The sequence below is a fragment of the Taurulus bubalis genome, assembly GCF_910589615.1.
Source record: "Taurulus bubalis genome assembly, chromosome: 3".
NCBI classification, from domain to species: domain Eukaryota; kingdom Metazoa; phylum Chordata; class Actinopteri; order Perciformes; family Cottidae; genus Taurulus; species Taurulus bubalis.
Genome location: NC_136591.1, coordinates 35,472,071 through 35,544,159, shown reverse-complemented (window position 1 = coordinate 35,544,159; position 72,089 = coordinate 35,472,071). Strand labels below are relative to the sequence as shown.

At 42.9% G+C, this 72,089-nt stretch overlaps 4 protein-coding genes across 4 annotated transcripts; 2 read left to right on the top strand and 2 right to left on the bottom strand.

Moving 5' to 3' along the window:
* Positions 1–1,213: 1,213 nt before the first annotated feature.
* Positions 1,214–8,417, top strand: LOC306734439 (uncharacterized protein; the record flags this gene model as incomplete). The annotated part of the gene is made up of 3 exons (XM_079215795.1): positions 1,214–1,262; positions 1,566–2,372; positions 3,238–8,417. 3 exons carry the CDS (start codon positions 1,214–1,216, stop codon positions 8,415–8,417), a joined length of 6,036 nt encoding a protein of 2,011 aa, XP_079071921.1.
* Positions 8,418–33,897: 25,480 nt separating this feature from the next.
* ankrd53 (ankyrin repeat domain 53) lies at positions 33,898–36,303 on the top strand (the record flags this gene model as incomplete). The annotated part of the gene is made up of 5 exons (XM_079215794.1): positions 33,898–33,957; positions 34,458–34,663; positions 35,038–35,202; positions 35,350–35,470; positions 35,737–36,303. 5 exons carry the CDS (start codon positions 33,898–33,900, stop codon positions 36,301–36,303), a joined length of 1,119 nt encoding a protein of 372 aa, XP_079071920.1.
* A 717-nt stretch (positions 36,304–37,020) lies between these two features.
* On the bottom strand, positions 37,021–41,720 carry tex261 (testis expressed 261). Its single transcript, XM_079214751.1, has 6 exons — positions 41,615–41,720; positions 39,434–39,513; positions 39,164–39,317; positions 39,001–39,068; positions 38,788–38,890; positions 37,021–38,318 (listed from the first exon to the last, which is right to left on the bottom strand). The coding sequence occupies exons 1-6, from the start codon at positions 41,682–41,684 to the stop codon at positions 38,203–38,205; spliced, it is 591 nt and encodes a 196-aa protein (XP_079070877.1). The 5' UTR covers positions 41,685–41,720; the 3' UTR covers positions 37,021–38,202.
* A 2,154-nt stretch (positions 41,721–43,874) lies between these two features.
* shtn2 (shootin 2) lies at positions 43,875–50,778 on the bottom strand. Its single transcript, XM_079215469.1, has 15 exons — positions 50,720–50,778; positions 50,446–50,540; positions 49,939–50,122; positions 49,356–49,453; positions 49,131–49,212; positions 48,699–48,793; positions 46,540–46,704; positions 46,310–46,454; positions 45,794–45,917; positions 45,544–45,602; positions 45,203–45,300; positions 45,073–45,093; positions 44,938–44,991; positions 44,703–44,838; positions 43,875–44,088 (listed from the first exon to the last, which is right to left on the bottom strand). Exons 2-15 carry the CDS (start codon positions 50,515–50,517, stop codon positions 43,931–43,933), a joined length of 1,491 nt encoding a protein of 496 aa, XP_079071595.1. The 5' UTR covers positions 50,518–50,540; positions 50,720–50,778; the 3' UTR covers positions 43,875–43,930.
* Positions 50,779–72,089: the final 21,311 nt, after the last annotated feature.

Here is a 72,089-nt window from a genome sequence, read left to right as displayed (position 1 = left end):
ACTGAGCTTCAGTGTTGCTGGTGGAATTTTGGTGTTTTTTATTCATGATATGGAGTCTTTTAGATTGCTCATATTTGGAGGGAAGTGCTGCTGCTGCTGCTGCTGCTGCTGCAGGGAGTCCAATACAAAGTAATTAATTCTGCATTCACAAAAAGCAGCACACCTGTGCGAAGGCATCCATCATGGTAATATTCACCGAACACTTTAGAGACCTCTAACCAACTCTACTGGGGTTAATGGCGCCACATCTGATCTTATTTGAACCAGTGTTGATTTAGGTTTTACCCCCTTATACTTAGAGGGGATAAACATGTCTAATGTTTGCATAAAGACGCAAACTCTGAAGGACATGCAGAATTAGAAAACCAAAAGTGATAGGTAGCACTTTACTTTAACCCCCTATGTGGCATTTATAAGAATATATAATAGTTTAAAACAGTAGAAGTTTGCTTAAAAGCTACAGAACAGTTGCTAAATAGACCTTGTGGTGAGAATAATGTGACTCCTGTTTCCAACTCCTGTTTCCAAATTCAAGAACAGACTTCTTGAATACACATATTTGTGTAATGTTAATATGAGGAACTGGTAACTGGCTGAATTTTAGATGCTCTTCCTCAACTGTTGCTGTTACTTTCAGTTTTTATGTGACATCTTGATCCCAAACTGAATTCTGCATGTTGAAACTAAAGATTAGGTCAAAACAATCTTTCACAAATTTCATAATTTGCCCTTTGTATTAACTAACTTGTCCGCTGTTTTCTCACCCTTGTCCTTGAGAATTGACAGCCTAGTGCAAGGCAGGAACTCGCCAGAGTGTGTCCGTCTCATTGTGCATAAAGGAAACGCCGCAGGACAGCGTGTGACAGTAACAAGCTGTGCGGCTCTCCTCATGAAGCCGGCCTGTGTGCCTCAGCATGCACATACGTCTTCTCTTCGTGCATACATGGATTCCTCTTTGCAGCGGTGTACAACATGGACCTGTGCATTGGTGTGTGTTCAATGTGTCAGAGAAGCTACACCATGCCACTGCTTGACTTCCTGTGGTCTTGAATGAGAGCGCGTCACAAAACCACAGGTTGTTCACGTGACACGACAAGTCTTCCGGTTACGGAAGATCAGTTTGTTCGGCACAACGGTTGTGAATACACTCTTCATGTAAAAGACCAAAAAGAGGAAGAGGAAGGACAAGAGGAAGAACGCAAACGTAGTGGTGATGGACATGACAGATGAGAACTGCAGTCCAGGCATCGTCACGAATGGTGGTGAGTTTATTTTAGAGCTCCTACACTCTTTGTTTTCTTAAGTATTATAACATTTAAATACACTTGTATTGAGGCCCCTTAGTGAGTGAAGTGAATAATACAAATGTATACTTTCTGACAGGAAATGCAACTTAATGTTTAGGTATTTTATGATAATTGATAAGATTAATTTTGCAAGTACACAATCTAATTATGGTCATTGGAGTAAAACAATACAACACATGGTTTAAAGTGCAGTTTCAAGTGTAAAGCAGAGACTAGATGGCTGATCAATGTCACACTTCTGTGTTCTGTGTCATTCAGCTTGTCCGGTGCGGTGCACTGAGGAAGTCCTTCTCCCTTTCATCACAGAGGAGAGTCAGCAGGCCGCCATGGACTCGCACAGCGTCCCCTCGGCCCTCCCAGAGCTCAGACTGGTCCTCCTGGGCAGGAAGGGAGCCGGGAAGAGCGCGGCAGGCAACACCATCCTGGGAGGAGCGGGATGCTTCGAGAGCGGGAAGCCCACGGAGGAGTGTGTGAAAAGGCGAGCCGATGTGGCCGGGAGGAGAGTCACGGTGGTGGACACGCCAGGTTGGGAGTGGTACTACCCGCTCAACAGCACCCCTAATTGGGTGAGGAGAGAAACTTTACGGAGTGTGTCGCTTTGCCCGTCCGGACCCCACGCTGTGCTCCTGGTGGTGCGGTCCTGCGCCTCAATAACGGAGGACTACATCAGTGAGATCGAGGAGCACCTGGGGCCGCTGGGAAAAGCAGTCTGGGAGCACAGCATGCTGCTGTTCACCAGGGGAGACGAGCTAGGCCTGGCGTCCATGGAGCAACGGATCTCGACGAGCGGCCCGGTACTCCAGAGACTCCTCCAGAAGTGCGGGAACAGATACCATGTCGTGAATAACCGGAGCAAAGGAGATGGGACGCAGGTTAGAGAGCTGATGAGGAAGCTGGAGGAGATGGTGGAGGGGAAGAAGGATGGACGCAGTCATTTAGAGATGGATAGTACGACCATGGTGGGTCTGGAAGCAGACGGGAAGAGGAGAGCGAGGGAGAGGAGGAAGAAACAGAGGCAGATGGAGGCCCAGCTGCAGAGAGGGACCATCAAAGCTGCGCTGATGAGTGAGTTCAGTCCGTTCAATTTGTCAAATACACAAAATCACAATCGGACACTGTAAACCTGCTGAATGTATTTATTATTAGAAAATAAATGTAATGCTTGAAGCTGTACTATATTTTTATATGAACAGTGGATCAAATGACTGGGTGTGAAATGTGTCTACCTTAATGTCAAACCGACAAATAATTACCATCCAACTTCCGCCTCTTTAAAGCGCTCTGAAGTCTAAATTCTCGAATAAGTCTCTGTACATGACATCTGTTGCACTTCCTCCTCTGATGCTCTCCCGAAGGTTTCTTCCATTTTTTTTTCCTGAACTGATGTGATGGTCAAAAATCAGAGGATGACGTATGTGTACAGGTTGTAAAGTCCTCTGAGCCAAATTTGTGATTTTGGGCTATACAAAATCGATTGAGTTAAAATTGAATTAATTCATAGTTTGGGTTTTCCGGCCAACAACCCCTCGGGGTCATTTCCACAAGAAGCAGACAGATGTTTACAGAAACAACAGCAAAATGCTGATAGACCCAATGTACACTATCTGTCCAGCACCAAGCAACAGACAACACATTGGTGAACAAAGTGGAGCATTTATCAGCTAAACAAAGAGATATTTCCTTCAGGAGTTAGTGGAGAAAAGAGTGAATATTGGACCAGAAATGATCAGGTTGCAATGAATATTAAGTCTGAAATGAATGTGTAGGTAACTTGTTTTCTAACATTTAAGCAAATACAACTTACAAAGCCAACATGCCAATAGTGGCTGTGTGTCTGTTGGCTTGTTTTCATGTTTTTCTGGCCCCCAGCGGTGTATGAGAACCCACACAATATGTTTTTGTCACAGATCTGTCCCTTTCTCCCGTCCAGGCGATGGTCTTCAGGGCTCTGAGTTAGACGCCCACCAGTCGTTCTCCAAGGCTCCCCGCCGTCTACCCGAGGTCAGACTGGTTCTCCTGGGCGAGCGTGAGACCGGAAAGAGCTCCGCTGGGAACGCCATCCTCGGCCAAATGGCCTTCTTCCAGGCCGGGGCGGTGACGGAGGAGTGCGCCCGCCAGCAGGCGGAGGTGGGCATGCGGCTGGTGACGGTGGTGGACACTCCCGGCTGGGAGGGAGGTGTAGCGGGGGCCACGCCTGAGAGAGTGAAGAGGGAGATTGTCAGCAGCGTGGCCTTGTGTCCTCCGGGGCCCCACGCGCTCCTGCTGGCTCTGAGGGTGGACACACTGGTGAGGGCCGCGCATGTGAGGGAGCATCTGGAGCTTCTCGGAGAAGGCGTGTGGAGACACACGATATTGCTGTTCACGCACGGGGATCAGCTCCGAGAGGGGGTGGACATCGAGCAGCACGTCCAGGGCGGGGGCAGGGACCTCCAGGGGCTGCTGGAGAAGTGCAGGGGCCGCTACCACGTCATCAGCAGCGTGGACGGAGGAGGAAGAGGAAACGGAGGCTCCAGTGAGGTGACGGAGCTCCTGCAGAAGGTGGAAAAGATGGCGGCAATGAACAGGTGCGAGGCTTTCTCCGTCCTGGTTCAGGAGGTCAGGGATCTGAGCCGGCACAGGAACGAGAAGTTCAACCAGCGCCTGAAGGACATGGGAGATAAAATGCTTCGTCAAGGGGATGAGTTGAAAATTATGAGAGAGAGGGAGGAGAAAAGAATCAGGTGGTTTTTTGACAGGAAGAAAAAGGTGAAGTCACCCGGAAAGGCCGACGTTCAAAGGGAAGAAGAGGAGGAAGAGGAGGAAGAGGACGGGAGGACGGGCGAAAGGAAGAATGACATTGGGGGGCTAGAGGAGAGGATGCAATGGCTGACGGAGGATAAAGAGAGAGAAATTCAGGATCTCAGCATCGAGAATGAGAGGATCCGCGCGGCACTAAACCAGAGTCGAGGAGAAAGGCGCGATGCGATGCTCAACCTGGAGCTGAGAGAGAGAGAGAGCGAGGAACTGAAAGAAAGAATTGACGAGCAGCAACTGAAGGTGCTCGACCTTGAACGTGCCGTTGCAGAAAATGAACACGAGAGAAAACAGAGGGAAGATACCATCAAGGCGAAGAAACTAGAGTGGATGAACGAGGTTAAGAAATTGGAAGAAAGCATAGAGTTGCAGAAAAAAGAGAAAGCAGAGTGGATGGAAAACGTTGCTTCTTTAAAAGCAGATATGGACGAGACTAAGAGACGCCACGATGGTATTCTTGAGAGAAAAGAACAAGAAAAAGACACGGAAATGGCAGAGATAAAAAGTGAGATGGAAATAAAACTGCTTGAAAAAGATAAAGAGCGAGAAGAAATGAGGAAGAAGGCATCAGAGGAAAAGCAGATAACTCTTGACAACGCAAAACGATGTGAAAAAGCCATGCAGAGGGAAGTTGAAGAAATTAAATTACAACATCATCAAGAAATAGAGAGAAAAATGCACGAGAGAGGGACGGAGATAAAAGGCATAACACTGCAACATCAGGAAGAGATGGCCAGAAAGATTTGTGAAATAGGAGAAATGGTGGAGAAAATGAAGGTTCAACACCAAGAAGAAATTGATCAGAGGTTAAAAGAGAATCAAGAAGATATAGAAAGAGTCAAACAACAGCATGACAAGGAAATAAAGGACACAGAACAAGAACAACTCAGAGAGGTTGCTGAGCTGAAAGAGCAGTTTGCCAAAGAAACAGAGGAACAAAGACGAGCACAAAAGAGACAGATAGCAGAGTTAGAGCAAAGGTATCTCGTCCACACAGAGGGAAACATGCTGAAAAATGAAAAAGAGAAGGAAACAATTCATCTTAATCACAAAAAAGACATGGCACAGAAAATGCAGGAGAAAGAAACCAAGCTGGAAGTGTTAAAACTGAAGCATCGGGAAGAAATGGCAAGAAAAATGAAAGAAATGGAAGAACTAGTGGAGACGAGGAGTGCTGAACACCAGGAGGAGATGGACAGAACAGTGCAAGAGAAGAAGGAAGATGTGGAAAGGGTCCAACAACAGTGCAGTGATAAAATAAGGGACATTGAACAAGAAAGACAAAGAGAGATTAAAGAGCTGAAACAACAGTTTGCAGGAGAATTTGAGAAACAATTGCAGGAAGGACAAAGAGAGATAAGAGAGTTGGGGCAAAAGCTCAGAGTCCAAACAGAAGAAAAGTTGCTAGAAAATGAAAAAGAGAAGGAAGTGATGAAAGAAAAAAATGAGAAATACATTCTGCAGAAACTGCAGGAGAGAGACGGACTAATAGAGGAATTAAACCGTCAGCACATGAGTGAAATCAAAGAGCTGATGCAAGAAAGTGACCAGGAAAAGGAAACGCTCGTTATGAATCTCAAGGAAGAGATGGAGCAAAGACTGGAGGAGAAGGAAAAAGAAACCGAGGAGATGAAACTGAACGTGAGAGAAATGAAGGAAAAGCTGCAACAAAAGGAAGAGAAAGAAATGGATCATTTCAATTTCAAGCAAGTCATGGAGCAAAGACTGGAGGAAAGAGAAAGAGAAACAGAAGTGATGAAAGAACATTCAAAAGAACTTGAGCAACAATTGCGGCAGATAGAGGAGGAAAGAGAAAGAGATCGTTTAAATCACAAGAAACAGATGGCGCAAAAGCTCCAAGAACAAGGCAGAGTGATAGAAAAATTGAATCAGCATATAAAGGACATTGATGAAATCATGCAGAGAAAAGACGAGGAGAGAGGAGAAATCGTTCTGATTCAAAAGAAAGAGGCCGAGCGGCGACTGCAGGACAGAGAACGGGAGACGGAGGAGATGAAACGAGAGCTTTTAGACGACACGGAGAGAAAGTTAAACGTAAAGGAAGGCGAGATTGAAAGTGTGAAACAACAGGCTGAGTCCAGGGAGAGAAGGTGGAGGGAAGAGGAGAGGAAGAAGGACGAGACGGGAGAAAGAGAGCTGAACCGACTGTTAGAACTCATTGACAAGGAAACAAAAGAAACAGCACAAGCACGACGTCTTCTCGCAGAGAGAGACGGTGAGATTGACGAGGCAAAGGAGACACTCGCCAACTACTTAAAAGAAATTGAAGAGCTGACAGAGAGCAATAAAAAGCAAACCTGCAGCATCACCGAGATGCAGCAGCGTCACGCAGAGCAGGAGAGGAAGAAAGACGCGGAAATGATGGAAAAACTTCAGGGGAAAGAAGAAGAGCTGAGGCGGCGAGACGGAGAAAACGAGAGAGAGGTCGTCCGACTGAGGCTGACGATCGAGCAGACCAAGTCCGAGCTGAAGGAGCTCACTCGCAGGATGGAGAAGGAGACGACGAGCATGATCCTGGGGTACGAAAAGGAGGTCGCGAGAAGGAACGAGAGCGTGGAGCTCGTCTCGGAGGAGCGGGATCGCGCCGCACGCCGCTCGGAGGAGGTCTCGGAGAAATATGAGGAAAGCCGGAGGAGAGTGGAGGAGCTGCGGGAGCAAAAGGAGAAGATGAGAGAGGAGACGGAACGCCTCAAGATGAAGTGCGCAGAGCTGAAGATGGAGAGCGAAGAAGAAGTTCGAAAACATCTCGAGGGATATGAAGAGCAGGTGAAGAGATTAGCAGAAATGCAAGGTGTTCTGAAAGAGAGAGATGTGGAGGCCGGGCGATTGAGGGAGGAAAATGACAAACTGCAAGTAGAGATAGAGAGGATGAAAGAGGTGCAAGGTGAGGCAGAAAGGGAGATGCTGAAAAGGGAAGACAAAGTAGGAGAAAGGGAGCAGCTTCTGCGCAGAAGAGGAAATGAACTTGACACAAAAGAGACAGAGCTGGTGGGAAGAGAGGTGACGTTGGAAAGTAAGGAAGAAGCAAGTCTAGAAAAGCAACGAAAAGAGCAGGAGGAAAAAGAGAAACAGGAGCAGGAAGTGAGCACGAGAGCACAGAATATAGAGAAAACAGAAAGGGAGCTGGAAAGCTTGCTTCGAGCTCTGGAGGGCCGACAGAAGGAGCTAAATGATCACGGGCAAGATCTCCAGGAGAAGGTGAAAGGGCTGAAAGACAGGGAGTGTTTCTTAAGAAATGAAGAGCAGGAGCTGCAGATGCGGAACGAGCACCTGAACGCCACGACGCAGCAGTTGGACGAGATGGGGAGAGACTTGGCTCTGCTGAAGGAAGAACTTCACGCCAAGGAGAAGAACTTAAAGGCGTCGCTTAAGAAACTGGGCAAGTGGGAGCAGCATCTGAAGGAACGAGAGGAAGGGCTGCACAAAAGAGAGCGGGGAGACTTGGAGAACGGACAGGATGAGGTTGGAGACCATGAGACGGATCCTTTCGATCAGACGGCTGCAGAGGACGACTTGCACTTAATGTACCGAGAGGTCAGTGAGAGGAGGGACAAGGGAAGAGGAAGAGAGGCTGATAGAGGAGACAAGGAAAAGGAGGATCAGGGGATGGAAACGGCATCGTCGGCTGCCGAGAGAAGTAACTGCCACCTTGAAACTTTAAAAGAGATGGAGGCGGCTGAGCCAGAGAGGATTTGGAAAGAGCAAAAGGTCGTTCAAGATGTCAGCTCAACCCTTCCTGGGTCGGATTTGAGGGTGGTGGTGTTAGGGGAGTCCTGGTCGTCTCACTCCCCCAATGGCGTCACCATCCTGTGCGGCGAGCCGTCCAAACCGGACGGGTCTACCTTCCGGCACTGGAGAGGTCAGGTCGCCGGACGCCGACTCGCCGTCGCCGAACCGCTGGGTCTGAGGTGGCGCGACGGACCGGATCCGACCAACGAGACGCAGAGAACCTCCGTTCTCGACAGCGTCTCCTGGTGTCGCCCCGGACCGCACGCGGTCCTCCTGCTCATGCCGGCCTTCCTGACCTGCACACAGAAGTGCAGGAGGGCGGTCGAGAGGCACGTGGCTTTGCTCGGGGAAGACATTTGGCGGCGCACCCTGGTGCTGTTCACGTGGGGGGAAATGTTAGGGGAGAGCGCAGAGCAGCACATCCTGAGGAACGGGGAGCTGGCGGGGCTCGTGGAGAGATGCGGGGGCCGGTACCACGTGCTGAGCAACAGGAGAAGCAACGCTTTGATTGAGGGGTTGTTAGAGAAGATGGAGGACATAGTGGCGTCGAACAGCGGAGAACTGTGATGACACTGTGTGGATTTATCTAGAGGAATAGTGTCTTATCTTGTAATGTGAATATTTCTGGATAAATTAAAAATGTGGTTGGAAGAAGTACTCCGATTCTTTATTTACAGTCAGTCAAATGTACAAACATCACAAACAAAACACTTTAGAACAGTTGTAAATCTGAGGGGTTTTGAGATGATTGAAGGGACAGAATATGTTTTACAACACAAAGCTTTTTCAAATTTTCGCTTTCAGAAGCCGCTGGATGAATTCTGAACAATGCATCGTATTTTCATTTATTTTTATAATCTGAAAAGTAACAGCAATGAAGTGCAAAGTACAATCATTTCCACTGAAATGCATTGGAGTAGAAGTATGCAACTGTAGAAACATGTGTAGTACCTGATAATTACTGTATTTAGGATCCTGCTTTTTGACTGATTCATATAAAATCCCTTTTTCAATGCTTTCTTTTGTTTTTATTCATATGAAATCCTGCATGAGCTGCAACATCCAACTTGATTTCTCAGGCGGACCTCAGCTGACCTGCACTGACTTGCATCCTCTCTCCACAAGATGGGGACCTTGTGTCAGTGTAGAGACGACTCTCTGAGCACCAGAGGAGTTGAAAGTCACTGATGACAAAGAGTTGATGGTGAAAGTATAGTGAAGCTAGTCAAGTGTGTGTGTGGGTGGGGGTTTAACCGTGTTTTACAATTTTCTGTGTAAATGGCTACTTTTAAAAGGAAAGAGTACACAAAGCCTGCAGCAGGCCTGTGCTCCATCCTGACTGGAGGCATTTCAGGAGAACCAAACTGTCTCGCAATTATAACCCCAGGGAGCCTCCCGCTCGCTGAGAGGACCCCTGCTTTGACAAGTAAATTATGACTCTTGATGAGAGGAGTACGGCTTTCTCAGAATGCAATTTTTGACAGGCAGGAAAATGCGGGTGGATACATACAGCAACTTCCATCATCCGCGGCGCCAGATGCAACAGCCGAAAACACTCGTGTGCAATCATCAGGCTAATAATTATGGAGTGTGAGTGCTGGTCTGTATCTAACATGGCAGCAATGTTTTTTAATCTGTCCTTTCAATGTGAGCTGCCTTTAGAGGCGAGATGAGAAGGTGTTGTGTCAAGATGGATCCCCTGCTTCTTTGATTATCCCTGCAGGGTATGACTGTTTTCAAAGCGTCTGGGGCGAAATTAAGAGGGGGAGAAAAAAAAAGTTGTCAAATTGCAGTTGACGCAGACATAATTTTCATACGTTTTAGCATAATGTTTTAAACATATCCAACACAAAGTCGAACCATAAAATGTCATCAGCAACGCCTGTTTTCGCTTCCAAATCCTTAGAATTGCCATCACATAGCTCATTTATGGCATCACAACACTTGATTTATTGATTATAAGCTTGGATTGATTACAGAGTGCATGATGGGTTTCTGCAAAATTCAAAGACATGGTTATTAGTCGTTTGGTTTTAAATGTTTTAGGCTGTTTGAAGTTTTAACCTCGGCAACACTGCAAGACAAAAAACTTTTGAGTGCATCATTAGAAATGCATGTTGCACATGTTCCACAACCAAATGACGATAGATAGGGCGATACCCGGTCTTGACATACAATATTGAGCAAAGAACACTTTATTCTAAATTGTAGAGGAGAGTACAGTTTTCAAAAATACCAAATATTTCGTATGTTAAACATTGGACTCCAATATTTAGCATACGAGATATTTGGTATTTTTTGGGAGAAAAGTGTTTCCAGGAATATTTGGCCATTTTGGGAAATATGCTATATCTCATGTCTGTACAGCAAATATGAACAGCAAGCAGCAGGTTAGCGTAGCTTAGCAAAGTGACCTCTGCAAATAACGCCCTCTAAAACCATAGATTGTTGGTTTTACCTGTTGGTTTTTAAGATTAAACAACCAATATATAAATGCTAATTAGTGGGCTTTAGAGGTGCTACATTTTGTTCCCTTTGGACAGAGCAACCTTGCTGTTTCAGCATTTTTAAAAATGGCAGTGAATAGGAAGAATTGGACATTTTGGGAATAACACTTATTAGTTTTGTTGCAGAGAGTTAGATTAGATTGATACCACTCTTGTGCGTTAGCTAAATATGACAGCCGGTTAGCTTCACCTAGCATACAAGATTGGGGAACAGCTAGCATGATTCTGTCTAAAGCAGTGTTGGGGTAGTTACTCAGAAAAAGCAACTAGTTACACGTTACTAGTTACTTTTGAAAATTGTAACTAGATTACTTTACTAGTTTCTGCATTTGAAAAGTAACTTCACTACTAGTTACTTTACTTTCCATTTTTTAAGCAAATGTCCAAATTAACTGCAAAGATACATTTTCAATAATAATTCATTATTATTAATTAATATAATTTCCAATAATAATAATCGCGCGAGTCACACGACACTTCCTGCATGAACAATCTACCGTAAACGTCGGGTTACGAGCCGCTACTTACCTTCGGTCAGAGTCCGTTAGCTCCCCGCTGTAGCCGGCTGGGGCTCCTGCTAGCGCTCCGTCACTTCCCCGCTAACTCCCCGTTACCTATAATAGTAATATTGTTACTGTAATCCGTTACTTTGTAATTCGTTACCCCCAACACTGGTCTAAAGTTACAAAATACGCCCAACAGCAACTCCGAGGCCCAGTGATTCAAATATGTCTAGTTTTGCACAAAAAACAGTGGCTGTTAACTGGCTGTATAATCGTGTTTTCCTAAAAAAAATGATGTCTTTAAAATGATGCATTAGTCACTCAGGATATAGTATATTTTTATTTCACGCGTGTCGCCTAAAAAATGGCGTCCTAATGTTTTGCTTGTTGTTGGAACAAGAAATTACAGGTTATGTTGATGTTTGTGAAAGCACTGCCATGTCTATTTAATAAAAAAACATTTCTTAACCTCAGCTGAATGAACTGATGAACGAAATGTTTATTAACACCGAGGTCAGAGAGGCTTGGGCACAAGGATTTAACAAGTATGCGCATGTAAAATGTGTTTTTTAAGTAAACTTTGATCCCAACTGCCATCATTCAAGGCCATTCAGGAAACACGAATCACCACTATATCTGTGAGTTCAAAGGTGAATTCTTGCTCCATATCAGCAAACAGCGAATGATAAAAACCACTCTGGGGCACTCATTTTGGTTTTAGCCGGCATTAGTTCAGATTAGGCAACATGGTAACCCTAATTTATCTTTATTTGGAGCCTTTTAAGGTCCTGAATGAGGCTTTTTGGGAAATATGGATGGGACCACATTAACATGCTCTACAATAGACAGGAACCGCACAGTCAATCAAGTCCACAAATGTTGGAAACAAAATTACTGGGCTGTGTTAAAACAGAAGTTAATGGTTGGACTGATTTCTATTAAGGTCTGTGCACTCTCATTTGAATAATGGTGCTTCCAACATTGTTTTTTTCTTTTCAGTACTTGACCCAGGAGGGAAATAAATGTGATTCCGCTTTAACACCTCCATTAATATTCAAGTGGCTTTAATACTCAAGGTTTATTTCTGACACACCTAATTAGCATGGCAGTGGTGCCAGTTAATGATAAATCATGTTTGGATGTTGCTGGGAAATACTATGGGTCTCATTAAACAACAAAAACACGTTGCTATTGTGAGGAAGGAAAACCTAGAAGTCAGCATTGTGAAAAAACAAGAATAATGTTGTCATTAAATACATAATTATTTTGTTCACTGCGTTTCAGAATGACTCATTGTAGTAACACAACATCATATTTTCTTGCATCCGTGTTGCCATTTAAAGTGTTTCAATCAAAGTGTATTTCACTTTGATTGAAACTGTTTATTTTTCTCACTGTGTTGATTTAATTGGAAATGTTTTTCTTACTTTTTTTATGGCTACTAACAAAAGAGAACCTGCTCGATCAATTTTGTCTTGAATTGTTGAAGTTTCTTTGTAGTTTTCACTTTTTAATACAGTTCAGCTCTTAAGTAATTTATTGATCAATTGTTAATAAGTAATTTACTAAAGCTTTATAGATCAGTTATAAGACATTAATAAGAACATTTCCAATACTTTTTATCCATCTGTTTAGCAAGAAGATAAAATAAACTAATACGACGACTTTACAGAATAAGTTCATGTTAGAAGGTTGTTGATAAATGGTCTTTGTTCAGATGTGGTCAAACAGTCCATTATAAGGGACTTCCTGATGCGTTTAAAACATTAACTTTAACAATGTTTTGTTCTGCAGAGGTCACCGCTCAGGAAAATAGCATCCGGTGTGTTGGACAGGTAGATATTTGCATGATCGTGGCTGTAAAGGTCAATGCTAGTGCCTCGAGGGCGAGGATTTATATTGAACCTGATGGACCATGAGGAGTTCCAGATCTGCCCCCACCTCGGATACACCTCCCAGGGGGTACATTTAGATAACGTTTGCCTTTCAGGATTAGATAGCTCGCTCTGACCAGTTACATAAACCACCCCATGGCCCCACAAAGGCCTTCTGAAATCTGTACCCAAAATAGTCTTAGTGCAAGGGAGGGCCACAAAAGCACAACATGTTCCTGCTGGGGTGGAGATGCTGCCAGATGTCTGCATGAACAGACGCGTAAACTCCAGCTGATTCTGAAAGTAGCGTCCAGTAAATGACGTGTGAAATTGAAGTTTTTGAATAACCGAGTGCTGAAGATTTTCAACATAAAAAAGACTTGATTCTGGCATTTTCGTAGTCCTCTGTGTGTTCCACTTTCTCGCCTCCCCATTGCCCACTCCCTTCCCCAAAGAGGGAGAGGAGACGAGGCTGCAGATGATGAATCCCCCTCTGGACTGCATTCTTTCCAGCTGAGTGCATCCAGTGGGCCAGAGCCAGGTCCTGGAATCTAGCTAATGAGACACACCCCCCCGAGGGCCCTGCGGCGTCCTATTGGCTGAGAGGCTGGCAGCGGACGAGGCGATTGGCTGATCGAGTCCTGTGCAAGCAGCTGTCAGAGCGTGTTGCAAATCAAAACTCCCAGTGTTCTTATCCGGCATGGCACACAGTAAAGAAGCTAAATGAGCTGAGTGAAATGTATACTCAAGCTAACATTTGCAAAATTATAAAAAAAAAAAGAAAATTAAAAAAAGGTTATATCTGAATATTTTTTTGTATTTTTTGTATTTAATCTCTCATATCTCACACATTTGATCTGACCACATGTGTAGATGAATGATTTTGTATATATTTCACTTTTTTAAAGAAAAAAAATACTTTTCAGTAGCAAAATTATTACTCATACTGTATCTGATGCAATTTAATACATCACATTTAACTCTGTATCGACAGCAGGCTTGCTGTATTTGATCTTTCATATTTTAAGTTTCCCTTTTATGCCTGAATAAGTTGCGGTGCATCCTCAGGGAATACCTCATACCTCTTTCAGGGATGTATTCCTTCTTTTTTTTAAGGTCCCATGAAACTGAAACACACCAACTACATATTATGGCTTAATTCCTCTGCTTGGAGAAAACAAAACATATAGATTTTATTTATTCAGTGAGATATCTGAGGAGGGCCTTTGACAATGAAAGCGACATGTTGTGTATCTTGCAGGATGAATAAAATATAGTATTTTTTACTAAGAGCGAAATGCAAAACCTCTCATCTGGAATGTCCTACAAATATTTTACTTGCACTTTGACTGGGATAAACTGCCCGTAACCCAATCTGGATATTCGGTGCAGCGAGGAACATATTCATGAGCCTTGACCGATGTTTAAAACGTTTACATAATAGGGGAATTGCATCTGACTACTATTCTGCCGGAAGGAGAACAAAGTGCAACGCAAGTTCAAGACATTAGAAAAGTACTACAATCAAGAAGCGGATGTGAAAAAGTCAAAACGAGCTGCTTTTCCACCCCATCTTTGACATTTTGCTTCTCTGCCTCAGTGGTCGTCCTCTGAGCTGTGAGGCGAGTTCAACCGCAGGTCAGGATGCGAGTCGAAGGGGAGGATGACCATTTCAGGTCATGAGTGAGCGTCCTCTGATCAGCTCATGGTGGTAGATGCCTGAAGCCAGAAGAAGGGCAGGGAGAAGAAGAAGAAAAAAGAGCAGCGGGAGGAGGAAGAGGGCTGTACAACCAGGAGGGAGGAAAGAGGAAAAGGAAATAGAAGCTGTGACCTCCGAATGTGGGGTAGAAAGCCTGGATGGATCATAGGACAATTTGTCCCTGGGCATGGACATGTACAAGGCCTCCAACCTCTTCGACATAGGAGCAGGACATGCACACTGAATAATTCAATAATCCATCCTCGGTCGAACATTTTGATGCAGCAGACTTCAGGATATACAGATCCGGGGTCAGCTGCGAGAGACAGCGAGTATTTTAATCCGCACCGTCAGAGCAACATGTCTTTGAGTGTCGAACTGCATCGGGCAGAACACACTCGCATCTATGACCACTGCTGTCAGCTCCTCTCTCCCTCCTCCCACGTTGCACGTCTCTTAACTCTCTCTCCTCCGTTTCAAAGTTTGTCAATTCGCATCACTTCAAGGTCCTGTTCGCTTTGCCCCCTTTCGAATGTCTGACATCGGCTCTCCTCATCATTTGGACAGTCATAGAGTCATTTTTATTCGCCTAATTATTCAAAGCTAGATCACATAATAACATATGTGTAGTTGCCCCCCGGCAGCAGGGGTCAAAGGTTCAGGGAGGATGAGCGCTCTCTAGTGGTGAACACAGCGTCCCATAGCACAGCATGCACTGTGCTTTGCTCATTATTTAATGCATGCCGATGTAAACTCTGTGCAGAGGCACACATGCATGAATGCACAGCCTTGGGCAGTGTTTATTTTTATGTATTTTGCATCATGCCTTCATTTTTTCATGTATGATTTTCCTGCTCTCTACTTTATCTCGTCCTGTGTGCAGACACACAGAAATACACACATTGCACACACACACACACACACACACACACACACACACACACACACACACACACACACACGGAGCTTCCAGCAGATCATTGAATGCACTGTTCACCTTATCTAAGCTACACTATGTAAGACTGCGAAAAAAGACAAACTAGCAGGGAATTACATGGCTGTACAAACGTATTACGCACACACACACACACACGCACACACACACACACACACACACACACACACACACACACACACACACACACACACACACATACACACACTCTACCTCGATTATGACAACTGCAACAATTGAGCCTCGTCTGAACTCTCCACTTTCTTAATCGCTTGAAAAGACCAATAGTACTCATATTTTAAGAGAAAATGTCCAAGTTTATGTTTATGTTAAGTGTATGCAGCATAGACCTAATCTCAAACATCAGGACACAGACACACACACACACACACACACACACACACACACACACACACACACACACACACACACACACACACGCACACGGAATATTCTATCTGAAGACACGTACACTCTTAACCATTCCCTGGCCCTCCAGGCTGCACCTTTTTGGTGGAGAAAGCACATTCAGAGCAGTCTGGCACCTTGAAACTGTTTTCTTTCACCTTTCCTCAGGAATTATATGGACGGAGCGGTTATTCCATTTGAGGTTTATCTCGATTACCCTTATGAAAGTTTGATGGGCCGGCAGAGAGCGGGAGCAACAGCTCCGGATGGAGGTGAGGAGCAGATTAAAGATTCATTGTGTGTGTGTGTATAATGAAGTCAATCTTGAAGCTGTTTACTTCTGCCAAGGTCAAGAGTGTCATGTGTGTATGTGTGTATTTCTGTGTGTCAGGAGAAATAAATACACAAGGGAGAGCCAAAATACCCAGAAGGACTCGTATATTAGACTTTGAAGCTGGATTGTATGCATTTTTAGCTTTGAAAGAGGGATTTCATAGATAAAATATGGCATTTAATACATTTCAAATGAGGCAAGTCACTGGTTCTTAACTTGGAGAGAAGGAATGAAGAAAGGGAGGAAGAAATGAAATAAGAAAGAGATGATGTGACAGGATCTGCTGTAGTTTGATGACATACTTTCAGCTAGTTTTCAATAAAGACAAGGTGTCTTTTCTCTTGATTCTGATGTAGCAAACAGCTTTTTTTCCAAGGCCAGACTCATAAACCTGAATCTAAACCTTTGCGGCAAAAGCTGGAAGCTCTGATCACTGAAGATACAGAAACATGATCCGATTAGTTGTTTTGCAGCATTTTCTCCCACATCAACACCAGGTTATGTCTTCAGAGGTCGCCTTCAGGTCAGATGATTTTCTCTGCGTGGTCGTAGCAGTATGGAGACGTTTGACCTCTCTCCTTGTGTTGTAGCGACAGTGACCAGGCCTCCACACGGGCTCCAGCAGACACCAGACCTCACGGACAATAACGTCACTTTTCTTTATTCCTCAAAGACGAGCAGCCTTTTCTTCAAGAAGAAAAGGTCATGTTCAACTACGTAAAGTTCATGACTTGAATTAAAGCACCAATAGGGTTGAATTTGTTCTGGGGGCCAAACGGTGACCTCACTGGTCCTCATCAGGGGCTTATTATTAGTATCTTATTGTTGGCTTGTTTCTTTCACTCTTTTGAGCTCTAACTACCTGGTAAAGACATAAATCCTATGCATGATACACTAGAAATCAATGTAAACGCTCCCTTGACTTGACTAAAACAAATGCATGGGCTCAGGTGCTTTGGCTGCTGTTGGTTCTGTTTAATACTCAAATAATTTCATATTCTGTATATAAGAGTTTTACAACGACCTTTTCGTGATGATTTCACAAAAACACATTTTGACTATTTAAATGCTACAATGTAGCTTAATTTGATTGCACCAAACATGTTTTAGTCAATGACACTTTTTCTTCTTCAAATAAACACCATCTCATTTTAAATCATCATATTTGGATCTGTACAAGGCCACCGTCAGGAGGGCAAGACAAGTCATACTTAACACGGCGAGCGCATGACCTCATGATAAAAGAAGCGACCCTGTCACGCTGATATCACGGCTTCAATATGCAAAGCTTTTATCATATCAGCCTCTACATGAGCTGAACGAATTTCAAAACAAAACCCTATTATACAGTGGCAGTGGAAACACGGTTAAAGTGAGGACACACACAGATTACATTGGTTTGATCCATTGTGCTAGTTCTTTGAAGAGAAAGTACGTGTGTTATTAATATTACGTCATTTTCTTATTCAGTAGCTGTCTGTACTTGTTTGTCAACTCTCCCTCTGAGGAGAGGATAAAATACAATGTTTTGTGACAGCATACAATAACCGACCTCCTGCTTTAAGAGTGGCATGAATGCTACGTAAGAAAGAGGCAGTCAGAAGAGCATGAACAGCCGGTTAAGTACGCCTTTATATGTAAAGCACTTCAGCCTGCAGCCGGCATGTCGTGGCCCGTGGAAAGCTTGCAGAAGAAGACCCTGGTGGTCGCTGCAGCGTTGCTCTGACTCACTTTGTGCCCAAAGACGTTAATGCATATGCACATTCTAGTCTGTCAAGTTAGTTTAGTTGTGTGCATGAGTCACATGCACATGTAGATGAATCAATCATGTAAGCCTGAGCTGTACTGTATTCTTTTCCATATACTTTTAATTTACATTCTTTGACCCTCCCGGTCTGGAGAGATTCATCTTGGTGGTGGAACCTGTTGCATATAAAAGCTGCACAACCTCCTATGTCACCACATTTATATACAGAGGAGGTGAAGACGCAGTTTACCCTGTATAGTTTCAACATACAGCGTGTGTGTGTGTGTGTGTGTGTGTGTGTGTGTGTGTGTGTGTGTGTGTGTGTGTGTGTGTGTGTGTGTGTATGTGGGTTCTGCTGCAAAGCCCCCAGAGCCCGTGAGCGGGGTAAATCGTTCAACCTCTGCACGTAAGTAGGCCCACATCATAAAAGATGCATACCGTGGCATATGGTGTGCCAAGCCAAGTTAGAGACATGTAGCTACAGCGCATACACACAAATCCATATCCATTACTGACATTTCTATTTTTTTATTTTTAAGGCCCGAGGTCAATAGTTCACATCACATCACACGGGAGAAAACCCTTCAACATCTGCTTCTGTTGCCATGGCAACTGGCTGCTGCTGAGAGAGAGAGAGAGAGAGAGAGAGAGAGAGAGAGAGAGAGAGAAAGAGAGAGAGAGAGAGACCGAGATAGAGAGATGAAGAGAGAGGGAGGGAATACAAGAGAAAGAGAATGAGAGAGAGAGATAGAAAGGAGAGAGAGAGGGAATACAAGAGTAAGACAAAAAAGGAGAGAGAGAGGGAATACAAGAGTAAGACAAATAAGGAGAAAGAAGGAATAAGAGAGAAAGGAGAGAGAAGGAAAAAGAGAGAGAGAGAAAGGAGAGAGAGGGAATACAAGAGTAAGACAAACAAGGAGAAAGAAGAAATAAAAGAGAGAGAAAGGAGAGAGAAGGAATAAGAGAGAGAAAGGAGAGAGAGAGGGAGTACAAGAGTAAGACAAATAAGGAGAAAGAAGGAATAAGAGAGAGAGAAAGGAGAGAGAGAAGGAATAAGAGAGAGAGAGAGAGAAAGGAGAGAGAGAAGGAATAAGAGAGAGAGAAGGAATCAGAGAGAGAGAAGGAATCAGAGAGAGAGAATGAATAATATAGAGAGAGGGAGGGAGAGAGAGGGAGGGAATACAAGAGAAAGAGAATGAGAGAGAGAGAAGGAATAAGAGAGAGAGAGAGAAAGAGGGAATAAGAGAGAGACAGAAAAAAAGAGAGAGAAGGAATAAGAGAAAGAGATAGAGAAAGAAGAGAGAATGAATAAGAGAGAGAAAACAAATAAGAGAGAAAAGGAATAAGAGAGAGAATGAATAAGAGAGAGAGAGAGAGAGAGAAAAGGAATAAGAGAGAGAATGAATAAGAGAGAGAGAGAGAGAGAAAAGGAATAAGAGAGAGAATGAATAAGAGAGGGATATAAGGAATAAGAGAGAGAAGGAATAAGAGAGAGAGAAAAGGAATAAGAGAGAGAATGAATAAGAGAGGGATATAAGGAATAAGAGAGAGAAGGAATAAGAGAGAGAGAGAGAGAAAAGGAATAAGAGAGAGAATTAATAAGAGAGAGAGAGAGAAAAGGAATAAGAGAGAGAATTAATAAGAGAGAGAGAGAGAGGGGGAGGGAGAGAGAGAAAGAGAGAAGGAATAAGAGAGAGAGAAAACAAATAAGAGAGAGAAGGAATAAGAGAAAGAGAGAAAGGAGAGAGAGGGAATTATCATTTCACTGGTTATAGCCCAGGCCAGAGAGCTAGAGAGTTGTTTTCAACCTACTTTATTTATAATTGGTGTAATTGTCATGTACAAGTACAAGTAATGGACATGTAGTGTGCTAGCATCAAACACTCATAGCTTGTTCAGTGAGACTAAGCCTCAAAACTATGAGCGTCAGCTTTGCAATGACGCAAACACTGACGAAAGTTGTTTTGACATTACGATAGAAGGAGAAATTATATTCCGGAATACTCTCAAGAATGATTCCCGAACTTGCTCTTGAAAAAAGCACAACAAAATATATAGTGATTTGACATCAAATTACTTCTAAATGTGTATTTAGATGATGCCGTACATGACCATACAGGCAGCATTAATGAAAAATAAGAAAGTCCTCGTATAGCCTGCACACACAAGGGATTCATGTAGCTAGCAGCTTATCTGTGCATGCAGAAGGAAAAGGTAGTAAACTAGAGATCCGTTAGCATGATGCAGTAAGTGTAGTTGTTACATCAATTTTAAATGCAACTACAGTGTTTTTCCCCCTTCTATTTCAACATCCTTGACCTCGATTCAAACCTTGCACACCAAAAACAGCTGAGAAACACAACAGGAGGTAAAACAAAATACATATTAGAAATATATATTTACTATGTCATGAATTTAATGTGACCTAATTATGTTTGCATTCTGCCTCAACACGTGTTAACCTCCGTTTAACCGCTTCACTGTAAGGCACACACTCACCTTCTGGCTGTTTAAAGGGGAACACACACACACACACACACACACACACAGACGCACGCATGCACGCACGCACGCACACACGGCTAATGCAGCCGAAAGGGCTACTGTTGTGTATGCACCACTGGAAAGCAAATTTAATAAACAAATAACCACTGGACATAAGTACTATAGAGGGGATGAAATAACAACGCTGCTATCGGCTTTATGAGACTACTGCTGAAAAAATACTTGTGGACCTGAATTTGTTTCAAGTATCTAGTAATATTTATGTTATTTTAGATAGATAGATATATGTATTGTCATATATACAGTGAACAGAGTTACTCCGTACAATGAAAACAATGAAAAGCTTATTTTGCTAGGTCCTCCTTCCACACAGAAATACAATAACTTAAAACTTAAGGTATACATTAGCATTAAAATTAAGAATTAAGAATATGAATCATATCTCCACTGGCAAACAAATTGAGCTATTACACAAATTAATACTTAAATTAGCTGTTTTTTTTCTTGCCCTCACAAACTGTGTTCAAATTTACAATTAATTTCCCTAAATCTGTTTTCATATTAGTAAGAGCGTTAATGCAGGTCTATTGGAAAAATATTTTTAGCACCATCACATTAATTTAATTGCATGTTTAATTGTACGCACTGGAGATTGGAATAATAACAATAATAATGATGATGATGAAAGAAAAAGCACCAATTAACGTGCTCATTTGTGGTTCTGTTTGTGTGATGAATTATTCATGAAATCAGAGTTTAGTAGGAGAGTGAAGGGATCCGTTGGCACTGAGGAGGGATGAAGACAGCAGTCACCGCTGCCTTTTCTTAGACGACAGTCAGCTGCTGCTGCTGCAGCTGCACACACCAGGTACCTTTTACTCTTACAAATATATAATGTGTCTAAATTATACTGATACCATTTTCATTTTGTGTATTTTTGCATTGTATTTTTTGAAATTAAAAATATTTTGAATACAAATTTGTATTTAAAAAAATAGTCAAATGGCAATTATTATTGCTTTTTTGTACAGGAGAAATTATATCTTTAAAAAAATGCCTTACATTCATGCTGCTTTTACAAATTTGATTTAAATGAAATTGTAGAAATTATTTGAATTAGTCAAAAAAATGTATTGCATGTTACAATTCGTCCACTAAATCAAGTGGGATTTACATTTAAAATGTCCCTTCACATGCACACACAAAAGAAAGTGTGGGAAACTTAAAAAGGTTGAAAAAGAAGAAGAAAAAATAAAAACCTTGATTATTCCCACTCTTAATTCACCACCTTCATCATACAGAAAAAACGTAAAAATGATTGACACCTCCCTGCACATGGGGAGGGAGATCCTCCCTGAAATCGACGGACTCAGGGACCCAGAAGCCTCGGCGTGGCCGGGTCCCTGTGTGCAGTGCATTCACAGTTCACAGGCATCTCGACCTAAATGCGATGTGACGGGAGAACCTTTACTGAAACAAACGGGAATATAGTATCAGGGAAGGCTGACCGAGCTGTGAACCGAGGCCCTAACACAGAGCAAATTAGCATCAGCAAAAACAGCGCTGCGTTTTTCCAGATTGCTTATGTGGTAGCGAATGCATTGAGCCTCTGTTAGGTCATTTCAGCCTGCAGATGTCTCACAGAGCGGGACGGTTTGTTCGTCCTCGACCTCTGACCCCCCGGACTGGACCAGTGCCGGAGGTGCTGCTGTTTTGTGTCCTGCGGGCGAACCTCTCCGGGTCTGAGCTTTCAGTCCCACTGTCGCCCATCATGAGATCTCTTTCGGGATGTCTTCGGCTTAACTGAGTCGTCTAATGATGCCACTGAAAACACAGGCGGCCTTCTGTGAATGCAGTTGGATGTTAAAGCCACTAAAAGGGCTTCTCCCTGCATCCCTCTCAGATCCATGACACTGTACAGCTGACGGTTCAAAGCTTCCGTTTCTGACCTACTTGACAGTCCATCAGAGAAGACCAGTCTGGACTGGTTTAGGTCACACGCCAGAGTACGACCACATTACCAGGGTGAAAATACCTTGAAACACACACAATCAAACTGGCCTTTACAGTGAAGACGAGGCTTGAAGTCAAGTCGAGACTATACGACTCATCAAAAGTTTAAAAAAGTGCATGCTCAGCGTGTGATGGGAGAAGAGATGTGCTTCTATATGCACTCCATCAGTCTTGCTAAAGCACCATTATAATCAGCACACACACAAATTGCAAATCATTGCCTAAAAGTTGCCAAAAGCCATCATGTTTCCACAGTTCAATGTTTTCACGTGTTTTTTGTCCCCATTGTAGCATTTTACTGTATATTACTGCATCCACACACAAATCTGAAGGATCATTGAATCCTTCTTTCACTGCCTTTTAGCCTTTCAGCTTTTTTTTATCCCAAAAATATCGCAGAAGTAGAGCTAGAATCCCAGACGCAGCACTAAAAAAAGGGGACAAACCCTTTTGTTATTTTTAGAGACTATAGAAATCAAACCAAAACCAGGAATAGCCGCACAGAAAAAGACAGATGGCGGCCGCCCCACCACCCCCTTCCCTCCACCGCTTCACAGCCCATTAGGTCAGAGCCGAGCAGGGAGCGCCGCTCTTACGGCTGGCGGTGTAATATTGGCGAGGACACGGCAGGGGGAAGGACCGCAGAGGTTTTTGAAAGCCTGTGTTGGCTGTGAGGCTGAGGTGAGATGTCATCTCCTCTCACTGGCTGAGAGCGCCGGCGCAGTGATATAAGAGCAGCTGCTGGCGGGGAGCAGGTAGACGATGAGGAGGAGGACGAAGGTGGGGACTATCCAAATGTGTGCAAATAGAGCAAGTGTAAAACATTACAATAATCATGAGCAAATATATTGATGTTACACATCAAATGAAACAAGAGAACCTGGGCTACAATAAGTAGTCAGCCATTTCAACACAACTCAAACACCAACTAAAATATTTATTAAAATATCATAAACATAATTGTGTCGTGAGTAGCCCTTGTGGTTGCAGAGATACACCCTTTTTAGTTTGGGTATGTTATTTCGAGCAGAATCCTAAAAAATACCTTGGTTTTTAAAAGGTTAAAGTATCAGTTTTCAAGCAATTATGTCTTGTTTGCAATTAATAATCAGAGCTTTCGCCTGTGAGCCGTCGTCACTGTTTGATTGAGTTTGTCTTCCCCTCGTTTTTTCTGAATAATTTTAAAAAGGCCTGAAAATGTCGAGAAACTTCTTAAGAAACAAATATAACTCTGCGTTGAATACATTGTGTTTTTACTGCTAGCTATATGAATACAAACATAATATATGTTTTAATGGATTATATTTGTCTTGTTGGTTACTGTGGTCATCATTTTAAATAACGCCCTGATGCATTACAAGGCAGAATCAAACAAACCTGAAAGAGAAATTTAACAGCAGCTTTTAAAAAAAAAATGTATTTACCTGCAGTGGTTCAACTTCTCCCCTGTTACCAGGTGCATCCAAGCAGAGCTCTAACACTACCAACAGAGCTGCTCCTTCACCTGAGGGAAACGTTATCCTCCGTTACTCTCACTGTGACCTTGTGCTTCATACCGATAGCATGCATGTGCATCACACTGTTTGCCTCCTTCAATGTCATGTTGCGTGAATACATTCATATTTTGCATCTGAAGTTGTTTCCTTCTGCACATTCATGCAGACGCTGTTCAGTTTGTCTCTACTGTACCTCGAGAAGTCTCCAGGGGGATTTGACATAAGTGAGCTACTGAGATGATGGAGAAGAGAGAGAACAATGGTGCCCTTTAACACCCTCTCTTTATCCTCTCCAACGTGTGCTCTTCTCTGCACATTAGCATGATCTGAGGTGAGAGGACACCTGGGAACCAGAGGAGCCAGACTCTGGTCCGCGGTGTGACTTAACCCAGATTTCTCATGCCCCGGACGTCTTTTCACACTTTGATTGCAATTGTGAAGGCGACCCCCGGGTCAAGCGTGTGGAGATATGCCCGCGCCCAACTCGGCCACACTGAGCATGCTCACAACCTGGCCGTGACGGTCACATCGCCCTCTCTGAAGGAGTGGCGACGCATGATAACGTCAACACCCGACGAGGACGGACAGATGAAGATGAAGAAATTAGATTAAATAAGATCACATAGGGGAGTGCATATAGCACCCACACATCTAGGGGCATGATCAATCTGACACAGAGTATCTGAGCCATATGGCCCAACTGCCCACGTGGCGACTGATGTCGATACATATGCAGCACGTGTGGGACGAATGTGTTAGAAAAACACATCTGCCGTTGTCGCAGATAGAAAAACTCTCACACGTGCACGAGTTGTGGGAGCATAATGCGCACAGCACAGTAGGTGTCGGCACGCGGACTTGACTGGAAATGCAGAGAGAGCCCAAACATGCCAGACGGGATCAGAATCCGCTGCTCTGCGCCACGCCGCCATCGCGACCCCGGGTTAGAGGAGCTGGACGGGAAGGGTGGCAGACCTTAGTGTCGGCACTGTGGGGGCATGCCAGGGGTAGTGAGGATCACGCACACACACACACAGCCAGCAGACACACACACTTTGGGAATCACACGTGAGACTGGTTTTCTTCTTATTGTATCTTAGTCACTGTCACAGCGCTCATACACCTTGTTTCTAGCAGCAGCAGGCAGCTGTTTACAGCAAGAAAAAAATAGAAGAAGAACCAAAACAGCAGACAGACAAAGTTAGCTAATAGCTGGTGAACATATAGTGACGCATTCAGCAGCTTAGGAGAGAGATATTTCCCTCAGGAGTCGATGAAGAGCAAAACAGAGCGAGGAGGAGAGTGAATGTTGGACTTGATTCAACCGACTGACAGAAACAAATGTCGCTTGGTGTCTAAATAAACAACAGTTTCCTCACATGATTGCTATATCTACTTTATAAGGTGAACATGTGTTGCCAGTACCGATGTGTCTGCTTCTTTTAGTGTGTTTTATTTGAGGTGCACCATCGGTCTGGCATCAGAAATGTACAAAATACCGGAATAAAAACGAAAAGTCTTTTTCAGGTGTCACACTGACATACAGCTGCAGCAGAGATGGATTTCAGAAATATTTGTAGTGCTCCATCAAAGGGTTTATAAAGGGTGGATGAAAATATGTTGATCATCAGAACACCAGCAACCACAAATAAACCTTTCAACTGCAGCACATTGAGTCTCTGATGGGCCTCTTTGTATTCTTAGCAGAGGCTCACTGGATTGATGAATTACATTTTTGCATGCTTTACAATTTTTTTTTTCAAATGGAAGAACTTTGTTTGAACTGTGTGTCCTTGTTGTCTCGCAGGCCGAAACAACACTTTAATGTCAACGCTGGTGAATTTGACATCTGAAAGAGGAATTCTTCTCCAACCTATTGAAGTTATGAACCCTTTTCATAATCACTGACAATGTCGAAAAATACTTGCTGTCAAGCTGAAAGGCTACATTTTGATCAACACTTTTTGTATTACAATATTGGAATGAAGCTCTTATTCACTGCCTTTTAAAATACTCAAAACATAAATGTACTTCTTTTGTTTTACCTAATTAGTTTCACACCAGGAAGTCTAACAAAAAATAAATGAAGGCGTTTTTCTACTCATTTTACCCACAACAGCTACACACACATTCACACAAACCTCACGGATTATTGCTGACATTTAGATGAGCTGATATTTCAATGAGAATCCACAAAGGGGAAATTATAATAAAGTGAATACAATTGTTCAAAACGACATTTTCAGAGCTCCGAAGCCCATTACATAGAAAATATATCAATGGATCATCAGATAACGTCTTGTGTTCTGTTCACATGTGAATTATCACATGTCAGGTCTTTGGGGTTAAGTTTAGGTCTATTTCAGTTTCGGCCAAGCTTGATGAAACACTCGGCATAATCAGCATCAATAATACAGCGATAAACATGCCGTACACAGGGTGTGAGGCTCCATCCTTTTAGGCTTGTCGGTCCAAATGGATTTCAATGTTCCTGCATGTAGCTGCCATACTGCTGAATTATTTAAGGTGGTAATTAGGTGCGTGTGGCTGCTGTATGTGTCTGGAGAGCAACATAACGGTCAGAACATTGTTAGCTCTTTTTTTATTCCCCCACCCTCCTCCTCCTCCTCCTCCTCCTCCTTATTGTGTTTACTTTGGCCTAATTCCAGCTCGGTTCATAGAAAAGAGCAAAATACAAGCACTCAGATTGAATAGATGAAAAACCCCAGGCAAAAAACATCATTTACACTGTGTGCGGGTCTGTGTGTGTGTCTCTGTGTGTGTGTGTCTTTCTCTTCCTGTCGTATCATGTTTGTCTAAGCAGAGTGTGTACACATTATAAAGTGGCTGACTGTCCCGAAGCTGTTGTGGTATCACTGTCCCAATGGCATTTGCATTTCTCCATCATGTTATCTCTGTCCAACACCACGTCGTATGACTGTAATCTGGATGCGTGTCACGGGAACAATGGCTTTTGTGGAGCGTTGCCCCGCTGATGAACCGGGACGAGCCGATGCTCCGTGACCTGGATAGAAGAGGAGAGGCCGCCATATTAGAAAGGGTCACGGTGTCGGTGGCAACACACACATTCGTGGAAGGGAAAGCACACACACACACACACACACATGCAGCGCTCGCTCACACCGTAGCGTGTGTGTCGCGGGGGTTGCGTTTCGAAGCTTTGCGCTCATGTGCGGGTTGATAGTGCAAATGCAGTGATCACCGCTGCCGTTTGGAGTGCAATCTCCTGGCAGGAAAGGAGCGGGTGCATGGACATGTGACCTTGTTAATGGTGTTGCTGAGCGCTGGGTTTTTGCAACTTTACACACAACCAGAGTGTGAGTTCACACAGCAGCTGAACCGGTAAACTCTGAGGTCACGGCCAAGTCCAGGAGGTTCGTGTGGAGGGAAAAGAGTGAAAAGAGTGAAAAGACTTTCTTATTCTCATGAATGCCGAGGTTCTGACGCTCACTATGGTCTCATCTCTTCATGCAAGCCTCAAACTCAGAGGAGTCTTGTGGTGTAAAACGCATACTGTACTGGGATTGCAACGTCCCTGGTCCTCTTATGGCCAGGAACATTATGTTTTTTGCCATTTCCTCCACTCTCGTTCCTCATTGCCTGTCATCTCTCTATGCATTTACTAATGAAAAGGCGTAAAAGTAGTGGCTCAGGGTATACGGCCTGATGACTTCTATCCACCAAGGTTGTAAATTAGGAACGTGTTCTTAGCCAGAACACTACACAAGTCTGGATTTGCCATATTCATTTTAGAGTACCTCTCTTTAATTAAGAGTGTATGCATTGTAACCAAGTACTTTGTTAATGTCCGTAAATCATGTAATATTTCAGTCATAAGCCTGATCGGTTTATCCTCTCCCAGCTTTGTCTTTGTAATGTTACTTTAATCTACATCTGCTGATTGTATTTAAGCATTTTCAGTGTCCATGGCATCAAAGAGCTGATGGTCTTTATCAATCTGAGGACAGCAGTGTTGATTCATGTATAGTTTTCTCTTCTTCAATGTTTTGAGTCCTTGGTCTGTTTAAACATACAGAGCAGTGATGCCGCCAACGCAGCTTTCTAAATGCATGTATCACTTAATTTACTTGTTATTTGGAGAAAGTGGAGACTGACTTTTGTATTTTTCTTTTTAAGTCTTGCTTTTGCCGTGAAACAACAGATCCCCAATGAATATTTTTCCTCAAAGTTTTTGTTGACGAGTCATTGCGGAAGCTAGTGTGATTCAGATCAAGCAAATGTATAGAATTCACTCTCTGGATCTGGAGGTAGTAATAAAGTATGTCACGGTCAAATAGTTACGCTTTCCAGGACGCTCATCTCTGTTCAGCACGCATCTATAGCACTGAACAGGCTTTCACGTGTAATAAGAGTAAAGCTCCACCCCTTTAAATCCCAAGCATCTGTGTTATTTCAACAACTGTTAAAGATTAGTGGACGAACTACAGCAAAGTGGAGCTTGATGTTGGAGAACAGCGAATAGCGGGCCTGGATAGAAGATGTGACGACCAACAGATGGACTAAATCCCCTTCAGGTTTGAGGAGTTATTGCAACCTAAAAATAAATGAAACGGGCCATGAGCTACGTTGAGCTTTACAAAGGCAAACAACATACACACATATGGTCTCTCGTCCTTTCCTCTCTCCTCTACCTTCGACAAGCTGACCTTTAAGGCCTCCCTCTCTCATTTTCTCACTATCTCCGTCCTCTTATCTCTCTCTCTCCTCCCCTCTGGTTGTTTCTGCTGAACTGTGTGATCCTCACAGAAGGATGTGGGAGAAAAAAAAAAAGCTGGGGATCATGGGAAGGTGTGATGGCAGGATGTCTGTCGGGACCTCGGGGATGAAAGAGCACGGCCCCGTGAAAGGTTTGAAGAAGAAGAAGATTCCTTTTCTTCCTTCCTGATGATTGAAGTAACACCTTCGATCATCGTTGAGAGAATCTAGATGTCCAGTGGCAGCAGCGGCTCAGCTGTTGGGTCACCGCCATGTGCAAAAAAATATGTGTTTTCTGCCGTATGAGAAAGCACATATAGATGACTTTAATCTGATCACAGAGGCGTTGTGGCATGTTGCACGCTCCATGAGCTGCAACTGAACACATGAACTCAAACCTGCTCTGGTTTGACACTTTGATAATTTACACTTGGCAATGTAATGTCTTCAAGATGGGGCGCTTCAGCCTGTCTCTACTCGCAATTCATTCCTCTCACTGTCATTTGATCTGATCATGCCCATCAGTGGCAGAACCCTGCTTCTTCTTTATCTAACATCTAAGCCTCCTCCCATCCATCACCTCAATCCTCGCCCCTAAACAGGCCCTGGTACAGCGCTGCGCTCGTGTGCAGCGATACTGAGGGAGGTCGCCGTGCGGTCACTGCGCAAAGCCTGGTCGCATTGTGACTCCAAGCTGCAGAATGTGCCATGGTGCATTAGCGCGCTGCCGCCTGGCTGAGCATGAGAGAGAGAGAGAGAGAGAGAGAGAGAGAGAGAGAGAGAGAGAGAGAGAGAGAGAGAGAGAAAAGAGGTAGAAGGAGGAGCTAAGGGATGGAGTAAAAGGCAAAAGGATGGGGAAGCAAAATGGGGAGGATAAGAGGAGAGAGGGAGGAGAGCGGAGGAGGAAAGTGAAGACATCAGCGCACTTACACAAGCAGAGTTCAGAGGCCCCGGGGGCACAGGGTCCCTGTAAGGTCGCTCATCAAATATGGAGGAAGATCAAGGTTGTGTGTTCGCTCTGGTATCGACTCCTCATCTTCTCCTTCTCTCCGTTTCTCTTTTCAGCATCCTCCCCTCTTAACTCTTTCTCCCTCCATCACTCCATTTCTCTTCTTAAATCACTTTCTTGCTCACTGCTTCTTCCCTCCATCGCTTTTGTCTCTTCTTGAAACTACTACTCAATGAAAACCACTTTTCCACACTGATATTCTTTCCTTTCCTGATATTATAACACAGGTTTCTGATCCTAAAACCAACAAACTGAGGGTGGTCTTATGGTTTGATTCTGGCCAACAGCCTTTGTTGGCATCCCTCCTTTAATTTCCCCATGGATTCAGTCCATCTGCACTATTTTCAATAAATGGTAAAATGCCAAATTATCTGAAAGAATAAATAAATTTAAAAAAATAGAGCGATAGGATTTGATCCACAACCCCCAAAAAAAAAGTTATTGGACCACACAAGGCTGTCTAAGCTGTTCTCCATGTGCACTGTTAAATACAAATCAGATGGGATGTGATTGGATGATGTAACGGACCAATGGGAGAGCCCGTCGTGAGGCTGCTGGCACATGATCTCACTTTCATCCTCGCCCTAAGCAGGTTTATACAGCTCTGATCGGCCCGTTGCTAATCTGCTCTGCACCAACTGGATGTGCTGTAACTAATGCATGCACTACACACACACACACACACACACACACACACACACACACACGCACATTTCATTGTATAATTTGAATGCAGTGAGCATTTCAGAGTACGCGAGGTACATCTTTGAACGTAAGAGTCAAAACACGGCAGTAAATATTTCTTACAAACTGTGCTACAGACGTCATGTGGCATAAAGCTTTTGGTACGTAGGTATGTATAAGTGTACATATTAAAGGTGAAGACGGAAGAAAGAAAAGACATCTGCCTTCCCGAGAAGAGTAGGCATCACATTGTGTGTTTAATTTGTTCCCGTCAGTAAGTGAAGAACATCTGATGAAAATGCATTTTAAAAGTCATTGGCATTATTAAGTACTCATACCGGTACTTGGTATCATCAAGCACTTAAATGTAAAGTACTTGTACTGAAAATACGTGTCATCAATCCATCCCATGTGTGTCTTTATGTCAAATACAATTCCCCGTATAGCATGAAAAAGATTATTATTAAAAATTAAATAAATAAAAGAAAGCTTTTAAGATTAAGGCGCCTACACAAGCATACCGACTGAATTTGACAGAACATGGACAATCGCACACACACACACGCACGCACACACTCAATTGTCAGAGGAAAGAGGTCATGTTGGGGGTCGTCGTCCAGGGACTTGTGCTGAAAGTCAAACATGAAAGAGCTCTACAGCGACGGCTCTGGACAACCTCCGTGACGTGTGACCGAGGTCAAAGGAAGCCGCTGAGGCGAGCTCTCACTATTAACCCGTATACTCTCACATGCACACACACACGGACTGTATACACCTTCACGTGCACATGCACACGCACGGTTGACTTGTGCTCACTCGTTCTGCTCACACGCATGCATCTGTCATCAAAGTAGCAGCGCGGCTGTGCTGCGAAAAAGGCGAAGGCTCTGGGGGGGTTGGTGCTCAGAGCAGAGAGTCAGGGGTTCACGGCCCGACCCTGACCCTGACCGGACCTTGACAGCTGTGAGTGACAGAGAAAGACAGTTAATTAAACAATTTTAGTCACAAATAGAAGAACTGAATGGAAATTTTAGAGCTGCTTTGTTTTGGCATGCGGTTTTGATGTCACTGGACCATCGAGGTGAAGGATTTTTACGAACTTGTCATTATGATGACGAGGATGGTGATGAGATCATCACTAGAGAATAAATGTGGATTTCTTGTATCCTTTTTATTATTTTAGCTTTATTTTTGGAAAAACAAAGACAATGTATTAATAGGCATTTTCACAGTGAAAAGGGATGAAACAGTGACATCCAAATAGCAAATTTAAACAGTGAAGAGAATAATTTCAAATTTGGTCTTTCGCCGAAAGGATAGAATGGGTAAATTTAACTTTAGCAACACAGTGGGAGTAGACTTTCGGTTCTTTAGGATTTCTCATCTCAGACATTTGATCCGATGTGCGAGAAAAACAAAAACGAGGAAACCCATAAATTTGACAACCATGAACACATGATAAAGTAGATTGAATCCCCTACATTCTGACTTGTCTGATTAGCTAAAAAGTAAATACCGTAAACCCATACTATCGTATTTCTGCCACGTCACACATTGATCTCCACACACACGTGCCTAAACACACTCCACTAGGATCCGGGCCCCATCGATCCCTCCGCCCCACAGAGACATGGAGAACATGACTGTTTGAATTCATCTCATCCACAAGCGTGGCGTCAGGTCCACGGCGCCGTGAAACCGACTGGCACTCTGAGGCCTCCTCAGTATTGGCAGGATCGATCTGCTTCACTCAGGCCAAGTGTGAGCTTCCAATAATGTCAAACACACACGGGGCGTAGGAGGACAGAGCTGTGCTTCTACACGGCAGGGTGGAAGTATCCATTTCTGTCGTGCCTGCAGCCACTCATCCGCCTGTATCTGTCACACCCCATTATATTAACTCAGACCCAACAGGAGTTGATGAATATGCCCTATGTGGCACCTGGATGCTATTGAAGGCTGTATAAGGCAGGAGGCTGTCTCTGCAGTTTCTGAGATTTAGCCCCACATTTGCTGAATTAGTCAAACGTGAGGAAAGAAAAGAAGGTATGTCCTTTCTTTTAAATTCAACTTAGTGTTGGTGGACAGTATTGGAGGACCTCAATCATGACTTAACAGTAACAGAACCAAGACAAATAAGAAGGACTTTCATTTGTAGGCTTTTCTTATCGGATACAAGCACAAATATCTGGGTTTGTTAACTGTATATGACGGTGGAAAGTCCTTATTAGAGCGCTATAGAGGCCTTTACAGGCACTCTTTTAGGTGGGAAAATGGTGGGGCAACAACTTCTACAGATGCTATATTAGAAAATTACACATTTTTACCAGAATACGCTATTTCACATGTCAAAGATTTCAAATACAGGTGACAATTCAACCTAAAGCCTATCTGTTCTCCTCCACTTGCTGTCAATTGGTGTCACGTTAGATAAATCCCATTTTACCTCAGTGCTTTAAAGTCTGGTAATCCTCTCAGAAAGATGCTTGAGATGCTGAAACCATCAGTTCAGGGTACCATCTCCTCCCAATAACACCAATGGAAAGCAAAAACAAAAGTAGTTCACAGTTAGCCATTTTGTTTTGGAGAACCACTCGACCTTAAATGTGATTGTTTTTACCCAAGGTTTGGCTAGTGGGCACCCAAGAGTTTAATCCCAGTGTGTTCCTTCCAAAGGCAGAGTTTTAAATGTGTGTGTGTGTGTGTGTGTGTGTGTGTGTGTGTGTGTGTGTGTGTGTGTGTGTGTGTGTGTGTGTGTGTGTGTGTGTGTGTGTGTGTGTGTAATAATAACGCTGACCGCAATATCTTCCTGAAGAACTTTATGATCTACTTTTATGAGCAATGTCTTCTTCATGAACAACAAGCAATCAGCTGTGAGCATGCGCATTGTTGTTTTCCCACTTTGGGCACTGAGCCAGGGCCTCAGCCACTGCATGTAAACTGTGGGATAATGACGAATAACAGAAGCTACTGATGCTAATGTTTGTCTTATGCATTAAACCATACATATTATTATATTAATATATAAATTACTTACATTTTCGCTTCCTGCTGCCGACAGGCGGCGCTCGTGTCGCCTCCAGGCGTTTTATTGAGACACTATAATAAAAATAAATAGGACTAGGCCACGTTTTGCGGGCTATTATACAGTCTAAGTCTATTAACTGTATTATTATATTTAAAATGAGTGAGCGGATGCCGTAAATCAGGGTTCGTTTCCTGGTAACCATGTTTCACGGCAACCATGGAACCCGTCAACAAATCTGGAAAACGGAGACGTGCAAGACGTAAACATGGGTAAATAAAAGGTTATAGTTGTTCTGTGTTTATAGCCTGCATGTAAATTGTCGTACAACAGTCCCGTTTGTTATATTTATGGGACATTTTGAACTGTATTCACCTCATCTAGTTCGGTTAGCGTTATATCGTTACTATAAATAAGCGCCATATTTAGTTAGTTGTCCAATTTGGAGCAAGATCGCTTGAATATCTCTTGTGCCTTCTGGTATTTAAAGCATTTTTAATATGGTTTCACTTCGCAGGACACTGAGCCGTGGATCTCCCCCAGACGGCCACATGTGTCCAGCTGTTGCTGTCGGGAGCGCAGAGCAGCTGGATGAGAGTGTGAGCAGAGAGGTAGGCTCCTTCACATTATGGGTATATATATATATATATATATATATATATATATATATATATATATATATATATATACTATATACTATATACTGTTGATGGTTGTCCACACCTGTGCAGAAGAAAAGCCCACTCTAACCATAGCCACTAGCCCACCACACCTGTACACAAATAAAGGTACAACATCAGCATTCAAGTCGAGTATAAAAGTCTCAGAAATATTCACTGAGAAGAAAAGTATTGATGTGCTTATTGATGTGTTTTTACAGTCGGGCTGAATGGGATTGAACTGTTCTGAGTTTATAAAAAAATACAATTAAATGAACAAGGGCAAATCTCAATCTAATGTAGCTCCTGTACTGCTGTCAAAGAAATGGTTGGCCGATAAACAATTCCCTCCAAAAAAATGTTTTTCATTAAAAGTACGCACCAAATAGAAAATTACAAATAAAATACACTTCTGTAAACTTCTGCGTAAACTTGTGTTTTCATCCTCCCAGGTTCTGTCACCGCTCCACATGGCCTGCCTTTACGGGGAGCTGGCTACGATTCAGCTCCTCGTGGAGTCCAGGCCGCCGTGGGGATGGATCGACGGCGGCGACCTCCAGGGTCGCCGGCCTGTCCACATGGTCCTGTCGTACCGGAGCTCGCCCAACACCTCCTCCTGCCTCACATACCTGCTGGAGCGCGGGGCCGACATCAACGTGTAATGCTGTGAATAAGTTGCTTTGTGCATGTTTTCACCTCAGGCAGCTGTATTTTCTATTATGGGTTAAATTTTACCCATTCTGTCAGCTGGATCCAGTGGCGCTCAGCTGCTGTACGCTCATTCAATCACCAAAGTAAAGCGCTATAAAAGAGAAGCTCGGAATGGAAAAAGAAACACTGCAGAGAACAAAAGCAGAACTATGATTACAGTGAGATGATGGTGAAAGTTTATCGCTGCTGTTGCAAGGGATAATGATGGCAATGATGATAATTATGATGACAAAAGAAATGGTGGTGGCGGTGGTGATGATGATGATGATGATAACAGCAACAATCTGAGAAAACAACGTTTTTTAAATATTGTATTACCAGCACCACAGACTACGGGGCGACCCCGCTGCACCTGGCCGCCTCCGAAGGCCTGCTGGACTGCACAGAGACCCTCCTGCAGGCCGGAGCAGATGCGTTGGCCCAGGACAGCATGGGACACACCCCTCTGGATTTGGCCCGCATCTGGTGCCACAGGAAGGTGGCAAGGTAACGAGCTGCGAGAACCACTCACACACACACACACACACACACACACACACACACACACACACACACACACACAGACGAAGGCTCCGTCAAAGACGTCGCAGTTGATATTGTCTAATTTTTGTGTGTGTGTGTTTTTTTGTGCAGGTATCTGAAAAACTGCATGTGGCAGATTGGAAAGAAGAAGGAAATGCAGGCGAGGACGCTGGTTCAAACTCTGTACAGCGATCTCGTGGATATGGCGAAACTGAATGATCTCAATAAAAAGGTGAGTTTGCATGTTGTGGAAATCCAATCATCCACATGAAGGCTTAAATTAACTGTGACAGAATCAGAGAAACATCCACAAAAACCTTATTTTTGTCAGTATTCTGTTCATCAAAGTTCATTCTTGAACACTGTTACGGTTAAATGTTTCCACTAGTATAAGAATCTGGATTACCACTAAGTTTAAGATTTAACATTTTTGACATTTCCATCATATTTCTTCCACATCCAAGGAACTAATCACGCTCTCTGCATGTCCATTTTCAGACACTTGTAGATGAGAAGATGGCAGAGTGGGCGAAGAAAAAAGGTCTTCCTCTCCTGAAGGATTTCTCCCCCAGAGTCTTGGTGAGTCAGTACCACACCCAGTGCCTCATGTCGGTTCAGGACAGTTCTCATCCAAAAAAGGCCGAACATCCATTGAAGCAGCAGGCGGAAGCTCCTCTGGAGGACGAGCGCACCTCCACTGAGCGACCTCCAGCCTCACCCTCCAGACCCTGGACCATCTTCATGGGCCTGCAGCCGGAGGAACCCCTCAGAGAGCCGGACCTCCGGGACAAAGTCACGGTGTGGCAGGACAGCAGCAGCAGGCAGCCTCAGTACACAACCATATGGGACAGCACCCACCGCCCCGCCCCGGACGTGTCTCTGGACGTCCTGGAGAGGGTGTTGTTCCCCAGAGCCTTCCCCTCCAGGATCGCCTCCCCTCGGCACTTTGAGCCACAGGACATTGTGGAGGTCCAGCACAGAGGAAACCCCCAGGGGCGGAGCACCTCCCCCTGGACAGAGGTGGCCATGCACCTGGCTGAAGTGCTGGAGCCGGGACACTACTGAGCATCGCTCTGGAGGAGCGAGAGAGACCTGAAATTAGTAGATGTGTGTACGAAATGTATTAAAACTCTGCTGATGAAATGTTTCATATTTTTACAACCAAACTTTGTGGGAGGATGAAAGAGCATGAAGCACTCTTTGGATTCATTAGATTTACTTGAATGCATATTAAGTCATGATTATATTTTAGTAAAAACATCTGGCTGTGTCCTCTGTGCACAACAGCATACCGTCCCCAACTAAATATTCTTCCGCTCAAAAGTGACAAAACTAAATATGCCACACGATCCAGACGCTCCGCCTCAGAAGGTGGGGTGAACGGCGGGGTGAGTGAGAGGTGAGAAAGCCTCTGAACTGGGTCACCTGTCTCCGATGGATCCCTGCACTCACTGCACCCCCAGGGAACTGACTCGGGATCCAGGTGAGGGCTTGTCAACAGCATGGTTGTGACTGCGAGCCGTGGCCTGTCAGCTTAAGGTGTGTGTGTGTGTGTGTGTCACAGTTTTGTCTTTTTTCCTTTAATTCACACCTCAGCGGGGGTCAAAGCGCACAGCAGCCTCAACCTGGTGCGCACACTGTGACCCGGCCACAAGGGACTTGGACAACACAATGCCATCAAACTAAGGCTGTCTCACACATATACACACACACACACACTGAGGGTGTGACAACGGGAAAAAAATCCATCCTACTGCAAAAAAAATGAACACTGAATGGGTGATTTAAACTGATTTAATTGGAACTGACGAGGATAATCCATCTATTTTTGCCTTGATTTCCTTGAACACCAACCTGTGAAAAGAACTATTTCATCTGACAGTTATTTCAACAAAATCTTTTATTAAACATTTGTGTGCATACCAGCCTACAAAGAATTGCACTCCGTAATTGGTAGAAAGAATTTCGGCCTCTTTAATAGCACTTTCATCAAACCGCTTTGAGCAGCTTTTGTCCCCGACACACGGAAGCTTACGAGAGTCTCTGCACAGGTTCGATCTTCACAAGTGTTTTTAGTCGTCTGATGTCGTGTTAACTCAACGATCAATGTACAAAAATCTGTTTGTTATTACTGTGATTTCTTTCTTTCTTTTGTTAAACAGTCCAGCCAGGTTGTAGACTACAGCGCTGGTGATGAATGACTCACAAAAGTCTCAACGTAGCGGATCGCTTGCGGGCACCTGAAGATATTCACGGTAGATCACTTTCATTTAAGTGCGTTTCAATTTGTAGTGATCCTTTCCAAACGCACTTTTCAACCCCTTTTCGTCGATGTGATGCGACAGGGCAGAGAGTATTTATACCGCGCCACGTCTCCATCGATCTGAAGCCGAGTCGCTGCGACTTAAACGTCAGACTGCACCCTCTCATTTAAAGTCATCTTTAAAAGTTCTGTGGTTTCTAACCTTCTTCACCTGGGGAGATGAAACGTTTTCACTAGTCGTACGTCGTCTTAATGACAGCAGATCTCGTCCCACGAAAAGGAAATTGAAAATGATGAATTTGCCAAAGTCAAAATGTACAGGTAGCTTGGTGATTGACGTCGGACAAACGTATTTAAATACCAAAGCTTTAAAAAAAATGGAGGCGTCCAACATGACGATAGGAAAGCATTGCGCAACGGGCAAGATCCCTCCAAAGAGGTCTCTAGGAGATGATGTTCGCAGTAAAGACAGACAGACAAACAGACAGAAAAACCAAAGAGACGAACATGTGGAAACTCGTGGGCTCGTCCAGCAGTAAGCTCCGTTCTGCTCATTTGTCCGTCCTCTTTATCTGCTCTTCTTCCACTTTGGCCACTGTTTCGTTTTAGTCCTATCCAGAAACAAAGTCCTTCGTGCTTCCCTTTCATCTCCAACACATCCTCTCTCCCCCACACCCCCTGGCCCCCCGAGTTTGAGCGCTTCAGTACATTTTCTGTCGGCTGGGCAGCACTGCCTCCTTGAGGAACGAGAACACAAGGAGGATCCCGGACCTCTTCCCCCGCTTGCCCTTGGTGAAGTAATTAGACACCACATCATCTAAAAAGAAGAAGAAAAGAGAGTTATATACGATTGTTTTTTTTAATATTCTGCACTGACACCTGGAAGGCAGGAAATGAACCAAAAAAAAGTATTTAAAAAAAATATAAAAAGAAATATGTGATCTGTGCTGAAGATAAAGATCAAATAAACGTACAGCGGCAATTAAAAAAGAGCCCAACATGGGACTCCAAGCCACAACCCTGAGATTAAAAGCCTCATGCTCTGCCGGGTTAATATTAGCCACGAGGCGAACATTTCAACATCTGCTGAACTTCACATGTTCATTTGAAAAGGACAGCATCATGTTTCTTTAATTGTACTTACAATGTACATTTAACCTTATAAAGTATGTTTTTTAATAAGCATAAGGGATCTAAAACTTTCCTTGAGCAAGAATCCGATCCAATTTACTAAAAACCTCAACTGCTCCTAATAACCCAGTCAGAAACATTTAAAGAAAGCTCACCTCCTTGTTGCATGGTGGACGGAAGCACATTTTCCCCCGCTGACAGTGACACAAAGAAGCCGAAGGGGATCACCCAGAGGCAGATGGTGAAGTAAGCCAGCACCTTGATGCCCAACGAACCATCACATGGGACAAGCAAAGGAGAAATTATAAATAATGGCAGAAAATCTTTTTTAGGCAGGACATTGCATCATAAATGTGAGATGAAATTACCTCTGAGAATGGATAATACTCTTGTGCAAAGTACTGGAAGGCCATATAATGGTTCACCACCACCAACACTGGAGGGTGGAGAAAAGGGAAAAGAGACAATGTTGGGAAAAGTAAAACAGGACAAGAATAAAACAAAAAAAACATTTACGGACATGCCACTGACCACAGGAGAGGATGAAGTTCGGGGAGGTCAGCAGTATGTAAGGGAACGTCTGCAGGAGGCCGAAGTACACCAAGTTGGTGAAGAGGCCGAGTCCAACCATCAACATGGGGAAGCCTTCAAAGAGATAGAGACTCGCCAGCACACCTGTGGAGAACTGGACACATTCACACAGACAGGGAATCAAATCACAGGCGTCGTTTACTACATGTTTTTACGACAGTATATTCTTCAAAATAACTGCATAAAGAAAAAACACATCCGTCTACTCACCATTATCATGTACTTTATTATTCGACTGGTGGCTACTGTGTATTCTTCTATTAGTTCGGCCAAGTAGTACAGGCCAGCAGCTGGGGGAGGACAACAATTATGTATTCAGTATTGGTACCACAAAAGAAAACCTTTTCAATACCTTACTTTGAGGAATATTAACACGCCTCTCTACAAATATTTTTGTAGAGATCAAAGAATAAATAAAAGAACAGTGGGAGTCGGACCAGAGATTCAAGGCCAAACAACAACACGACTGAGATTCAATATCTTTTTCTAGTCAACAGCGAAGGCAAAGCCAGAAAGACAGGCTAGATAATATCAGTTCAGTCGAGTGAATTAATAAAATCACAGCGGCAACACATACATGACCCATATTTACTGAGCCCATGTGGAATGAAGCCCAAAAAGACTGCATGTCTAAACACGTATGCCAGGGGCAGAGAAGGTGACAAGCTCACAGAGCAGAGGCTCATGGGAGTCTGAGAGCTCCATCACGTCAATCTGCACTTTCTCAAAGAGAGTCAGAAGAAAAAGAGAGAGAAGAAGAGTGACAGCAAACTGCCTCGCGTCTTTGAACTTCATATTCGTCTGCTAGCAGCCCGGCAATCACCATAAACTTTATTCCTCCTCTCAGCATTGGACAACTCGCCACCATAAATAAAATATGTACTTATATAAATGCATCATCGCTGCTTGCTGGATTTACCAGAGAGAAAGCCTGATAGAACACTGCAAGCATGTGATGCCCTTTCTTATTAATAATAATAAGAAACTCAAAGATACTTTAAAGGAGATGAAATAGAGAGAAATGCTTAAAACATGCAGGAATAGACGAGGGTTAAAATGTTAAAAGCAGAGTTGATTTGTTTTAAGTGCTTTTTGTCTTTTAACCTTAATTGCATCTGTTGATAAGAGGTGGAAAGATACTGCATGATGATACTGACTTAGGAAAAGTAAGGCCTTCACGGGTTGCACATGCTCTTTCACCTAGTTTTAATAACAGCAGCACATTGTTGTAATGTTATGAAGCAGCTTATGAGTTGAACTGCCAGAAGGAAAGCTGCTAAATAAGGCAGTCATTGGTCATAAAACACATCCGTAGCGCTTTCTAATCAGGCATATTTTACAAAAGGACTATTAAAGTATTTAATGTAAAATTATGTATAAAACCTCCACAGATTAGAATTATTAGTATAAGCCAGTAATTAGATGACAGGTAGTGATTACTCCTTTTGGCTGTGGTTAACTTATATTCAGTGATAATGAAGCAATAAATGCTGGTAAATTATTCATTACTACTGGTGCCATCGTTTCATTAATGTAGTTTTGTGTTTGCAGGCTTGCTAGTGCAGAGAGCAGACGGGGAGCTGGGAGCACTGGGGCTGACAGTTTGACAGGCAGCAGCAGCCACACCTGTCAGCTGCAGCAGGTGATACGTGGCCAGGTGAATAACTGACAACGTGGCTCCTGGCGTTTCCTATTTAAAAACTCAACGTGTTGTTGGTCCTGCTTGTAACAGACAGGTGAGCGAGCCACTGACAGAGATTACCTACTAAGTTAACTGGGATTGTCTCATGTAAACAGCCCCCCCCCCCCCCCTCCAAAAAAAGACTAACGTTACTTAGATTTAGGAAACACTGGCTCGCTGATAAAAGCTGCAGGGTGTTATTTTATCTACGTGTACCTGCATACCAGACATTGTGACCCATATGACGTCATTTGCTGAGACGTCATCGACTGATTGATTAACATCAGTTTGAATCGATAGGACTGAAGAGAGAGAGACAAAGCGACAAAGAAAGAAAGAGAGAGAGGACGCGAAATTACAGTGTCTCAAGAAACCCACTTTACACACATTAGTACTTTTACGTTATGCTTAACAGTTTGAATACACTTTATAATTATTAAAAAAGTAAAATAACAGCATCTTGTAACTTCCGGTGCTGGACAGCCAGCTAGCAAAACATGCTGCGAGCTCTGACGACTGAAACGTTTAGTTATTCACTCCTGAGGCCAAAGCTGCTGTTGCATTTGTATTACCAACACATTGGTCAAAGCTAGCAGAGCCGCTGCTTTGTGCACCGGAGCCCCGGTAACCGTTACCGACTCGGTCCGCTAGCATTAGCAAGCGATTAGTCGCTAGCTAGCACTTGCAGAGATTTCCCAGCATGCACTTACCTATCGCTAGAGTGACGAAGGAGATCTGGATGACTAGCGACAGCCAGCTGAGTAAATAAATAAACCACATCTCTCTGCATATGAAGCGACGCCACACAAATGTGGAGAAATAAAACAGGGAAAACAGCTGGCTGGCTGCTAACTAGCGCTGGTGCACCATGTAGAGCTCCGGTCAAAGGTCCTCCTCCCGGTGCTTCTCGTGCCGAGGAGAGGAGACAAGAAGGGCCTCAAGGAGCGAGCGTTGTTTCGGTTGTGGCGCCATCTGTGGCTGGAGGAGACGTGCAGGAGCGTGATGGTTATTATGTTCCCTAAGAAATACACAATACATGCATTGTAGAATGGCTACCTGTAAATGTTGGCCTGTGAATCACCTCGAGACATCTTGATGAAAAGCTTCACCTTCTGAGCCATGAGACGACTTTCTGTCCTGATTCATGACATGCAATGTAATTGGAGTGCCTAAGAAAATACATTCTCACATTCAAAACTTAGATTCTTACTTTTTTTTGTTTGCAGGCTGAAATGTGCCTCCAAAATTTAAGGCACGCAAACATTTTACATAAATATTGTTGTGTTACAAGGGTAAGGAAACATCTGTTTCAGTTCCACAGCTTACTCCCGCTGTTGGCTAACCAAGACATGGACTGAAAGGAATAACACGTTTGCCTGGAATGCCGAGTTAAGATGTTTGCACCTGCTGTGTATAAAATCGTCCAAAACACCGGCAAACAACACACATTTATAAATTTGCTGCATCTCTGTCTTCATTCAGGAAATTAACTGGATATTAGAAATGTGTTGATATTCTATTGTAAATGCAATATGTTTCTATTGCACTGTGTTGATTGTTGTTATTTGTCTAATGTATGCACCACCGAAAAGACAAATTCCTCGTATGTGTAGCCTGGCAAATAAATGGTTTTGATTCTAATTCTCAGGGCCTCCAATAGGGTCACATTGGTTTCAGGGAAAGGTTGTAAGTACAAACATATATGTGTGTGTATATATGGTTCCTTTTCTTCTGGAAACATGTTGTAAGACCACTACTTTAAAGTAAATACTTTACAGTGCAATACAGATGCACAGTGTGGGTGTTAATGACAACGTTCACACAGTAACATGATTGTCTCTCGTTAAAACGCCCTTTATTTTCAGTATTCTTGAATATTGAGTCTCAGTTTCAACCGCCTGTCTCGCTTTCATTACCTGTATGTCTCTATCTAATGGTTTCTGTCTCACACACACACACACACACACGCGCGCGCACACACACACTGGCGTTCATGTGCATTGATTCAATAACACCGAGGGCACAGAATACATTACTGCATCCCAAAAGGCTAACACCTTTGAGACTGAGGTGGAAAACAATAAAAGATGTATGCAGGAGAGTGAAAAGGCAGGCCTTCTAGTAAAAAGAGCTAAATAAAGTAAATATATAATGTGAAACCGTGTGAAGACACTAAAATGGTGTCGGAGTCAAAGGTGAGAGTAATTTCATCATTTCAAATGCTTTTAACAAAGGGAGATAGATAGGTGGTGTGGTGTGAGGATGTGGTGTATGCATGCCTGCACACATATATACATTATCTGTGTGGAGGTGAGAAGACAAAAGGCGACCTGCCGCATTTAAAGATACTTTCAGGAGGAAGTGTCCAGGTCACCTGAGGCTCTTCTCTCAGCAACACCTCTGGGCTCTGGGTGTGAGAGCTTAAATATGCCGGAATAAATGGCAGCCTCCACCCTTCTGCCGGCTCGAGCTTTAAGAGTCGGACACCTCGGGAGAGAAGTGGGTAAGAGTATTCAAATAATATAGTGATTTTTATGGCTCTGGCTTTTTATCATCTATAGCCTGTAGCATGAAAAAAAATACCTGTAAAATGCACTTAGATCAGCTGAAAACCAAGGCACCGAAAAAAAGAACGACGTTGGACATTAAACGCGGCTGAGTGAGTTTCACTTCCTTTGACACGCAACACGTACTGGCTGTTTGAAGCAGATCTGGGTTAAATGGCGCTTTCATTGTTTTTCTTGAACCCTGAATGTGGGATTTTGTGTTTGTTTGCGATGCCCCGTCTGGTACTCCCAGGAGGGTAAAAACCAACATTAAGAGCTGATTTCTGACATTATATTCATCACAACTCAAGCCAATAGAGCCCAAGATCAACGGACATTTTATTGTGAACGGCAACAAAAGCAATGCGTTCATGTATTCATTCAAAACACCTGTGAGGATATAATTGGTTCCTTTGAGGTCCAAATAAAAGAGGCCTTTGGGGAAATCGCTGACAAATAAAAAAGAAAGAATGAGAGCTCTCAGTCCTCCTGGCAGATGATCAGCGCTGACGCTCTGATGCGAGAGTCTCTCTTTTCCCGGTTCTGCTTCAGCCTCCGGAGCACCGGGGCAGCGCCGCTCTCGCCTGCCCAGGGAGCGCCTCCTGCTGCTGGGACGCACTGTGGGCCTGGCTGAGGGTCTGACCAAGAGAGTACCTCAGGTTAGGCACCAATCAGACACTTTGTTCCCATTAGAAAATAATCAAAGATCATCAAATGTTCAGGCTGGAAGTGAACTGGGGGTTACTTTTCACTCTGTATCTTTTATTTGTAATGCTTGTAAAGTGTATTTGCAAGAAAATACTAATGCAATTAAAAAATAAAGCATTAAGTAATTACATTTTTTTTAAACAATGGTGATAGGCCTTGCAGAAAAATGTCTTTCCTTATTACTCATAGTATTATTATAGTAAGGAACATTCCAACATTTTGGAGCATCCACTTGCTTGCTGTTAAATTGTCTGTTTTTCATTATATGCGGCCTTTTGAGAGTTAAAATATGCTGTCAAAAGACCACAAACTGTCTTTTCGTTCCGATCCAGATCTCGATTTCTAACCTCACTTAAAGGTTAAGTATTGAGAAACATATGGCCTTAGTTTCCTAGAGCCGCTATCAGACCTCTAGCCCTAAACAGACCACATGGACACACAAGAAACTACACAATATTAACCTACAGCCCTTTAACAGAGAGGACAAAGAGACACCACACACTGGAGCATCCTTTCACCGTAGAGGAGTGACAGCACAGCGTACCCCATGTTTGGTCCTGGTTCTCCCCCATCGCTCTCCTCCTCCTATGGAGCACCTGCAGGAGCTCTGCTTCCCCAACATTTCGGCCGAGTCCCCGTCTGGACGGAACTCTGCGAAGCTGCTGACGCTTCCTGTTGTCCTGGAGAAAGGTGAAAGACGTGTTTTTAAAAAACTCAGTGGCGCGAGTCGTCATTTGTCACTCCAGGGTTTGGCCTTCATGTGAGTTGATGTGCATTACCAGCATTTCTTTCAAATCCAAGATCGCAGATTTCCTGTTTTCACTCCTCTGGTCCTGCAAGAAGATTCGGGAATCATTTGAAACTGCGATTTAATAATAAACAAAAAGGAGAAAATGTGCAGGAGGATAACTGACCTTCCATGAGCTGTCGTCCTCCTGTGAGCAGAGAGTTTATCCGTTAGCTCCTCTGATCATTTAAAATGCAAACACACATTACATTCAATGGGGAATGCAAACAAAGTCTTTGCGGATACAATTTGTCCACCTGTGTTTTCTTCATGGGCCTCAGGATGATGCCTCTCTTTATTCTCTCCATCATTTCATCCACCGCTTTCGTCTTCATGTCCAGCAACGGTGATGCTTCTTCAAGATTAAAGATGGAAACTATATTTGAAACTGTTAGGACTAACAGGACTCATTGTTGTGGAGTACGTACTGCATCTAATTTATATTACAATTAGGTAAAAGCAAAGTATTGGGTTTTGAGAAACAAGGCGAAAAAATTCACAAAGAATCCAGGATCAATTATAAATGCAGGGTAAATCTGGGCTTCAGGGTGAAAAGTATGTGTTGTGTGACTTTGCTGCATTTGAATCAGTGACTCACTGTTTTCATCAGCTTTACCGGCTCTTTCTGCTCTCCTTCTTCTCAGGAAATCAAGTGAACTTGACACACAGAGAGAGAGAGAGAGAGAGAGAGAGAGAGAGAGAGAGAGAAAGAGAGAGAGAGAGAGAGGTCACATTGTTATACATGGTGAAATGGTGTTTAACAATTCATAAATTATAAAATGCAGTCATTAGGGTATAAAAAGCCTCTGATACAGTGTTTTAAACTGAGTGGCTTTAATTAAACATACTTGGTGGCAGCGGTGGGTAGTGGTGGAGGAAGAGGAGGAGGAGGAGGAGGAGGAGGAGGTGGAGCAGGAGTGGCTTTCTCCTCTGGCTCATCCTGCCGACTCAGTGCTTCTCGTAGCCGCTTCACTACAAAGGAAGATCATCAGTGTCATGAGCTAAGAGAGCTTTCGCCCGCTAAATACAAACTGATATTGATCCATTTTACACGAAGCAGCGGTTCATTCAGGGAGAAAGACTCAAGCCTGTTGAGGCAGACATGTGTTTCGGAAGCATTTGAGTACACCGCTTGTAGAAGCTGTCAAAGGACATTTTGAAGCAGGAAATCCACATCTGTGTGGCGAGCTGGAGCTGAGGTCACGCCTCCAGCTAAGATTGAATATCTTCTTTTGAACAATGAACCATAACACACATTAGAAGAAGCGGCTTCCACTTTGGCTCCAACATTACTCTGTCCTGCAGTTGCTATATAGCACGTTTGCTCAAAAGGTTTACCCCCCCCCCTCCCTCCTCCCCGCTACCTTCCTCCTGGAGCTGCGTGATGCAGCCGCTGGCTCCAGACAGCTGCGCCTCCAAGGCCGCCTTCTCCTCCTCGCTCTCCTCCAGCTGTCGCCTCAGGTCCTGCAGCTCCGAGGGGACGCCGCTCTCATCCTCAGCGCTCTGACTCTGTCTTACCTGGCGACAGGTAGGAAGGAAACAGGGGTTCATGATAAAGAACATAAAAAGGACCATTTAACACACACACACACACACACACACACACCTGGTCCTGGTAAGAGCGTTGTATAGCACACAGGGCCGTGCTGATGCTGGAGATCTGCTCCAGCGCCTGCTGCAGCTGCAGCTGCAGGCCGGTCTCCGAGTCCTGCGGCAGCGTCTCGCTCTCGCCCCGCGTCGCCTCCTGCTGCACCAACATCTGACAAAGACAAAACCAAATTCAGCTTCTGGCGTCACGGGCACATCTTTGTGGTTATCTGCTTCTACGAAAATGTAAAAAACGAAATCCATTGATGGCAGTGAGCCGAAGGATAAAACAAAGTGAGATCTGAATAGCTGGTTGTTCATGTTCTCGAGGTCGTGACAATGCAGAGTGTTTTCAAACCGGTGTGTCACTGAGCAATGACTTCTTTATCAGCTGCGTTGAAGAACAGAAACAACACACACACACACAGGATCACTAATAATGATAAGTGGCTTGAAAGCAAACATTTTAAATGTCAAGCTTTGCCTTGGTTCACTGGAAATGTTTGATTATTTCCTGTTCGGTGTCGAAGAGTGATGTAAACAAACTTTTTGTTCTTCTGCATGAGTTCATCTGAGGTTTTTAAGGTCTATACAAATAAACGTGTGGGTATTGATCAGTTGGACTGGATTAGATGGCGTTATTAATACTATTAAACTAGTTTGGTCAAGTCACAGCAGACCACATATGAAAGACATTTAAAACAGTAGCTCAGGAAGAAAAGCAAGGTATTAAATACCAGCGGTCTAGTAATAATTAGAGGCTTCATTGATTTATTATTATTTTGAATATATTGATTCACAAAAAAACCATCATAATCAGCCCTCAGAACCTCTCACGTGTAATTTGCGTGTGTGATTGTGTCTATTTGCAGAAGCCAAACCAAAGGAGGAAAGGATCTCACTGCAGTCTGGTCGTATGGGATTCCCTGTTGCACGGACACTTCACGAGAGCGCGTCCGTGACCAGAGAACAGGAAGTGTGAGGAAAAAGTGGCTTTCATTTCTGCGTTTTCACTGCGAGGACGGCCTGAAGCAGCGGGTTTAGTGAGCTCTGTTTCAGCACGGGGCGCCGCGCCGCAAAAACACAGCGCTCCAATCTCGGGTCTCCCCCTCAGCAGAGAGCAATTTTCACACAGCAATTAGCACAATTATTTCATACACACAAACACACAGACACCACCAGACACGGCTACACAAAGAGACAAAGACGCGCGCACAAAATAAACCTCCAAATTGTTTCCTGTTTTGGGGCCCTGCGTCATTATACCACCATGCATCACAGAGAAGAGGTGTGAATGGTTGGTGTTTTCAAAACACATGAAAACAGACAAATAGTAGTGCATACAAGAGGCATTCAGCGCAGGGGGGTCTTTTAACATGAATTGAGAGTAAAGGGGGGGATTTGTGTGAACAGTTGGGGGTCCTTTTCACAGGTAAGGACCCCTGCGAGGCGGCCCATTGTGAGCCTGTCCGGTAAATGGAGGACGCTGCGCACAAAGGCGACAATTGCTATATGCTCGGCAAAATATAAAGGTGTCAGGCAAAGACAGGTTGTGCTTAAAGACCACTATTCTCCTTCAGCGGCAGTGATGACCACTAATTACGGGGGAGGGAGGGGCTAAATGGGAAGGGAAGAGAACAGAGCGACGTTTTTTGAAAGAAAAGGCCTTCATTATAGGAGCAGCTGGGGCAGCAAAAAACGGTGTGTTTGTGTCTATGTGTGTGTGTGTTTGGGTATTGGGATTTTAAGTGAATTGGTGTTTTTACAGCTTGTGTACGAGTGTGTGTCTGCTTTTGTCTTGTGTGTGTGAACCTTTTGCCTCATACAGAGAGCCTGGATGTGACCAAAGTGTCATCGGTGTGAAAACAGAGAATGGAGACCCCCTTCTCCTGTCCCGCCACATCATCTAACATCCGAGGTGTGTGTGTGCGTGTGTGTGTGTGTCTGTGTGTGTGTCTCCCTCTTCATTTCTCCCTGTGTCCGAATGTCCGTCTGTTCGCCATAGCCGCCCGAAGGTCAACACTCTAACACTCATGTTCCCTTCCTGTGGCACGACCTGTCACCCTCAGTATCTATAGGTGTGAATCTATGACAAAATGTTTTGTGCATTGCAGAAAACACACACAGACACACACACAAACACACAGGCATGCCACGCACTCACACCTGGTGGGCGAAGACTTCAGCGTGCTGCCGGAGGCCCTGCTCCTGCTCCAGCTTCTGAGACATTTCTGTGAACTCCTCTGTGACAAGCTGGGAGACTATGCACACACACACACACACACACACACACACACACACACACACACACACACACACGCAAAATGATGAGGTATTTTCGATGGCATTCATGATGTTTTTAATTAAAAAATGAACACGAAATGCACTGAAATGATTCATTGCTTAATAAATGAGTCCATCTGACGAAAAATGTAACACATTTGACACCCAATTAATCACGTTAAGTCATTTATGAAGCAAAAATTAAAATAAGATGAAATAAATAATGATCTATTTGTTACTATTTGGAATAAGAATATTGACGGATTAATAATGAAAATATGTATTAGCTGCAGTCCACATTTATTGACGACTCACCACGTTTGATTTTATTCAGGGTCTTGTTCTGTTTGCTTATTTTCCTCAGTATGGCCTCTTTCTCCTCGACCTCCAGAGCAAGCTGAGAGAAAAAGTCTGTGATGAGACTCCAAGTACACACACACACACACACACACACACACACACACACACACACACACACACACACACACACACACACACACACACACACACACACACACACATACATGCACAATGATATACCTGCTCTCTCAATTGGAACTGCTCTTTGGTCAGATCCTCCACTTGTTGCTCCAGCTGCATCCTCTCAGCCAGCAGACTGTCCACTGACCCCTGCAGCTCTGACACACACACACACACACACACACACACACACACACACACACACACACACACACACACACACACACACACACACACACACACACACACACACACACCAAACACTGAATTCCCCAAAATAATCCATATCCTTAATCTGAGTTCAGGTCACCCGTGATACTAATCTGATTATGCATTATTTTGGAACACCGAAAAAACGGAAAAACACATTGTGTCTTGTGTCTTTTTGTTTTACCCTTATTACTTATTACTAAAAGTAATACCAAAGCACGTCAACATTAAGTGATTTGTTAACAAATGCTATCATTAATTAGTTTAGTTCTTCATCTAATTGGCTGAGCTGGTCATGTTTAATATATCCGGAACAACAGAAATGCCTCTTTTTTGATTATTGCTTTATTTTTGGAAATATTCGGCTATTTGGTTTACAAGGCAGACAAAACAATATCTGTTTGACTTTGCTTCACCAGCAGTGTCGTCTCACCTGCGATCTTGGCCTGATTCTCCATCAGCAGCGTCTCTTCGCCGAAATAGTCAACCTCATCACCATAAACCGGAGGGTCAGACTCTGGGTCAAAGGTCACGGCAGCCAAGTTTTCAGGCAGCTCGGGGATGAGCGGCATCATCATCTGGCTCGCCCTCTTCAGCACTTTGTTCTCTTTGGTCACCTAGGCAACAGAGGCGAGGATGGTGGGACTGGAGTTTTGTGTTTCCATTTTAAACTACTGGTTTGAAGATGACACATAGATTACATAATTATACAGCCCATTGTCATGACGAGGAAAAGAACGGAAGGAAAGGAATGAAAAGGCAACATAGGGAAGGGAATGAAAGGAAACAACATAAACAAAAGGACATAGGAAAGTAGAAGAGGTAAAGAAAGATGTATAGCAAAGGAAACGGAATGAAAAGGGAAACATGAAGGAAAGGAAACGACATCCGGGAAAGTGGGCCGCAAAGAGAGAAAAGGACCAACAGTAAAAAGACGTACTTTGACAGCCAGCGCCTCAGCACTCTCCCTGCAGGAGCGCTCAATTTGGAACTGCATCTCCAGGACATTCATCTCTTTCAAGAGCTGATTGGAGGCTGGAAATATAAGGAGACGAGTTGTTATAGAACAAGGAGACGCCCAGCTTAAACTCCACAGAATCAACCGAACACTTATTATGTTATCCTGCCTACAGATGTGAATTAGAGTCTCCACAACTCCATATTGCTCCTGAATGTGGACCAGCAGGTAAAATAAAGAAATGCATGATGCTCACCTTCCTCCAGTTCAGACAGTCTCTGGTTGGCTTCATCTCTCTGAATTTCCAGGATCTCACACTGAACAAAAATGTCAACAAACAAACAAAAAGCAAATCAGGAGAAAGATATGACAACAAATTAGTGCGTTTGAGTTTATTTACATTTTTTTCTCTTCACAAAAACGATCGAGGCACAAAAATTGCATCCGTCCTGTTTGTTTGAGAGCTACTAATTTCTGCAATTTATTTTTGTAAAATATGTGAGCTGTGTGGGCAAAATATTGTGTTCACTCCAATTAAACCTGCAAGATAGTTTTAACAGAAGGATATTCAGCATTTCCACTCATGTTGATTGTGTAGCCCTGTCTACAAATTATCATTTAGACCTCAGGATGTAAATAGTTTTCTAGAATATTAAGGTAAAAGTGGATACGCATAGAAATAAGAGAGTTGACCTTTACAGTTCAAAGGTTAGAGCATAGTTTGTGTGACGTGTACATGATTCAGCATGTGCCTGTTGTCTAACAGCCTAAAGGTTTTAGCAGAGTAATCTGTCAATCTTTGTTTTCCTGTGTGTTGATTGGGTCGTCATGAGCCTAACAGCCAATCCGATCTCAGATCCAAGTCTCAGGTAGAGGGGTGGGACTTAAACGGATGAACAGGTATGCACGATGCCTGTTCAGAGGCAGGCAGAAGCTAATTAACACTGTAAATATTGTATGAGAGCAATAATGTTCATAACTTAGTGCCCAACGACCAGTTATCCACTGGTTTGGACTTCTTATGTAATCATCCACAAGAGTAAAAAGTTGTTTATTATTTTCTATACTTTGGCTAAATGTTTTATTGTAAAACAATGTTGTTTTGCTAATCGCGAATAGCATTAGCATCGCGATTAGCATTAGCATATTATGGTTAGCTTGGCTTTTGTACTGTTAGCTCTGCATGTGAAACCAGTTGTTTAAGACAAGCTATTGCTAACGCGCCATTAAGTAGCATGTGGACTTGGTGCTTAGCTGTTTTATGTGATTCACAAGACGGACGTTTGTGACTGAGAGAGAGAGGACTGGGAAAGCTCCTTAGGACCACTATGGAGAATTGTTTCCCACGTGTGCTGCTGTTTCTTCTGCGCTCCGCCTGCTGACCATCACCCCGCTTTTCCTCACCTCCCCTCCTAATATTCATTGGATTTGTGAGTACTAACGAAGCGTGCGCGTGCCCTTTTTGTTAAATACTTGTGTGAACAGGTGACGCTACCGTTTTAGGCCTCTACGCTCCCAAGCTACCACTCAGGCCTGCAACAGGGGTTTGTGTGTGTGTGTGTGTGTGTGTGTGTGTGTGTGTGTGTGTGTGTGTGTGTGTGTGTTTACCGTATATTGATGTTCACATGTTAAAGATGCTAGTCAGTTATGATATTAGAGCCGAAGTAGAGGTAACCAAAGAGGAATTTATAATTAGTAATAGTTTTTATATTGTCTTTCATTTTGTTTGTTGCATATCCACTAATAAATACCAAACCAGTATCTTGGGTGTGTCAATGTTCAAGAACTGTTTAAAAAGGGGTAAAATATAATTACAACACAAAATAAAAGGACTTAAGAGGCACAGACCTATTATTTGACTACCTAAATTCTATTTATTTCAGTTTTCAGAATAAGAGAGCAACGGTTATAAGAACCATTATATTAGTTTATAAGAACAGGTAATAGCGCCATCACTTTTAAAACTGTACCCAGGACCCTGCCCATGGTACTACTACACCTAGCAGATTCACATAATACTATGTAAGTACTCTATTGCACATTAGAAAGTGGCATTGATTAGTCATGTACTGCCTCTGTCACTAACGATGATACCTGAATGTCTCCCTCATCTTCGGAAGAGAAACCCGTCTCGCCTTCAGACTCTGTGGGGGAAAAAACTCATCAAAAGGGTTGTGGTAAAAGAGACAAGAAAAGACGCTAAGGAGGGAAGCGTAAGAATCAAAGATCCTCACATCCTGTCAGTGTGACTGCAAGAGGAACTACAGAGGAATACAGGAAGTGAAATCACAGAAGAATAAAAACCCTGACTCACAAGAGTTTCCACCTGCTACAAACTGAGAGTTTCGATTTCTTGAAGCAATAGTTTCACATTTTGGGAAATGCGTTAATTTGTCTCATTAGCTCATAATCCACATATTTACATTAACCACTGTTTTTCTGCAGATTAAACAAATGAGATATAACGTGTTCATTAGTGAGCTTTAGCGGTGCTAGGTGTATTTACCTTAGACAGAGCCTGAACCCTGTTTCCAGTCTTTGTGCTAAACTAAGCTAACACGGCTATTGATCTTCAAAATACTCTGGAATAAAGTTAATTAAACTATTGCTGAAGTATGAAACCAGAGCTCTAAAACTGAAGTGTGAAAACTACAATTTGTGGTTGTAGCTTTACCTTATAGACATTTGCACGGAGGGGTATAAATACTCGTCTAACTCTCGTCAGGAAAATTAATTATTCCCAAAATGTAAATCTTTAGCTGTAATGAAGTGCCGACTCATTCCAGCTATCCTTTTATTGAAGCATTGTCAAATATCACAAATCAAAGAGTCTGTGGAAATATTCCCCAAAAATGACTGAAAGAAAACTTTAGAAAACCAGCTTTTATTGAACAGCTGCACAAAATGGGATAATGTTATTGTTCATGAAAGGTCGTTTTGGACTTTTTCATCCACAGAATCTCCATTATCGAAGAAATAAAAAACGAGCCAAATGAAATAGCGAGACATATTACGATACCGTGACTTCTTATTGAAACCCCAAAGATCATCATGTGACTCAAATAATGTTTCAGCCCCAGTTTACAGCCACATTATCAAGTCTTACCTGCTGCTGCGCTGTCCTCACCTTGAGCCCACATCCTGCCGTCTGCACAGTTTTCAAGCTTTTAGCTCCTTGGTACAAAAAAAACAACAAACTAAGGCGCACATTCAAGCACAAACGAAAACGGCTTACTATTTAGGAAGTGAGTGGGAATCCCTACTTGAACCCTCCCCCATGCCTCGATTTAAAAAAGAGGAACTTTTTCCGTACACTGGCCAAAAGGCCATCTTAGTCATCACAGTTTAATATGCATTTAAATGCTAAAAGGAGTTTGTATTTGTGTTTTTTTTAATATGTTATTTTGACCTAAATATTTGCTTTTGATGTCACAAGTAAGTTATAGGACGATCTGGTTGAACTTTTCCCCCCTTTTCATGCAGCGAGAAGAGGGAAATGTAGCCTCTGTCCATGCATGTGGTCTCTAAGGGACGATAGTGTCTCTCTCCTGCAAGATCAATGTCACTCAAGCAGCCGGAGCGAAGGCAAAGCTGCTTTTATTCCGTTATTAGCATCCGTGCTCAGAGTTCGTGACCTCTGAATCAGACCTGCCATGGGAACCAAATATTCTGGCCGATAATTCAGGTGGTGACGGCGGCGGTGATGCTGCGGATGACACACATTTCTCCCCGATGAATCATTTAGAAAGAAACGTAATGTTTTATTTATTTATCTGCCTTCCAGGAGTTTATTTCCACGGGTATGCAGAGAGTTTGGTCAGGGTTAAGTACGACTTGCATATGTTGGCGGTTGAGGGTGTTCCAGATGGGTGGGGCAGGAGGTCAGGTGAGGAACAGCATTAAAGGATAAAGTTATTCTATGGAAAGACCAGTCAGTGCACGCTCAGTAATTTTCGTTTTTTTATTAAACATAACTCAAAAAGGAGCAAATGGATAATTTGTGAGGGACTATTTTCAGCTGCGGATTCACACACATTTGGCTCTCCAGTAACTATTTAAAGCAACAGGACTGTATTTGTGGGTTTGACTCCAAAAAAAAGTGTTCATTGCAATGCAGGAACAAGTCATGAATCAATAGCAACGTGCACGTGACGCTTTAGGTTATCTCTATAAAGAAACTAAGCAACTATTTGTTTAACATTCACATTTTATGCTGAAATATGTTTAACAGACATGTTAAATCAAAATTTCGAATACACAAAGATGGAACGATTCACCATTCCTGGTGAAAATATGTTTACTATTAAATAATCAAAAGACCTCATTTGGATTTTTGCTTTTAAATCCCCTGCAACATGCACATGGGCCGCCTGCTAAGCTGAAGGATGAAACACTGCTGGGTTTCATGCCAGTGACGTCCTTGTAATTTAATGAGTCTTTTCTCTCTTAGTGTGTTGCTCTCTTTACAGGCACCACCTGAGCACCAAAACCTCCTCCAGCCTGTCACCCCGACCTTTACTAAGGATTCTTCACCATGTTAATAAAGGTGAAATTGTCACTTAAGATTAGCCGTTGTCTGGTGTTTCTTGCAGCGGGCGACATTGTCAGAAAACTCCTCATTAAAACTGGGCTTTTAAAATCCTTATGAGAAGTGTACTAATTATCACTATAAAGGTAGTGTTTTCTTTTTTCTTTTTTTTGTTACAGTATGACATACAGGCTTTTTATTCAGTATATTGTATAATTTTCTTCAATAAAATGTTAATTGAAATGAGCCTAAATGTAGTCATGGAGACCAACACTGAGGTCATTTCCTTAGGATTTTTTTCTGGCCCATCTGGAGATTTTAGCAACCTGTTGGGAGTTCAAACCCTACAATTTAAACACGGTACTAAGACTCCTATTTTGCGGTTATAAGCAGGATATGAACATTGACATGGTTTATGACTCATTGTAAAAATAAAAATGTCTCACCAGAATATTATTCCTGACTGTTGAATTGTGTTGAATGTGTTTATAGCTGTGCTCAACAAGCTACATATGTCTGATATCTTATAATATTTATCATATCTATTTCAGGCTGCAACAATAACGTCACGGTCTAGGGTTGAATGCATCGCTTCAAAAATAAAAGTCTGAGATTATATTGAAAAAATGTTTTCACTTCGACTGAAATGTTGTTAACGTATCAATAAGCGTCTCTCAGATAACGTGTGATTCATGTATTTAGTCGATACAAAGTGGTGCGGCTCAAAAGGCTCATGTCAGAAGTGGGATTCGAACCCACGCCTCCAGGGGAGACTGCGACCTGAACGCAGCGCCTTAGACCGCTCGGCCATCCTGACTTGTATCAGTTGAGTTTTCAAGTTTAGTTTACATTTTTTGGGATGATTTACTCATATAAATCGTTAATTTTGCGACAAACGCTACATTTTAATCAACGTAGTAATATAAAAAGACCTATACCTTCCTCTTAGGACGCGTCCATGAACGCGTGGCGTGTTTCCTATAATGTCACACATTAATGTAAGAAGGTCACACACCTGCTGCAGTTCTGCTCCCAGAATAAAGAGGAAAAAGTTCTGGGTGAAAGTTCGAGTTTGTGATAATTTGACAGCGTAAAGAAGTAGATAAACAAGGTCGTGCAGGCTTCTTGAAACCAAATCCTGTTTTAATAATGTTATATTTATTTAATAATCCTTTATTAGACCCACAATAGGGACATTTACATTTCCTTAGTAATTAAGGAGTAATTGGGGAGACCAGGGATCGAACCGGCTACCTTGTGGTTTCAGGACGACCACAGGACTGAATCAAATAATTTGTTGTGGTTTGTTCTCCAACATTTTATTAATATTTTTCTCAAAGAAATGTAACTTGGTATATTTTGAAACTATAATGAATAAATACATATTATACTGCACTAGTGTGTGTATTTGTGGTCTGCGTTGGGCTTTTAGGAGTCCATGAGGGGTAGAATATAGATATTTGTCTCTCTTTTTTTTAATGGCTTGCCTACTCAGAATACCTACCAGTTTATTTTGCACTTCAGACACTATTTAGGAGTCTAATCTAAAATGTTTCCACATTTGGTCAATTGATGTTTGAGAAGCATAACAGAATATAAAAACACACATGCATACATTTTTAGGGAAGAAATAAATTAACCCAGAATACTGGGATACAACAAATAATTTAATAAAACAATGTATGCAAATATGCAGGTCACTGGGGCTAAAACCATTATGGTCTTTATTTGTAATTAATCAAGTAGGTTCCAGTAAGATTAGATGGTCACAGACAGACAGACATCATGAATAAATAAATAAATAAAAAGGGCATGTGGGCACCATCCTATACTGAAACTATTATTCAGTTAATTTTAATTGGTGTATGAAGTTTTCTCTTCATGGAGACTGTGACAGTCGTCCTCCCAAACTCTGGAAGACCGTCTCAAAAAATAAAAGAAATAGAAAATGATAATCACCCTGCAGCTAAAACCCCAGCATCCAGTCTTCTCTACATCTCCGCCATGATTGGCTCAGAAAGCCGCACATGCCTTTCGTGCTGAAAATCTCAAACCTGGCAACCCCCTCATCTGCATGCACGCACGCCGCGTGGATTCAAAACTAAACGGAGGTTTAATGAAGCTGCGACGTCGGGGTTTAGGTTCGATGACGCGACAGCAGCATCTGGTCGCTTGATGCTGGGGGCAGAATTGGACTGTTGGGTTTCAACGCTGCACTGATCTGATGTGTTTCTGGCCATGTGACAAGGAGGGGAAGCTTGTATCTGAGAGAGAGAGAGAAACACTCACACAAACAAACACACGCTCACCTGCTCCGGCTCGGCGTACTCAGCACTAATGACTGTGTGATTGGATTATCCGGGCTTTTAGCAGCACCACAGCTGCAGCTGACAGAGAAGCTAACCTGCAAAGGCCAAGCCGGGGTCAACAAGAGGCCGCGACCTTTGCGTAAGACGAGGCCTTGGGCGGGGCGGCAGAGGAGAGGCGGGGGTAAAAGAGGACGGTGTGGGGTTTATTTTTTTATTTTATCTTCAGCAGAATGGTGAGAGTCAGGATCCGTGTTTCTGTGAATCCAGAGAGGAGGAGGATGGATGGTGTTGGGAGGAGGGAGACGGGATGCGCTCTGACAGCAGAGCCTCCCAGACACTGCTGGCCTCCTGGTGACTCCTCTACGCTGGAAAACACACACACACACACACACACACACACACACACACACACACACACACACACAACAGGGCCGCCGCTCCATCCACTCTGCTTTTTCTCTCTCACACTTTTCCCCCTCTCCATCATAAAAAAATTAAATAAAATACGTATCCGAGCCATTACGATTTGTCCAAACAAACCTCGAAACAGAGAGATATCATTTTCCATGACCCCAAACTATCCTTTAACCATCTGCCAGGAGCCAGGAAGGATTTTTGAAAGCGCTTAATGGGATATTTAACTTGTTTACCACTTCATATTACATCACATATTCAATGTGTGCTGTTGTCAGACGGCAGCGTCTGATTCACTCAAGACTCTCGTGACCACTGTCTCTCTGCTGGACCGGTTACAATCCTCACCATACATTTTATATTCTATATTCTATTATAATAAAGAGACAAACACTTAGTGCTTTAATGAATCATATCATTAAAGGTGCGAGATTACGGACAATTAGATTGCCTCTCAAAGGCTCTAAATGTTTCTCCTCTATATCTTGAGTTGTTTGCTGCTATGTTCTGAATCCTATTGCTTCTTTAACCTGGTGAACATTGTTTACATTGACTTACTAGGCTTTTGTATAGTTTCTACTTTTCATTCTACACTTATCTGGACATCTAACAACCGATTTCCCCCACTGGGAATCAATAGCGGTGCATCTTAAAGGGCTTTCACGTTGTCATGAGTCATACTGGACTTGTGGATATGTGAGTCCACAGCTCAGATTTGCAGCCTGTGAGTCAATTCCCTGGAGGGATTTTTTTTCTTCTCTGCATTAGTTTTGACTAAGATGAGTAGAGTGATGTTAGAGTGAGTAAATGACCAAACTCACATTACACACGCAGATTCACACTGACCCACTGAACTGAGGGAGAACGTTCACAAGCGCTTCAGACTTTACAGGTTTAAGGGAAATGTTCTACCTGAGAGAGTTTAAACTATTAGTGGATTTATTTAAATGTACATTTGTTGAAATAATATACTTAATGTGTAGGTTTTCTAACTGATTTATCCTTTAAAGGGCAACATTTTGTTTGAAAACAAATGTATTGTGCATTAGTCTCACTTTATTTTATGTGTGGTAGTGTATGAAAAGAAGTCCCTAAAGCCAACACTGAATACTTGTTAAGAAGTTTAGACAAATACTGGCAAACAGCTATTGTGTGTCTGTGGAGTTGAATACTGTTGTGTCTTTAATTTATTCCACTTTATTTTCATTCCTTAACCACGACTACATTTTTTTTTTGTGCTTATTATATTTTTCTCACATCAGTTTGAAAATGTATTAAGTATTTGTTTAGCTTAATTAAGCAGAACATGTGTGTGACATGTATTGAATTTAGGCAATGTTGTTGTATTGCTGCTTTTGTATTGAGCCCAAATTGAACAATAGCGGATTTGAGAAGTTTCTTTTTTAAATTTCCTTCAACGGAAAAAAAAGGGGTTTAGGAGACAATAATGTTGTGAGGTATTGACAAATAATACTGTGTCAGTATCTTATACTGAATACTTTTATAATATCAATATTGGACAATTTGAACAGTACTCAGACCTTTTGGATTTCTGTTGAAATAGATGGCTGGCCATTAAATAGAAAAATACAGATACGAGGAAATTAAATTAAATTAAATTATATAGAAAGACACATGATGTTCCCTAAAAGTCTGATCACTCTAAAGTCACTGCAGACATATTGTAGTTGTTATTGTTTGTCTGTCACCTTTATGACACTTCTAACTACTCTACTTTGGTTTATCAATACATTCCTGTTGAACTGTATATGTGTTTTTTATAAAAGCTTAACTTCATGACATTCATGTCCCTGCAGACACATCTGAACGTATGAATTGCTGTGATTTCCTTCAACAGGAAACAAACTAACACACTAAGTTGCAGCCGGTGGGTTTTCCCCCCTGAGCTCTGTAGGTGTCACTCTAACTCTGTGATCTGCCACCTGTTGCTCGGCCACATTTCTTCACCAGGTTCATCCTTCAGTGCTGAGCTCTACGTCTTTATAACTGAAGGCTGAGCCGTGTAATTTGGGATTTGAATACAAAAATAAAACAAAATAAAAGTAAAATAAAAGTAATAAGTCTAATGATAATCAAACCGCTCAGTGTTTCTTTGCTTTTACAATAATTATATATATTTTTTTCCTGTTTTTGTTGTTGATACAAATCTTCCAGTGCTCATGCCAGACTCAAATCTAAACGTCTATAAAAGCAACAACACAGCTCTATAGTCACCGGGCGCCCAGACGCGCTGTCATCGTCTCCTGTAACGGCAGCGACGTCAGCGTCTCGCTGTGATGATGTCAGAGGGGCACAACATGGCACCGACGGGCCCCGACCGCCGTCTCCGGGTCACGACAGGAGAGGAAGCAGGGTGTCTGGTCACGGTGGGCACACAGTGGCACTGTCTGCAGCTGGACGCACACACACACACACACACACACACACGCATGCATACAACATGCATTCACACGTGGCAGCTGATGGATAGAGGCATTTTTCTGTCTGGGAATTAACAGCATAAATCTGTATAATTTTCTTTGACACAATAAAAAAACATTTCATTACCTCTCGCTCTTAAATCACAACTTGCTGTACGTTTAGTCTTCGCACCGTGATTGCTGCTTATCTTCTCCTCAATCCGCGTCGGGGCCTATTTGTTCTTATCAGTGTGGAACATCATTCCACATCAATTACCTGATTGCTCCGAACACACTCTTATTTCTGGTGAATGCTGGTTTTACATGCAATCACATCATTTCTGTTTCGACGACAATGGTCTGAAATTTAAATCCTAATTTTTCTTTTGCTGCAAATGGAGACGTTTGAATGAGATACGAGATTGAAGCTTTACATTTAACCGGTAAGGACATGATGAATATGCTTCTCCCTGAAAGACGAGTTTCAAAGGGCAAAGGTCAAGACCAGGCTGTCCACACACGCGAGCTGGAATGAGAATACATATATGATTAAAAGGTGTTTGTTTTGATACAACATTAAGCCGCTCACATTAATGTCTCCGTCATCTTTCCAGCTCACAACTCAAACTTTTTCTCTCAGCATAATTCTCTCTTCTCAACAGTGCATGTATAGAAACATGTACAAATTAAAAGGGGAAGTGGGATGACACCATGAAAAACATCCAAGGCCACGCCCATTTCTCCCCCTCTATTTCTCCATCACTCCTCTTTGTATTTCTTGGTATTTCCTCTCTCTTTTTCATTCTTACCTCACATTTCCTGTGGCTCCTCCTCTCTCTTCCCCTCATATTAATTTTGCCTTCGTTTCCTCTTTTTTAAATCCTTTTTTGCTTTCTTACATTTTTTCCAACATTCCACTTCCTAAAAATATGAGTATTTGTCGCTTGTTCTTTCTCAAACTCCATTCTTAAAACAGACAAACTCTTCCTCAATATTTCCATCCTCCTTCCTCCCTCCCAGTCCAGATTCTTCTTTTCCTCTTCCTCGCCATTTCTCCTCCCACTCCCAAAACTTCCTATCCATCCCTTTTCCCCCCTCCTCAGTCAATCTTTTTCCCTACCTCTCTCCTTCCTCCTTCTCTTCCTCCTCCTCCTCTCGGTGCAGCTGGTGGGGCCCTTCCATTAGTCCTGACATGCAGAGGCACTGATTCTGTAAAGGTCGTGACCCCTCGCAGCGGGCTTCGCCAGGGCTTAGTCCTACACACTCGCACATCTGCGTGCCCCGGGATGCCCACTGCATGCATAACTCCCCCTCTTTGCAACACACACACTGAGCTGCTTAGACACACACTCATATCTGCAGAGAATACTGTATACAGTATATACACAGTGCAGCGTGCACGCTCAGACTCTCTCTCTCTCTCTCTCTCTCTCTCTCTCTCTCTCTCCCTCTCTCTCTCTCACAACTCTGATCTGCTTTCATCATTCTGACAAGTCTAAACTCCTCCCTCAATAACGCCAACTGACTGTACAGCTGCTGCGGTTGTAAGTGTGTGTGTGTGTGTGTGTCATATGTGGTGTGGGAGAAATCCTGCTTAGACCCACAGTCACTCTCTTTTTCTCACCCTACTCTCTCTCTCTCTCTCTCTCTCTTTGTCTTTTTGGTCGTCCACCTGTACTCTTTATAATCTTCATAATCCTGTGTTTCTATGATCAGCAGCGCTGGTTGTACAGTAAACTGCACAGCTGCAGTGATTGCAGGTGTGCTTTGGAAAACCATTCAAATGTAAAAAGAAGAAAAAAAAGCTTAGAGGCAAATTACTAATCATCATCCATCGTTCACGACATCAGCAAACAGGCGTTTATATTTAGCCTCAGTCATCAGGTGTGCAGGAGTTGTGTGTCCTTAGGATCAGGTGGGGAAAAAACAATCAATGACGCACTGCAGTCCAGCTTTAGAACCATTTATCAACCACAGTGGGAGAAGAAGCACAAGAAGCGTTGCTTCAGTTGGATGACAGCTAGCAGCTATTAAGGCTCGAAGCCTTGAAAGAAAATAAATATTAATAATGAAAGCAGAATTTTTACCTCAATTTGCCTAAATGTTGAGATGGTTTGCATTCAAATTGTTCAATATTAACTTTTAGATATAGTCTTTATGCAACTATTTGGCATTACTTGAGGATATTTACTGTTTCAATTTAAATAATGTTTGTGTGCGGTCTCTAAATAAAGTGAGTGCAGCTTTTACTGGACATATAATCAATACATCCTACAATACAATAATATAAAAACAACAATGTAAAGAATTTTTTGTTATTGATCATTCTGCCTGATTAATAAATCAACAGTTGTTGTTGTTTTTTAGCATGAATGCATTCATTCGTGATTTTATGTTAGATATATATTAGCCGTTTTCTACACAGTTTTAAGCACTTTAATTATTTCTATTACATTTCACATCATTTCAACAACAAGTGAATTTGTGGAGAAGCAATCAAGTTAAAATTAAATGAACACAATGAAAAAAAACTTATACATGCTCCAATGCTGACATCACATCGGGAATGTTCAATAATCACTTTACTATTCGCTGCATCTGAATCAACCCCACCAGATATACCTGAAGCTTTCCTCAGTTTGGTTTCACCTTTAAATCTTTTCCTTCTACCGACACACTGATCAGCATCAGGAAATGAAAAATGAAAAACTACAGTAGAGACAGATCTGTAATTATTATTTATTGATAATTAACCGCAAAAATCATCTAAATGCTGTTCTATAAGAAGTCTTGCAAAAGAGGGTCTCTGGAGGTCTAACATGTGGACCCAGTGGTCCATCTGAGACTCCACAGTATGTCTTCATCTCATTTTACCACGGTGTTCATCTCCCCTCCTCTTTCATCTCAGCCATCTCTCGCCTCCTAGTTTCCTTCTCTTCCACCCTTCCTCCCCTTCCATGACTCCCTCCTGCTCACTGTAACTGGCAACTTTGCTTCTCTACCCTTTTGTGGTGGGGACAAAGGGCGCCGGTGCCCTCTCGCAGGCTATGTTACAGGCTGTCACATGAGGCGGACACTCTGGGACGGCCCAGCGTTATCTGCTGTGACAACTCAGATTACTTCCACAGCCTCCCATCTGATCAGCACATCCAATTCAATTAGTGGCAATTAGTCCTGGTCCTCCCCCCCTGGGTCTCCTCAAAAAAAGCAGAGTTGCCGAGCTCAACCTGGCAGGCTGGCTGGTGAACAACTTTGGAGCAACTTGTAGCTCCCCCCCATTCATCCCCCACACACACATACACAATGACTCATTCACACATTCATACTCATATTCACCGTCAGAGCACATATTCAAAGTGACACATCACATAGGAAACACAGTTTTCTGCACACAAAACTCCCACACATCCAAATCGGCAGCAACACACAGTGACGGACATGAAGGCGATGCACAATCTGCACCTAAAAGAAGCGTAAAACTAATTTAAAGCAGCTAGAATGCAAATATTTGGATCAAATGACTGCATGTAATGTGAAGGGTGTTGCTGGTAACGCCAAAAACAATGTTTTATCACCAAACTTTGCAGTTCCTGTCACTTTTATGCAGCCTTTTAGCATCTTTCAGCTAATTGTTTTGGTTTTCTGGCCCACAATTTTACTGTTTTGGATCACACTCACTACTGTGTTAGCATCAGCTGCAGCAGGCACATCATTTGAGTAAGAAAGCCACTGTTTGCTAGCGGCAGACAGACAATGTTAGCAGCTGGTGAATATAATAATAATAATACTTTAATTTTATATAGCGTTTTTCTAAGTACTCAAACACACTTATAAAGCGAGTTTTAAGACATATTTCCTTTCGGAGTTGGTGGTGACCAGAAGTGGAGAGTGAGTACTGGGCTTACATTCATTAAGTGAATTATATTTCAAATAAATGTTAAGGTTGGATGTGTGGCTCAGCAGCTGTTTTCAATTAACTTTCAATTTTGTAATGTAAAATGAAAAGGTGCCAACATGTCTTGTTATTGGTGCTAAAAAAATGCTGTTATTGCAGGTTTAATTCACTAACGTACAGTTTAGTACAGTAGACTCCAGTAACTTGCAACTGTGCATCATTAAAAATGTCTACTGTGTTTTTTTACTTTTTCAATGATTTTTATAAAGAGATAAATTATAAAGTCGTTCAATACATCTGAAAAAAAACATTTGTGCACCAGGAATATGTTTCTTTGAAGCTTTCATCTCCTATTCATCATCTTGTGACCCCTCAAGTTCATCTTGAGGCCCCTTGTGAGGGTCCAGACCCACAGGTTGGGAACCACTTGGTTTAGTGGTTAAATTGACAGATAACACATTTAAACAACCACAAAAGTTGAAAGAACATGACAGAAGAAAAAAAGTCCGCGCCGATACCCTCTGGGTTGTGGGACCCCTTTGTGTGCCGCCAACCCCTTCTTCCCCCACGCTCACCCCGTTCCTCACCCGTCCTAACCCCCCCGCCCCCTTTACTGTGGGCCCGCGCACACCTGGCCTTCGCAAATTAGGGCCCTGAAAAACCAGCAAGCGGAGAGAAAAGCGGGATGCATGGTGGAGCGAGGGGAGGGGAAGGGGGCGTTTGGTCGACGGGGTCTTTCAGCATTCCGATGGAGCAAAAAGTTAATGACGGCTCTATTGTGTTGTGAGAAAGCTGGCCGGAGGAGATGTGTTTCAGGGAATCACGGCCTGTGCCAGTGAGCAGTGACAAAAGGGGGCCGGCCATAAGCATGCATTGAGTTTTTATCGTATTTATATCGCTTACATGGGCGCTTTATGTCGCGCTGAAAAAGTGCAATCGCTCATTCTCGCTTCTGAAACAATGCAAATGTTTTTGGAGCGGCAAATAATGAGAGCACTTTGTTTTCCTGAGACAGACACATCAAGGCTGTCAAGAAAAGGCCCGAATGGTGTTGTAGAGCGAAAAAAGTTTGAGTTTTTCCGTTGATCTTTTAATCATATCCAATCACTTTCTCACTCCTTAACGCCCTCCCTCGCCTCCTTCTTCATAAAAGCCGCCCTAACATGCCCGCCTTGTGCGCAGGCCCTTAATGCATGCTGACAGCTTCCCTCCTTAATTGGTGATCACACCCAGATGGATGGTTCCTTAATTTGCTGTTCCCAATAAAGCCCGGCAGCTCAAGGGAGAAGGGGCAACGGGGGGAGTCGGGGCTGTGGAGGTGAGGGGGATCCTTGATTTGTTGGTTATAGATACAAGAGCAGTAAACACCCTAGGCTTCGGGCCCGACAGTTTGCCCAGGCTTTTGTTCACACGTCCGTTGAAAACAGAGAGGGGCCCCTCCTCTGCCTCGGCCCCCTCCTCCACCTCTCCTCCGCCTCCCCGACAATCCCGTTGTGAGCCCCTGCTCCGGCTCTCTCACTAGCTCCCTCTGTTTTCGGTCCGGCCCGGAAGCGATCTGCATGAATGTGTGTGTGGGCGTCCTCGGTGAGGCGAAAGGCAGGACAAGGAAATGATCTCTTGTGTGCATCTGTGTCTTTTCCCTTTTCATTGACTAAACAGATTGCCGCAGTCCGTTTGAATGAAGGATGAATAGAGGCAAAGAACGACGTGAAGTTCTCGAGGTTATAGGTTACCGTCCCGGTAGGAACCTCTGTTCATGTGTGGTCGTTTTTTGGGGCTCTATTGGGGAGGACACAAATAGGGTGGTGGACCGGGTCGAGGTGAAGACCCCCTGTTACTAATGAGGGCAACCTGCAGTGACCCCAGCGGTGCAGAGGGTCAAGCCAAGCCTGATGGGATGATCCAAGTGTGAAACCAAGAATTAGGGTACAATACATAAGATCAGAATGCAGCTGATGCAGCATTCATCATAAGATAATGTTGTATTTAACCAATAACACCCCAAAAATACACCCATACATGAAAATATTGCATCTTCTATCGTTTTTTATTTGACTTTAGATCAACAAGTGTACTTTTATTAGCAATGAAGATCAGGTAACCTTTACATTTCCACCATAAAATGGATGCCGAGTGTTATCTTATCATAAATAGTCATATCTTAGCATCTATATCGGATGACAGGCCTGTCCATCTTTGCATCTCAAGGGCTGTCAAGAAAACACGAGAGCAAACGAGTGAGGAATGGGTTTGTTTGCTCCACCGTTAGCTGCAAACGCTAGCATGTCCAGCTAACTCCTGTCTATAGTAGTAACTAAGTGTGACGACCGAAGCCAGGGAATGGCTACTTATGCTTGTGGGGCTCCAGGTTGCATTAGAAAAACCTCTACTGCATTCGATTTGCCATTTTATCAGGAAATAACACTTTGGCAAACAGGGCCAATGAGACCGAGGTTAACATTCTCAAAGCGTTTGTCTTGTAAACGAAAACATGAGCGTACATTTTTCAATTTCGCCATGTTTGTCGAAGTATGCTTTCCTAGAATCCAGGGGTGTAGAGGCATGAAATTACATTGTAATTACATGTTTTAAATACTGTACTTAAATAAAGGTCTACACTATAATGCTAGAACCTTATAGCTCCTCATTTACATGTCGCACACATGGATCGTGACTCTCGGCGCGGACAGCTGCTGACACGCGTTCGAATGATACAAATGGCGTCACAGCATGTAAACCCTCAGACCCCGACGGGGTCCTTGCTCACGGACGTGGAAATGTAGCTCCAGCTTAAGAATTCTGGCTTTTGAGGTGCAACCTTTTTAGCGTGAACGTAATAGAAACCGTAAGCACGACGTGAACAATGCAATGGTAAAATACATAGATTTGTGTTCACATACCATAGAGTCACATCATTTATTTGGAATGCACACATTTAGTTTACTCTCAAAAAGAGTGCCAGCTGCATTAGATCTGCTTGAACGAGGGCTGATTGGACGGCACCATGTTCCTCCGGCGGTGTTTTCCAAGTGGATTTTTGTTACTAGTTCTTTGGACAAACAGTGTTTTTCATATTATTGTTTCATTTAATTTAATGTAATATTAGGTAGCACTATAAGTACATGTGTTGTGGTTATTATAGTGTGTGTATATTGTCATGTCCTGCGCGTCTGAATGGCCTGATCAGCTACTATATATGTTTTGCCGAGAGAAACTCTGTTTTTTTCGGTTAATACTCGATTAAAATTGTCATGTTTTTTTATTCTTTATTTGGCTTTTCTAAAATATAAAAAGAAACATTTTCTCAAAAACCACATGTGTCTTTCTGGTCAAACCCGTTCAAATGCTGACAGACCTGTTAGCGTTAGCGTTAGCATTAGCCTCAGTCTTTTAGCACAGCGTCTTTGTCTTGTTTAGTGTTAATGTATTTGATGTGCCTCCAGTGTTTTATATATGCATCTGCTGTGGATACACTTTTCTTTGATGTGGATTAGTTTTGGCTATACATTACTGCCTTATTACAGCAGATGAAAATTAGCCTCTCTGGCTAACTCTGGCTCACTTACAGTTTTACTGTTGATTAGTGTGCATTGTCCCTGCAAAACAAAAAAATAAAAAAATGTAATCTGCTGTAAGTCTGTCGTCAACTAGAGATGAAAAACCTGCATGCACAGGAAATATAGAGTTAAAACCACACACATGGCCGACATTGAAAGGAGCAGAGGGAATTATTGATCATGATGAAGAAAGACAATCGCTCAAAACGTCTTTAGAAATGAAGCACGGCCTGATCAATATCCGCCTCAAGATACAGTGAATACACGAACATCCTCCGAAAACATTTACATGAGACGAGTGTCCATAAAGCTTTCAATGAGATACTTAAGACATCCTCACTCTCTATTACGATCGACTTAATAAAAAGTATTTCAGACCAAATGCTGCATTCTTCACCACGGACTGCACTCTGCTCATCGTCGCCTGTTATTTCTTCTCAGTGTCTCTGATTAGCTTTTGTCGGTTCGCCTTGCCCGGGTCTTGAAGTGTGTGACGACGAAGGAACATAAGAAGGTTTCTGCACACAAACTTGCATTCATTAGTGGAGAAGGCACTCTGCTGTGCATTAGCGGCGTGCATCACTCCTGAAGTGAAGGGAGAGGAAGAAATTGAAAGACAGTTTGGTGGAAATAAAAGCGGAATTCATCAAGCTTCCTCTAACTCAAGGGGAGTCCAAGGTTTTAGGACTGTTAGTGGTGGTTAACGGAGAAAGATCAGCGCTTTAGAGGCTGGGTGCATTGTGCTCCAGGAGACAAAGCGAAGGTGCCATCTTGTGTCCTTGAGGTGTGATCACTTTCTAACAACCCACTGACCTAATCGAGGAAGATAAGCGCAGGAATGGCCGCCCACACATAAGCAGCTTTATACCCAAGGCCGAAGTCAATCTGCAGCTCTGTCCACAAAACAACGCTGGAATGTTCTTCATGCACTCGCTGCTTGTTTCATATCATCTGAATGTACGCTAAATGGTCATGAAGGCCGAGGTGAAGAGGCGATGCAGACGTGGTGTCAAAGCAGAAGATAAGGAGGGAAAGCGTCCTTGAATACAACAGAACCGTGTACATTAAAAAGGATAATGAGGTAGTAGAGTCATCGTCGCGAGTGAAAAGGAGAAGCCTCTCTTCCGGTTACGCCATCGCTGGAGTTTATTGTGCCGAAGGCTAAAATACAATTTGTCATCTCAACTTTATGCGTCTTCGGCTTTGTACGCCGCGGCAGGATTCATTCAGCTCTGTGAAAGGTTGAGAAATTGAAAATGGCAACAGTGCAATGATGTGTTGTCACAAGATGTGTGTGTGTGTGTGTGTGTGTGTGTGTATCCTGCATTCCTTTGGTCTAAATGCCTGTTTGTCCACATGTCACGGTCGTGTTAGGCCTTGAATATAGTGTTGGCTGATGGGACCGCAAATATGCTTTTGTTATATAAAATAGGCTGAAAATACGTTTCATCCTCGGATAATGCAACCTTGTTTTCTTTTGCACAACAGCGCATCAGTCAAAATAAAACATCCCCAGACATATGGAAGCAAACACAAAATACTGGATCCGACACATAAAAAAGCAGTTATTGATGAAGATGCAGCTCAATTGTGAGCCTGTTTAATAGCTCTTCTCGAGCTTTCAATCTCCATCAGATTCTGAGTACTTTTATGATGAGATTTCTTTTCTTCAGCCGCTGCTCACCTTTACGGAAGCTACAGCTATGTAGATTTTCATATGTATCCATACATAGCTGCATTTGAACCTCATTTCTAGGAGGCTGGATTGCTATGCTGTGTTATGAGCGTCTCAACAGGCTTTTTTCACAGCGGACATTTTGACCTTTCGTCATAGTATAAAAAGCACAGAAGTTACACCAATTCAAGTATTCAAGTGTCGCAGGAGGACATGAAAGGCAGGAGCCTGAAACTGAAGCAGCTAAATGGGATTCAGCCTTCGTTAATTTGCTTTACCTGTTCTTTTGCTACTGCAACGAGTCAAAATACCGTCCATTAAAACCGGGCGACAAAACCCACAGACAATTGACCTTTTCATGCTAATATATGGTATTTTAATGTGCACATTTCACTGCCTTATTAAGTGCTTTATGTCTCCTTACTACCCTCTCTCATCATCGCACATCCCTCCTTTGCATCATTTTTTATTTTATTTTTTAAATCCTTCAAGCCAGTCTCTCGTTCTGTCTCTGGAAGATTTTCGGGTCAGTTTGGTTCTCACAGGAATGCAGCTGTGAAACTCTTCGGCGAGCTTAAGCCCAACTCTTGTGTGAACCGTGTCAAAACAAGCAGACATCACTTAGTCCACGAGAGCCGAGAGAGGCAGGCGGGTTCGGGGCCTCCGCTGAGCTGTCCGGCCCTTAAGGTCACCTGGCAATTAACCTCTGACCGGGCATGCGTGTCCCCGCCCAAATTTCTTAACGTGTCTTTCACTCTTTCGTCTCACTCTTCTTCTTCTTCTTCTTCTTCTTCTTCTTCTTCTTCTTCTTCTTCTTCTTCTTCTACATTTTCCTGCATTTCCACTCCCATTTTTGGGACACTTCTTTTTTTAAATCAGTGCATGATACACAAACAATATCTCAACATTTTAATTCAACTTGTATTTCTGTTTTTGTCATTTGCTTTCCAGAGAACTTTTTCAGGTGTCGCTGTTGAATTTTTTTAAATAAAATCTACACTGTACAAGTTTATTTAATAACGACAAACTCAGCTACTAGTCCATAATGATACCCTTTCGTTTCCCTCCTTTAACCCCTGTCTTCGTCTGCTCAGTCAAACTAATCCAAACCCTCCCTCTCCTCTTACCCCCATTATGTGACCCTTGACCCTACGCACCTCTTTGAATGTCACATGACCGTGCAGGTGTGGAGGGGTCTCTGCCTCGGCCAACCCCCAATTAGTGACCCTAATTAGTGGATGGGCCCCCCTGATGGGCCGCTGAGCTGCTTTATAGGAGGAGGAGGAAGAGGAAGAGGAGGAGGAGGAGGAGGAGGAGGAGAGGAGGAGGGGGAGGAAAGGTTGGGGTGGCAGGAAAGTGATGCATTCCTAAAGGTCTGTGGACCCTCCAGAATCACACACAAACACATACGGGGGCTGTTAAAAGAAAGAACAGAGCCAACATGGAGCTGAGAGTTCATTTGTTGATGCACAACAAACAGCTTTGAAGTGCTGATGGGGAATTGATCTGCTGCTCAGTTTTAAACACGAGGCCTCAGGTTCACATGACACCCACCATCGTGCATCCTGTCATTATTTTGTCTTATTTGTTTGTTTGTGCTGAAATAAAAACCTTTATTTTGATATTTTGTTAACATTTTACTTAAAGTCCGTCTATTTAACATTTATGATTGCATTTCCACAATTTATTAAACGTTTATAACTCACTGTAATGTAGTTGTAAAGTGTTTATTAAGGCATATTTTACTATATTGTAATTTATTAGCTATTTATACAGCAACTTCTATCATAGTTGTTGAAAAATACAATAATTACACAATTAAAGTGAGATATAAATACTGTATTAGATGTTCATATACTGCGTATGAAGACTAAATGCAGGGACATGAAATGAAATGTTCCCATTATCTTTTATTATGTGCTAAAACATTGTTTTTACATGAATCCCCTAATACGTCCGATCAAATATGATTTAACCTCATGCATCATTTACAACTGCACTTGACTTTGAGTGAGATCAGGCCAAAATCATATCATGTTTTCTTTAACATTAGTAGTTACAAGTTTCCAGTTTCAACATTCGTATAAATCTGCTGTTTATTACAAAACTGATTTAATTAATACAACATACATATAAACTAAATTATAGATTTAAATCATTATCATACACCAGTAGCGATCCTGAGTTGCACTGAGAAGTGACGATTGTTGACAATTAGTTTAACAGAGAAAAGGTTCTGAGTCTGTTATTAGAGACTTTCTAAGCAATGTAAAATGTCCACGGGAAGTCACTCAAAATAACTATATTAGTGTTTATTGATGATTGAGTTTATTCTTATGTTGAATTGTATGCTTGCCTGTAGAAACATGTCACGTTTCATTTTCAGCTGACCTGCTGTGCATCGACTAAACGACTTGAATTGGACATAAAGAAATGGAAATATGCCAATTAATTTATATTTATAACATATTTGCTAAATTACATTTCCCTTTAACATTCTTAGAGTTTTACATTTCAAATTTCTAAAAAACAGTAACTTCCCATATACATTGATATAATATTATTCCATGACCCGGAGTTATCTTTTGCATTTCTCTGTTCTGCTGCACACACGCAGCAAAAAGCATAACCTTAAATCTATTAGGTAATATGGCCACTAATGAGAGATTACCAATTAAAACCACCAATAAAAACCCAATTAGTGGGGCTGTGTTGCTCCTCACAGGAAGCGGTTTCCCACCATAGTGTCTTCCTCCGGCCCGGCCCTCCTCCCCACCTCTGAAACAGGCCACCCATCTGGTCTCCTTTCTGCCGGCCCTCTCGCCTTT

Coding starts and splice junctions, on each gene's coding strand:
- shtn2 (XM_079215469.1), bottom strand. CDS start 50,517: ATGAATGTCCTGGAGATGCAGTTCCAAATTGAGCGCTCCTGCAGGGAG. Junction 49,454..49,938: donor GAATCAGGCCAAGATCGCAG/GTGAGACGACAC, acceptor TGTGTGTGTCAG/AGCTGCAGGGGTCAGTGGAC. Junction 48,794..49,130: donor CCTGAATAAAATCAAACGTG/GTGAGTCGTCAA, acceptor GTGTGTGCATAG/TCTCCCAGCTTGTCACAGAG.
- tex261 (XM_079214751.1), bottom strand. CDS start 41,684: ATGTGGTTTATTTATTTACTCAGCTGGCTGTCGCTAGTCATCCAGATC. Junction 39,318..39,433: donor TAATAAAGTACATGATAATG/GTGAGTAGACGG, acceptor GAATGTGTCCAG/TTCTCCACAGGTGTGCTGGC. Junction 39,069..39,163: donor GAACTTCATCCTCTCCTGTG/GTCAGTGGCATG, acceptor TCCACCCTCCAG/TGTTGGTGGTGGTGAACCAT.